The sequence below is a fragment of the Stomoxys calcitrans genome, chromosome 1 (assembly GCF_963082655.1).
Source record: "Stomoxys calcitrans chromosome 1, idStoCalc2.1, whole genome shotgun sequence".
Taxonomy (NCBI): Eukaryota; Metazoa; Arthropoda; class Insecta; order Diptera; family Muscidae; genus Stomoxys; species Stomoxys calcitrans.
Window position 1 is genome coordinate 263,342,096 of NC_081552.1, and position 60,948 is coordinate 263,403,043.

The window sequence follows — 60,948 nt, forward strand, 5'->3', positions numbered from 1 at the left end:
AGGGCGCAATTCCTATGCGATGTGGTTGAAATTTTGCATGACATATTTTATTCTCTCAACAACTGTGTCAATTAAGGTTCAAATCGGTTCATAACTTGATATAGCTGCCATACAAACCGATCTGGGATATTGACTTCTTGAGCCTCTAGTGGTCGCAATTATTATCCGATTTGCCTGAAATTTTGTACGACGGATCCTCTCATGACCATCAACATACGTGTTTATTATGGTCGGAATCTGTCTATAGCCCGATACAGCTCCCATATAAATCGATCTCTCTATTGAACTTCTTGAGCGCCAAAAGGGCGCAATTCTTATTCGAATTGGCTGACATTTTACACAGGTCTCCAACATATAATATAATTGCGGTCCAAACCGGACCATATCTTGATATCGCTCTAATAGCAGTGAAAATCTTTTTTATATCCTTTTTTGCCTAAGAAGAGATGCCGGGAAAAGAACCCTCCAGCATGCAGGGTATAAAAGATTCGGCCTGGCCGAACTTAGCACGCTTTTACTTGTTTGCCTTAATTTAAAACTACGATTATATAAAAGATGGAATTTTTCCATGCAACCCCACTTTCTGCTCAATTCGATTGAAATTCATTTCATTAAGAAAAAGTTTTTTACTTTTGTAATTGATATGCCATAATTTCAATAATCACTTGGCCAGAAGTCATATCTAAGCACAAACGATAATAAGGATCTTGACGTAAATCAATTACAAAAAAGGCGTTAAGTTCGGCCGGGCCGAACTTTGGATACCCACCACCTCGGGTATATATGTAAACCACCTTTCATCAAAATTCGGTGAAAATTTCATACCTTATACTCATATACCTCATACCGATCTGAACTATATACGACACGGATGTCGAAAAGCCGAACATAAGTCACTGTGTCAAATTTCAGTGAAATCGGATTATAAATGCGCCTTTTATGGGGCCAAGACTTTAAATCGAGATATCGGTCTACATGGCAGCTATATCAAAATCTGGACCGATTTGGGCCAAGTTGCATAAACATGTCGAAGAGCCTAACACTAAGCACTGTCCCAAATTTCGGCGAAATCGGACAATAAATGCCTCTTTTATGAGCCCTAAACCTTAAATCCAGAGATCGGTCTATATGGCAGCTATATTCAAATCTGGACTGATCTGCGCAAAATTGAAGAAGAGCCTAACAAAACTCACTGTCTCAAATTTCAGCGACATCGGACAATAAATGCGTCTTTTATGGCCCCAAAACCTACAACCTAGATATCGGTCTATATGGCAGCTATATCCAAATCTGGACCGATCTGTGCGATATTGCAGAAGTATGTCAAGGGGCTTAACTTAACTCACTGTTCCAAATTTCGGGGACATCGGGCGATAAATGAGCATTTTATGGGCCAAAAACCATAATTCAAGAAATCGGTCTATATGGCAGCTTTATCCAAATTTGAACCGATCTGGACCAAATTGAAGAAATATGTCAAAGGGCCTAACATATCTCACTGTCCCAAATTTCAGCAAAATCGGATAGTGAATGTGGCTATTATGGGCCTTACACCATAAATCGGAGGATCGATCTATATGGTAGCTATATCCAAATCTGGACCGATCTGAGCCAAATTAACGAAGGATGTCGATGAGCCTTACATAATTCACTGCCCCGAATTTCATCAAAATCGGATAATAAATGTGGCTTTTGTGGGCCTAAGACCCTAAATCGGAGGATCGGTCTATATGGCAGCTATATCCAAATCTGAACCGATCTGGACCAAATTAAAGAAACATGTCAAAGGGCCGAAGACAACTCATTGTCCCAAATTTCAGCGAAATCGGACCATAAATGTGGCTTTTATGGGCCTTAGACCCTAAATCGGAGGATCGGTCTATATGGCAGCTATATCCAAATCTGAACCGATCTGAGCCAAATTGACAAAGGATGTCGAAGGGCCTAACATATCTCACTGTCCCAAATTTCAGCAAAATTGGATAGTGAATGTGGCTATTATGGGCCTTACACCATAAATCGGAGGATCGATCTATATGGTAGCTATATCCAAATCTGGACCGATCTGAGCCAAATTAACGAAGGATGTCGATGAGCCTTACATAATTCACTGCCCCGAATTTCATCAAAATCGGATAATAAATGTGGCTTTTGTGGGCCTAAGACCCTAAACCGGAGGATCGGTCTATATGGCAGCTATGTCCAAATCTGAACCGATCTGGACCAAATTAAAGAAACATGTCAAAGGGCCGAAGGCAACTCACTGTGCCAAATTTCAATAAAATCGGATAATAAATGTGGTTTTTATGAGCCTAAGACCCTAAATCGGCGGATCGGTCTATATGGGGGCTATATCAAGATATAGGCCGATATAGCCCATCTTCGAACTTAACCTGCTCATGGACAAAAAAAGAATCTGTGCAAAATTTCAGCTCAATATCTCTATTTTTAAAGACTGTAGCGTGATTTCAACAGACAGACGGACAGACGGACGGACATGGCTAGATCGTCTTGGATTTTTACGCTGATCAAGAATATATATACTTTATAGGGTCGGAAATGGATATTTCGATGTGTTGCAAACGGAATGACAAAATGAATATACCCCCATCCTTCGGTGGTGGGTATAAAAATCCCAAAAACGCATTCGTATCTCATTAAAATATTAATTCCTGTTGACAATCTTCGAAGGGTGGTGGAATATTGCGTAGAGGACAGAAAACAGTAGCATTTAGCTTAATATGCAAACAAAATTCCAAAGGTGGAAAAATTATTAATCAAAATCATACTTGAATAACAAGCTTTTATTTTTACACGTCAAATACTCGACATCACTCAAACGCCACAGCATCCATAAAATCCAGGAGATTTTTTCAGGTTTTCGTTGTAAAAACAAAAACTGGGGTTTTACATTCACCAATTTCGTCATTGCTCTGCAGTGAAATGAAAAGTGAACCAAGTCACAAAGCCAGTCTGTCAGTCACTTTAAGCACTCACTTGTGTTAGACGACTAGCCAAAAAGAATCCAGACGCAAACATAAAGACATTCATGAACTCATTCACATATGAGATAAGCTGATGGCAGCAAACAAAAATCTCCATTCATTCAATCAAATAAACATCCAGTTTCAAATCCTCTCAAGCAACTGTCCACCATCAGACACCAGAGTGTGTCAGTTGGTCAGAAAGTCGTTTAGTCTGTGGTTGTGATTATATGGATTCCTATCGAGGTATGACGGCCCGATACAGCTTAGCTCTGTTGTAATACTCCTTTTTGTGTGTGACCAAATGACTAACTTAGTTGCCACCAGCCAGCCAGCTAGCCAGCCAGCACTACCTACATATCATACCAGGGGTTGTTTGTTACCCATTGCTCTTTGCACAGTGCTTCGCTCGTAGTCTAATTGTTTGGACTAGAGACGAAATATGAGGATTATATCTTTAAAATGCCCGATTCCAATAAGGGCTGTATACTTACATACCATGAATTCAAAATTTTATGCGTTTTTTTTCCCACATTTGAATATCAGATTTGTTTGCTACACTCAAATACCTTTATGTGAGCCCCACATTGACGTGGTCGGTAAATATGCTCGATTTAGGGGTGTTTTGGGGAGTCGAGTGGTCCCCCAAACACTTAGCCCTGAAAATATATCAGCATCGTTCTCTACTCTCAAATATCAATTATTTGAACCCCATATTGGCATTGGCCTCAAAATTGGATATCAAATGGATATCTATTTGGGCTATGTGCCCTAAAAAGTGTTTTGGTTTGACCATCAACAATTGTGCCATGTATGGTCCAAATCGGTTCATTACCTGATATAGCTCCCATATAAACGGATCTCGGATCTTCACTTCTTCAGCAGGTGGAAGACAATTATTATCCGATTTTCGGTGGTGAGTACCGAAGGATGGGCGTATATTCATTTTGTCATTCCGTTTTAACACAACGAAATATCAAATTCCAACCCTATAAAGTATATATATTCTTGATCAGCGTACAAATCTAAGATGATCTAGTCATGTCCGTCCGTCTGTCTGTTGAAATCACGCTACAGTCTTTCAAAACAGAGATATTGAGCTGAAACTTTGCACAGATTTTTTTTTTGTCCATAAGCAGATTAAGTTCGAAGATGAACTATATCTTGATATAGCTGCCATATAGACCGATCCGCCGATTTAGGATCTTAGACCCATATAAGCCACATTTATTATCCCATTTTGCTGAAATTTGAGACAATGAGTTGTGTAAGGCCACCCGACATCCTTCTGCAATTTGGACCAGATCGGTTCAGATTTGGATATAGCTGCCATATAGACCGATCTCTTGATTTAAGGTTTTGGTCGAAATTTGGGACAGAGAGTTAAGTTAAGCTCCTCCAGTCTGCAATTTAATCTAGATCGCAGTTTAATCATTTTAAATCGACCTAGCCATGTCCGTCCGTCTGTCCGTCCACGAAAGCACGCTTACTTTCGAATAAGTAAAGCTAGCCGCTTGAAAGTTTGCACAAATACTTTTTATTAATGTAGGTCGGTTGGGATTGTAAATGGGCCAAATCGGTCCATGTTTTGATATAGCTGCCATATAAAACGGTCTTAACTTCTTGAGCCTTTAGAGGGCGCAATTCTCGTCCTATTTGACTGAAACTTTCGAATAAGTAAAGCTAGCCGCTTGAAATTTTGCACAAATACTTTTTATTAATGTAGGTCGGTTGGGATTGTAAATGGGCCAAATCGGTCCATGTTTCGATCTAGCTGTCATATAAACCGATCTTGGGTCTTGACTTCTTGAGCCTCTAGATGGCGCAATTCTCGTCCGATTTGGCTGAAATTTTGCATGAGGTGTTTTTGTTGTGTCTTTCAACAACTGTGCTAAGTATGGCGCAAATCGGTACATAACCAGATATAGCTGCCATATAAACCGATCTGCGATCTTGACTTCTTGAGCCTTTGGAGGGCCCAATTCTCATCCGATTTGGCTGAAATTTTGTACAACGGCTTCTTTCATGACCTTCAGCATACGTGTCTAATATAGTCTGAATCGATCAATAGCTTCATACAGCTCCCATATAAACCCATCTCCCGATTTTGCCTCTTGAGCCCCTACAAGACGTGATCTGAATGAACTGAAATATTACACGATAACTTCTACAGTGTTCAGCATTCATTTATGGTCCGAATCGGACTATAATTTGATATAGCTCCAATAGCATAACAGTTCTTATTCAATATTCTTTGTTTGCTTAAAAAGAGATAACGCGCATAGAACTCGACAAATGCTATCCATGGTGGAGGGTATATAAGATTTGGCCCGCTCTTACTTGTTTCTATTAATTTCTGGAAAATCAGTTCAGACGAAAACCAACACGTTGACTTTTTTATATATGAGAAGAAAATAGGAAGCAATATTCTACACCTACTTGGTGGCATTACCAGTTGGTCTCTCAACACTGTTTGGCAACTTAGTGTTTTATCCATGGCCGAATCTGTATCGATCTGCAAGTCTAATGCATCCACGATTTATCATTTTATAATGGTGGCCTCTCGTTTTAAAATCAATGAATTCCCTGCCCAAGTGACGGCTGTTCGCTCTAAAATCGCCAAGGAAAAGCGTTTTTAGCTGCAATCGACAAAATTTAAGTAAAGTAAACAAACCAAATTTTCGCATAAATAAAAGTTGTTGTGGAAATTGGGTCAGTGGAGAAGCCAGTCAATAACCAGACCAATGACCAGTGGACACGTTTCTCTCCTTTTTGGATATTGTATTGTTAATTGACAGTTTAATTTCGCCGTTGTTGTTATTGCTGCTAGTGCTTCAGATGATGGTGGTTGTTGTTGTGTCGGTGTTTTTCTCCTTTTCCACAGCATAATGATTATTATTAAGTCTTATTATTCATAGATCTCTCTCGCGTCTCGCTTAGGTTTTTTTGATAGTGGCAAGTGGCGTGTTCCAAATGGCCAAACGCAATGCTCCCATTTGCTGGCGGTTTGTCTGCTCCAAAAGACACAACAAACAGTGTTGTCACAGGAGTGCCTGTTGTCGTTGATAATGATGATGAAAAGTAAACATTTTGTCACTATCTCTGAGTAAACGAGTTGTACGATATAATAAATTCTCCTTAAAATGAGTTCTGGTTACGTGGTGGAATTTTATTTAAACTAATTTTTTTGCACAAAACAGTGATGGCCAATCTTCAAAGCAATAAGAGAGACGAATACAACACAGATGGTGCATATTGCCCTCGTGGTGAAAATAGGGTACTACATTTTTTGATATCTGAAGGGGGGGCGGACCCTCCCCCTTACCCTAATTTTCAGAAACGCCAGATCTCGGAGATTGGTGGTGCGATTTAAGCGAAATGTGCCCTCATATAGTACCCTAAATATAAAAATTTGGTATCCAAATTTCGGATGGGGCACCTATGGGGGCTGCCCCAACCTAAAACCTACCAAACATATATTTAGACCAATCACGACAATATGGGACTCAAATGAAAGGTATTTAGGATAAGAAAACGTATCTAATATCGAATGCGAGTAGAATACGAATATAATATCCAAAAGTGGGACCACGTTTCTGGGGTCCACCCCTTTCCCAAAACACCCCCCAAACGGGACTTATTTACTGACCATGGGAATATGGAACTTAAATAAAATGTATTTGAAGGTAGAATACGAATCTGATATACAAACATGGGACCAAGTGTTTGGGGAGCCGTCTCTCACCAAAAACATCCCCCAAAGGGGACAAATTTACGACCATAGCTATATGGGGCTCAAATGAAAGGTCTTCGGGAGCAAAGCACGAATTTGATATCAATATTCGGGAAAACTGTCTATGGGGCCACCCCACCCCCACAACACCACCCAAAAAGTAAATATTTGCTGACTATTGCAATGTGAGGCTCCAACAAGAGGGTTTTTAAAGTGGAACACGAATCCGATATATATTTTCAAGGCCAACTCACTGAGCGGCCGCCCATCCCACAAAACACCCCCAAGCCGGTCATTTTTGCTGACTATGGAAATATGGGGCTCAAATAAAGGTATGTGAGAGTAGACCACATTAGGGGCCAACTGTCTATGGACGTCTCACCACCATAAAAACCCCCAAATGGGACGTATAGGAAGTATTTGCTCACCAAGACAATTTGGGTCTTAAAGAGAGTGGAACTAAATATTCATAGTTTTTAGGGTCAATACCCCAAACCGGACATATTTGCTGACTTTTGCAATAAGGAGTTAAAATGAGATTAGAAAACGAATTTGATATCCAATTTTGAGGGCAATGGCAATATGGGGTTCAAATAAATGATATATAGATATATGAGAATAGAGCACGTTGCTGATATATTTTCTGGGCTTAGTGTTTGGGGACCACCCCAATCCCCAAAACACCCCTTAATCGGACATATTTACCGACCATGTCAATGTGGTGCTTAAATGAAAGGAATTGGGGGGTAAAGCAAGAATTGATACCCATTTTCGGGACCAATGGGGGTCAACCCCTTTCCCAAAATACCCCACAAACAGCAATTTTTTAGTGACCATCGCAATATGGGGCTCAAATAAAGGTATTTGGGAGTAGAATACGAATTTGATATCCAAATTTAGGACCATGTATTTAGGGCATCACCCCTTTCCCAAAACACCCCCAAAAGAAAAAAATTTTCGACCATGCCAATATGTGGCTCAAATGAAAGGTATTTGAGATTAGAAAACGAATTTGATAACCTATTTTGGGGCCATGTGTTTGGGGGACGCCTCATTCTGTCAACTCCTCTTAAGCCAATGGCAATATGGGGTATATTTTTTCAGGGCCAAGTACCTAGGGGACCACCTCTCCCCCGAAAAAAAAAAATCAGACATCATGAGAATATCGGGCTGAAATGAAGTATTTTAAGAATGGAGTACACTTTACATCCAAACTTAAATTCGTAGACCAATAAAGATCATATGGGATTCAGATTAAGGCACTTTAATTGTTAAACTGTTAGTCAAATTAGCGTGGTATTTCACTAACAGATCTTTAATTGTCGAAAATAAATATTCCAAGGAAACTTTTGTTCCATATAAAGTAAAAGAAGGCGCAGCGGAGCGGGCCCGGGTCAGCTAGTAAAGTATATATATTCTTGATCATCATGACATTTTAAGTCGAACTAGCCATGTCCATCCGTCCGTCTGTCTGTCGAAAGCACGCTAACTTTCGAAGGAATAAATCTAGCCGCTTGAAATTTCGCACAAATACTTCTTATTAGTGTAGGTCGGTTGGGATTGTAAATGGGCCATATCGGTCCACGTTTTGATATAGCTGCCATATAAACCGATCTGGGATCTTGACTTCTTGAACCGCTAGAGGGCACAATTCTTATCCAATTTGGTTTAAATTTTACATGAGGTGTTTTATTATGACATCCAACAACTGTGTTGAGTATGGTTGAAATCGGTTCATAACCTGATATAGCTGTCATATAAACCAATCTGGGGTCTTGACTTCATGAGCGTCTAGAGTACGCAATTCCTATCCGATTTAGCTGAAATTTTGCACAACGTGTTTTGTTATGACTTCCAACAACTGTGTTAAGAATAGTTCAAATCGGTCTACAACCTGATACAGCTGCCATATAGACCGATCTGGGTTCTTGACTTCTTGAGCCACTAGAGAACGCAATTATTATCCGATTTGACTGAAATTTTGCATGAGGTGTTTTGTTGAGACTTTCAACAACTGTGCCAATAACAGTTCAAATCGGTCCATAACCTGATATAGCTGCCATATAAACCGAACTGGGTTCTTGACTTCTTGAGCCTCTACAGGGAGGAATTCTTATTTTTGCACATATCACTTTTTTGGCTCAAGGACGAACGCTATTGATAAAATCGGTTCAGATTTAGATATATTATAAAAATCGGTTCAGATTTGGATATAGCTCCCATATATATGTATCGCCTGATTTGCACTTAAATGGTCGTTGTAGCTTCAATTTTCAACCGATCTGCACCAATTTTGGCATGAATTGTTTTGTTACTGGTTTTAACATATCTGCAAAATTTCATCAAAATCGGTTCAAATTTAGATATATCTCCCATATATATGTATCGCCGGATTTGCACTTAAATTGCCGTAGTAAGGACAATTTTCAACCGATCTGCACAAAATTTGGCAAGGATTGTTTTGTTACCGATCTTAACATCAAAATCGGTTCAAATTTAGATATATCTCCCATATATATGTATCGCCCGATTTGCACTTAAATAGGTGTAGTAAGGACAATTTTCAACCGATCTGCACAAAATTTGGCAAGGATTGTTTTGTTACCGATCCTAACATATCTGCAAAATTTCATCAAAATCGGTTAAAATTTAGATATATCTCCCATATATATGTATCGCCCGATTTGCCCTTAAATAGGCGTAGTAGCTACAATTTTCAACCGATCTTCACAACGGGTTGCACGGGTTGTATTGCTGAAGATTTTAACATATTTACAAAATTTCATCAAAATCGGCTCAGATTTAGATATAGCTGTCATGTATTTGCACTTAAATGGCCGTAGTAACTACAATTTTCCACCGATCCTCACAAAATTTGATTTGGATTGTTACTGTTACTGGTCTTAACATATCTGCAAATTTTCATCAAAATCGGTTCAGATTTAGATATAGCTCTCATATCCATATATATTTATATATTGCCCGAATTTAAAATTGTAGGCTAGATGTGGAGTATTATATAGTCGGCTCCGCCCGACTTTTGCTTTTCCTTACTGGTATTTTTTTGGATTTTTCTATATTAAGAACTAACACGCATTTCACAATTTTCCATATTTGTTTTGTTTGGTTGAAGGCATTTTTCTTTAACGCCCTCTAAATTTATTCGTAAAATTGAAATTTCAAATTTATAGACGCTCAATAGATTGTTCCTTTCTGACCAATAGACAAGCGATAATTGTTGTTCAATTTTCTGTTAAAACACTGACACAAATGAGCGTCCACGCACAAATATTTGAAAAGCTGCTGATCCGACGCCAATTTGAAATCAATTAAGCCATGTAACGAGACACAAATTCATTAGAAATTTTTTGCTTTGCGTTTTCGATTTTGAGTACCACCAATTGATAAATTATATAGTTTACGATAATCCACAGCAATTGGATAAACGATCTATGATAGTAGATTTAAATTGTCTCTGAAAAAACGTTTCATTTGGCTTTGCAATCTTTTCAATTAGGAGTGCTGATTAAGAGGTTCAAAGCAGATTTGAGAAAAAAAAATCAATTGCATTATTTCATTACTGCAAAGCACTTTTAACCTAATAAAGGGTGATTTTTTTGAGGTTAGGATTTTCATGCATTAGTATTTGACAGATCACGTGGGATTTCAGACATGGTGTCAAAGAGAAAGATGCTCAGTATGCTTTGACATTTCATCATGAATAGACTTACTAACGAGCAACGCTTGCAAATCATTGAATTTTATTACCAAAATCAGTGTTCGGTTCGAAATGTGTTCAAATTTTGACAAATTTTGTTCAGCGATGAGGCTCATTTCTGGTTGAATGGCTACGTAAATAAGCAAAATTGCCGCATTTGGAGTGAAGAGCAACCAGAAGCCGTTCAAGAACTGCCCATGCATCCCGAAAAATGCACTGTTTGGTGTGGTTTGTACGCTGGTGGAATCATTGGACCGTATTTTTTCAAAGATGCTGTTGGACGCAACGTTACGGTGAATGAACACATTTCGAACCGAACACTGATTTTGGTAATAAAATTCAATGATTTGCAAGCGTTGCTCGTTAGTAAGTCTATTCATGATGAAATGTCAAAGCATACTGAGCATCTTTCTCTTTGACACCATGTCTGAAATCCCAAGTGATCTGTCAAATACTAATGCATGAAAATCCTAACCTCAAAAAAATCACCCTTTAGTATACCCCCCACCCTATAGTGGAGGGTATAAAAATTAGTATTTTTTCTGTAAAGGGACCTTCTTTTTATAGCCGAGTCCGAACGGTGTTCCGCAGAGCGACACCTCTATGGGTGAGGTACTTTACATGACAAAGTACCTCACAGATGTCGCCAGCATTAGGAGGGGATAACCACCGCTGACAATTTTTTTCTGATGTTCTCGAAACCTGGCGTTCGGCGTCAAAGGTGGACATACCAACCTCCGCGCTTCGGTGGCCTCCGTAGAAGAGTATTCTTGCAAAATTCAAGGCCCACTACACAATTATGGAGGCCACCGTAGCGCAGAGGTTAGCATGTCCGCCTATGACGCTGAACACCTGGGTTCGAATCTTGGCGAGACCATCAGCAAAAATTTTCAGCGGTGGTTTTCTCCTCCTAATACTGGCAACATTTGTGAGGTACTATGCCATGTAAAACTTCTCTCCAAAGAGGTGTCGCACTGCGGCTCCCTGTTCGGACTCGGCTATAAAAAGGAGGCCCCTATCATTGAGCTTAGATTTGGATGGGACTGCACTCATTGATATGTGAGAAGTTTGCCCCTGTTCCTTAGTGGAATGTTCATGGGCAAAATTTGCAATTTGCTACACAATTATATCGGCGAATTGTTTTAGGTTGCCCAAGAACCATTTGAACCAGTTGCACTAAAGGCGATCTCGTGTCAATCCAAATTTTTCTGAAGTCAAACAAATATTGGTCATTAATAAAGAGAGTTTGACGATAATCTATGGTCACCTAAAATATTTTGTCTAGTTTTAGCTTAACAATAGACTGAAATATTGAAAAACATTTGTGAAATAATAAAAAAGTCAAAACAATTAGTTTTTCATTCTAGTCATAAACTTCATGCTCACAGCTGGACTCTTTTAGAAACCCACCAACAGCCAATTTGTATTGTTTAAAGGCCTAACAACAAGAAATTTAAAAACTGACCAGAAAAATTATCTAAAAAAACATTATTTATCCCACAAAAAATGAACGGACAAAGAAGTGCCAACTTTTATTTACAACCATTAAACTACAACTTTTTTACTTGGGTGTTTTTTTTTGGCTATTTGGCCAAAATATCATTAGTTTCATGTTCATGTTGACGTGTGGAAAACATTTTAAAGCCAAACACCAAAAACCAAACTCCATTCAATGTTCATAATTGGCATGTGAACAGTTATTGGTACTTAGAAAAGTTATGGGAAGTTTTCCAAATGAAACAAGTAAAAGCTGCCGGCCTAACTTAGCAGGCCGGGCTGAATCTTATATACCCTCCACCATGGATCGCATTTGTCGAGTTTTTTTCCCGGCATCTCTTCTTAGGCAAAAAAGGATATAAGGAAAGATTTTCTCTGCTATTATAGTGATATCAAGATATGGTCCAGTTTGGACCACAATTAAATTATATGTTGGAGACCTGTGTAAAATGTCAGCCAATTCGAATAAGAATTGCGCCCTCTGGGGGCTTAAGAAGTAAAATAGAGAGATCGATATATATGGGAGCTGGATCAGGCTATAGACCGATTCAGACCATAATGAACACGTATGTTGATGGCCATGAGAGGATCCGTCGTACAAAATTTCTGACAAATCGGATAATAATTGCGACCTCTAAAGGCTCAAGAAGTCAAGATCCCAGATCGGTTTATATGGTAGCTATATCAGGTTATAAATCGATTTGAACCATACTTGGCACAGTTGTTGGATATCATAACAAAACACGCCGTGCAAAATTTTATTCAAATCGGATAAGAATTGCGCCCTCTAGAGGCTCAAGAAGTCAAGACCCAAGATCGGTTTATATGACAGCTATATCGGGTTATGAACCGATTTGAACCATACTTGGCACAGTTGTTGGATATCATAACAAAACACGTCGTGCAAAATTTCATTCCAATCGGATAAGAATTGCGCCCTCTAGAGGCTCAAGAAGTCAAGACCCAAGATCGGTTTATATAACAGCTATATCATGTTATAAACCGATTTGAACCATACTTGGCGCAGTTGTTGGATATCATAACAAAACACGTCGTGCAAAATATTATTCAAATCGGATAAGAATTGCGCCCTCTAGAGGCTCAAGAAGTCAAGACCCAAGATCGGTTTATATGACAGCTATATCAAAACATGGACCGATACGGCCCATTTACAATCAAAACCGATCTACAGAAGTATTTGTGCAAAATTTCAAACGGCTAGCTCTACCCCTTCAAAAGTTTGCGTGCTTTCACAGACGGACGGACATGGCTAGATCGACATAAAATGATCGACGAAATCGAGTAATAAACGTGCTTTTATCGTCCCAAGAACTTAAAACGGTACATATGGCGGCTATATCTAAATATAGCCCGATTTTGACCATACTCGGTACTAATGTCAAGGGTCCTAACGCAACTCATTGTGCCTGATTTCAGCAGATGACAGTAATCTCTGTCAATCGTACTCATTCGACCATAGGCCGAGTCTTCGAGAGATTGAGGACAAGAGGCGGCTTATGGATGATACACTCTGCCAGGATTTGCTGGCCATTTCTGAGTGGGGTCGAATGAATCGATTAGATTTTAATGAACGAAAGACTCAGTGCTGCTTGTTGTCACTCAAAAAACGTTTCGCTGACCCATTGATCATCATCATCGATCATCTTTGTCTATCAGCGGTATAAATGTTAAGTAATCAGAAGCTCTTGATGTTCTGGGCATGAAAATACAAAGTGATGTCCGTTGGGCTAAACATGTATTAGAAGTGGCGAAAGAAGCATTCAAGTGTTTAGGCTTCCCTAAACGGTGTAAGAATTACTTCACTCCGTCCGATCTTTTTAACATCTACACCACTTTTATAAGGCCGAAAATGGAGTACAACTCACATGTATGGGCTGGAGCTTCAAAATCATCCCTGGAGCTACTGGACCGTGTACAGAAGTGAGCGATGACGTTGATTGGGGACAGTAGGGTATCCAACTCTATTGCCTCCCTTGAGCATCGTTGCAATGTGGGTTGTTTGGCTGATTATTCGTCGTCTTATTCCTGATGTAAGGATGTATGTCAGAGATACTAGACATTCCAGGAACTCACACCCGTTTGTAATTGATTGACTAGCGGACCGCAAAATGCGTTATAGAGAGAATTCTTATTTCCCACCCACTTTGACATCCAAAGATTTAAGGCAATCTCCGATTCCTAATTTCCTCTCGCCAACGCAATCCACGGCATTCATAGGGGACATCTCCTGCGTGTTGGTTAATAGAAAACAAGTAAGAGCGTGCTAAGTTTGGCCGGGCCGAATCTTATATACCCTCCACCATGGATCGCATTTGTCGAGTTCTATGTGCGGTATCTCATTTTAGGCAAACAAAGAATATTGAATAAGAACTGTTATGCTATTGGAGCTGTCCGATTCGAACCATAAATGAATGCTGAACATTGTAGAAGTCATTATGCAATATTTCAGTTCATTCGAATAAGAATTGAGCCTTGTAGGGTCTCAAGAAGCTAAATCGGGAGACCATATTAGACACGTATGTTGAAGGTCATGAGAGAAGCCGTTGTACAAAATTTCAGCCAAATCGGATGAGAATTGCGCCCTCTAGAGGCTAAAGAAGTCAAGATTCCAGATACTTAGCATAGTTATTGGAAGTCATAAAAAAACACCTCATGCTAAATTTCAGCCAAATCGGATGAGAATTGCGCGCTCTATTGGCTCAAGAAGTCAAGATCCAAGATCGGTTTATATGACAGCTTTACCAGATTATGAACCGATTTGAATCATACTTAGCACAGTTGTTGGAAGTGATACCAAGACACTACGTGCAAAATTTTAGTTAAATCGGATAGGAATTGCGCCCTCTCGAAGCTCAAGAAGGCAAGACCCAAGATCGGTTTATATGGCAGCTATATCAAAACATAGAGCGATTTGAACCATACTTAGCGCTGTTGTTGAAAATGATACCCAAACACCACGCGGAAAATTTCAGACAAATCCGATGAGAATTACGCCTTCTAAAGGCTCAAGAAGTCAAGACTCAAGATCGAATTATATGATAGCTATATACAAATGTGAGCCGATCTGGGCCAAATGGAAGAAGAATGTCGAAGGGCCTAACACAACTCACTGTCCCAAATTTCAGCAAAATCGGATAATAAATGTGTCTTTTATAGGCCTAAGACCCTAATCAGCGGATCGGTCTATATGGGGGCTATATCAAAATATAGTCCGATATAGCCCATCTTCGAACTTAACCTGCTTATGGACAAAAGAAAGAATCTGTGCAAAATTTCAGCTCAATATCTCTAGTTTTAAAGACAGTAGCGTGATTTCAACAGACAGACGGACGTACATGACTAGATCGTCCTAGATTTTTAAGTTGATCAAGAATATACATATATACTTTATAGGGTCGGAAATGGATATTTCGATGTGTTGCAAACGGAATGACAAAATGAATATACCCCCATCCTTCGGTGGGGGGTATAGAAACAAGGAGCATGTGGTTTTTACTACTTGCAATAATATCTATCGATTTTCCTGTCTGGATGCGAATTAATGCGAGTGGTTATTTGTCAGCATTTAATTTTGAAGCAACATTTGAATTTTGCCGCCTTTTAACGGTGGCTTTGCCATTATCAACCGAACGAATTTGTAACCAAATACACTTATCCACATACAACAAACATGCGTTCGAGCGCACAGCATATTTCATTAATTAAGACATTATCTAATTTATTTTATATGTCAATTTGGAATGTTTTCTTCCAAAAGCAAAAAAACGCTTAGCTCCATACTTTGGCAAAACAAAATTAACCAACAAACTATTCTCTTGCAATTAGTGGAAAAATGAAGTATCCATTTTTTGGCTAAAAGTAGAAAAAATAGCAAAAAATACAAGAAACCGCAAGTACGTTGCTCTAATGCTGGCATGCTGCGACTCATGCGACTTGTTCTGATTTTGGTCATTGGCTTTGTTGCATAAGAAGTTTCCTCAAAATGGTCTTCTTGTCGTCCGCTATTCGTTTCTTAATGAATGCCTAAAAGTGTAGGCAAAAATATCGCAAAAACATAAAACGGAAAGCAATACCGTCCATGTGGTATGTGAATATGAAGCATTTTTGGTCGCATATTGCAAGGTTTGCTAGTTTTAAGATTTCGATGCACAAGTGTTAAGTTGTGCTTGATTTTTTATAATTTTAAAAAGTCTACGAGAAATGTTACAATTATACATGCTAACTATTAAAATTTACTTGTAACGCATACCTAGGACACCAAAACTTTATATATAACTAGCTGACCCGGGCCCGCTCCGCTGCGCCTTCTTTTACTTTATATGGAACAAAAAGTTTCCTTGGAATATTTATTTATTAACTTGACTAAGAGTTTAACAATATAAGTGCCTTTATCTGAATCGCATATGATCTCTATTGGTCTACGAATTTAAGTTTGGATGTAAGGTGTACTCCATTCTTAAAATACAATACTTCATTTCAGCCCTATATTCTCATGATTTCTGATTTAGTGGTGTTTTCGGGGGAGAGGTGGTCCCCCAGAAAATTGGCCCTGAAAAAGTGAAAAGTGTTTTGGGAAAGAGGTAGACCCCCAGAAAAATGGTCCCGAAAATGGGTATCAATTCTTGCTCTACCCCCCAATACCTTTCATTTAAGCTCCACATTAACATGCCCGGTAAATATGCCCGGTTTAGGGGTGTTTTGGGGATTGGGGTGGTCCCCCAAACACTAAGCCCGGAAAATATATCAGCAACGTGCTCTATTCTTATATATCTATATATCATTTATTTGATCCCCATATTGCCATTGCCCTCAAAATTGGATATCAAATTCGTTTTCTAATCTCATTTAAACTCCTTATTGCAAAAGTCAGCAAATATATGTCCGGTTTGGGGTATTGGCCCTAAAAACTATGAATATTTAGCTCCACTCTCTTTGAACCCAAATTCTTTTGGTGAGCAAATACGTCCTATTTGGGGGTTGTTATGGTGGTGGGACGTCCGCTAGACAGTTGGCCCCTACTGTTGATATCAGATACGTGGTCTACTCCCACAAACCTTTAATTTGAGCCCCATATTTCCATAAGCGGCAACAATGAACGGCTTGGGGGGTGTTTTGGAGGATGGGCGGCCACTCATTGAGTTGGCCTTGAAAATATATATCGGATTCGTGTTCCACTTTAAAAATCCTCTTATTTGAGCCTCATAATGCAATAGTCAGAAAATACCTACTATTTGGGTGGTGTTGAGAGGGTGGGGTGGCCCCATAGACACATTTCCCGAACATTGATATCAAATTTGTGCTTTAATCCCAAAGATCTTTCATTTGAGCCCCATATGGCTATGGTCGTAAATTTGTTACCTTTGGGGGATGTTTTTGGGGAGAGGCGGCCCCCCAAACACTGGTCGCATATTTGGATATCAGATTCGTATTCTACATTCAAATACATTCAAATACCTTTTATTTAAGCCCCATATTCCCATGGTCAGTAAATAAGTCCTTTTTGGGGGTGTTTTAGGGAAGGGGTGGACCCCCAGAAACGTGGTCCCACATTTGGATATCAGATTCGTATTCTACTCGCAAATACCTTTCATTTGAGTCCCTTATTGCCATGGTCGGTAAATATGTCCGATTTGGGGTGTTTTAGGGGGTTGGGGCGGTCCTCCTAACACCTGGTCCGACAATTGGGTATTAGATACGTTTTCTTATCCTAAATACCATTCATTTGAGTCCCATATTGTCGTGATTGTTCTAAATATATGTTTGGTAGGTTTTAGAGTGGGGCGGTCCCCCTAGGTACCCCATCCGAAATTTGGAAACTACATTTTTAATTTTAGTTTACTATATGAGAGCACACATAATTTCGCTTAAATCGCACCACCCATCTCCGAGATCTGGCGTTTCTGAAAATTAGGGTAAGGGGGAGGGTCCACCCTCCCCCCCCCCCCCTTAGATATCTTCACTGCAAACTTGACGGTAGGGTCACCGTCGGTATAAGAGTGTAAAAAGTATTTAAACCCCTTCTCTGAGTATGGCACGGTCCGCATCATTCGGTACCAGTTCATGGAGGAATTGGCCAAAAGGACCATAAGATAGCCTTTGAAGCCTTTCAAGGCGACGCGGTCAGAACTAGTGGCGTTGGCTACCAGTACGCATGGAAATGCAAATTTCCCCATAAACATTTCATTAAGGAACTGGGACAAACTTCTCACAAATCAATGAGTGCTGTCTGATTTAATTTTAAGCTCAATAATAAGGGACCTCCTTTTTATACCCTCCACCATAAGATGGGGGGTATACTAATTTCGTCATTCTGTTTGTAACTACTCGCAATGTTTGTCTGAGACCCCATAAAGTATATATATTCTTGATCGTCGCGACATTTTATGTCGATCTAGCCATGTCCGTCCGTCCGTCTGTCTGTCGAAAGCACGCCAACTTTCAAAGGAGTTAAGCTAGCCGCTTGAAATGTTGCACAAATACTTCTTATTAGTGTAGGTCGGTTCGTATTTTAAATGGGTCATATCGGTCCATGTTTTGATATAGCTGCCATATAAACCGATCTTGGGTCTTGACTTCTTGAGCCTCTGGAGTGCGCAATTCTTATCCGATTGGAATGAAATTTTGCACGAGATGTTTTGTTATGATATCCAACAACTGTGCCAAGTATGGTGCAAATCGGTCCATAACCTGATATAGCTGTCATATAAACCGATCTTGGGTCTTGACTTCTTGAGCTTCTAGAGGGCGCAATTCTTATCCGATTTGAATGAATTTTTGCACGAGATGTTTTGTTATGATATCCAACAACTGTGCCAAGTATGGTTCAAATCGGTCCCTAACCTGATATAGTTGTCATATAAACAGATCTGGGGATTTGACTTCTTGAGCTTCTAGAGGGCCCAATTCTTATCCGATTTGGCTGAAATTTTGCATGACGTATTTTATTCTTACTTTCAACAACTGTGTCAAATAAGGTTCAAATCGGTCCATAACCTGATATAGCTGCCACATAAACCGATCTGGGATCTTGACTTCTTGACCCCTAGAGGTCGCTATTATTATCCGATATGCCTGAAATTTTGTACTGCAGATCCTCTCATGACCATCAACAAACGTGTTTATTATGGTCTGAATCGGTCTATTGCCCGATACAGCTCCCATATAAATCGTTCTCTCTATTTTATTTCTTGAGCCTCCAATGGGCGCAATTCTTATTCGAATTGGCTGAAATTTTACACAGGTCTCCAACATATAATTTAATTGTGGTCCGAACCGGACCATATCTTAATATCGCCCTAATAGCAGAGCAAATCTTTTCTTATATCTTTTTTTTTTCTAAGAAGAGATGCCGGGAAAAAAACTCGACAAATGCGATCCATGGTGGAGGGTATATAAGATTCGGCCCGGCCGAACTTAGCACGCTTTTACTTGTTATTTATATTATATTTATAGTCCGAACGGCGTGCCGCAGAGCGATACCCCTTGAGAGAGATGTTTTTTACATGGCAGTGCACCTCACAAATGTCGCCTACATTAGGAGGGGATAACCACCGCTGAAAAATTTTCTGATGTCCCTGCCAAATCTTCATTATTGGTCCGATTTTCAAAATTCTTCCGCTTGACATACACAATATATCACAATACCTCTACGGGTTTCGGAGATTATCAACCTTTAATTTTTATTTTTTCGAATTTTGGCCGAGATCGGCTTCGTGTTTAGCAATTTACGAAGCCATTCGTGGTTCGATTTATATCTTGTTGCATGATTTCGATTGTTGACAAAATTAACAGTGACTTTGGCATGCATCAACAACCGATGATTCAGTTAAAAGTTACGCAGTTTGAAAATCAAACAAGTAAAAACGCGTTAAGTTCGGCCGGGCCGAACTTTGGATACCCACCACCTCGGGTATATATGTAAACCACCTTTCATCAAAATACGGTTAAAATTGCATACCTTATGTCCCATAGCAGTTATATCGAAATATGTGCCGATTTGGACCAAATACTAATAAGAACAAGTCATTTTTCAATTATGTATAACAAAATATTGGTCTTTTTAGCAGCTATTCTTAAAAATAAACCGAACTGAACCATATTCGACGCTGATGTCAAAAAGCCTAACATAAGTCACTGTGTCAAATTTCAGTGAAATCGGATAATAAAGGCTTTTATGGGCCTAAAACCCTAAATCGGAGGATCCGTTTATATGGCAGCTATATCCAAATCTGGACCGATCTGGGATCCAATTAATGAAGGATGTCGATCCAAATTAATGAAGGATGTCGAAGGGCCTAACACAACTCACTGTACCAAATGTCAGGAAAATCGGATAATAAATGTGGCTTTTATGGGCCTAGGACCGTAAATCGGCCGATCGGTCTATATGGAGGCTATATCCAAATATAGTCCGATATAGCCCATCTTCGAACTTAACCTGCTTATGGACACAAAAAAGAATCAGCTTAATATCTCTATTTTTAAAGACTGTAGCTTAATTTCAACAGGCAGACGGACGGACATGGCTAGATCGTTTTAGATTTTTACGCTGATCAAGAATATATATACTTTATAGGGTCGGAAATGGATATTTCGATGTGTTGCACACGGAATGACAAAATGAATATAACCCCATCCTTAGGTGGATGGCGTCTAAAAATTAATTCGATAGACAACATAAGCAAGTTCACGCGATTTATTGGTATACCCTCCACCATAGAATGGGGGAATACTAATTTCATCATTGTGTTTGTAACTCCTCGAAATATTCGTCTTAGACCCCATAAAGTATATATATTCTTAATCGTCATGACATTATAAGACGATGCAGCCATTTCCGTCCATCTGTCTATCGAAAGCATGCTAACTTTCGAAGGAGTAAAGCTAGCCGCTTGAAATTTTGCAAAAATACTTCTTATTAGTGTAGATCGGTTGGGATTGTAAATGGCATATATCGGTCTATGTTTCGATATAGCTGCCATATAAACCGATCTTGGACCTTGACTTCTTGATCCACTAAAGGGCACAATTCTTGTCCGATTTCGCTGAAATTTTGCATGAGGTGTTTTATTATGACTTCCAACAACTGTGCTGAGTATGAGTGAAATCGACCCATAACCGGATAAAACTGTCATATAAACCTATCTGGGGTCTTGACTTCTTGAGCGTCTAGAGAGCGCAATTTCTATCCGATTTGGATGAAATTTTGCACGACGTGTTTTAGTATGGCTTCCAAAAACTGTGCTAAGTATAGTCTTAATCGGTCCATAACCTGATATAGCTGCCATATTAACCGATCTTGAATCTTGACTTCTTGAGCCACTAGAGGGCGCAATTCTTATCCGATTTGGCTGAAATTTTCCATGACGTATTTTGTTATGACTTTTTTTATTATCCGATTTGGGTGAAATTTTGTACAACGGCTTCTCCCATGACCTTTTACATACGTGTTTAATATTATCCGAATCGGTCTATAACCCGATACAGCTCCCATATAAACCGATCTCTCTATTTTACATCTTGAGCCCCTTAAGGGCGCAATTTTTACTCGAATTGGCTGAAATTTTGCACAATGACTTCTACTATGGTCTCAAACAATCAAATCAATTATGGTCCGAATCGGACCATAACTTGATACAGCTCTAATATTATAGCAATTATTTTCTGTTATCCTTTATTTGCCCAAAAATAGATATCGGGAAAAGGAACTCGACAAATGCGATCTATGGTGGAGGGTATATAAGATTCGGCCCGACCGAACTTAGCATGCTTTTATTTGTTTTTTTATATGAGAACTCAACTAAAATAAATAAAAAAGGACCGCATCAATCTATCGAATAAACAAGTTTTGGTTTAAGCAACATAAGCACTGCACAGATATTTCCCACATATAACGCATCAAGCAATACCCAAGATGCCAAGGACCCTCTATTAACTAATCTCACACATACCAATACACTTGTCCATGCAGCAATTAATATTTGACACATGCAAGACTTTGCATTGTGAAATTTGCCAGTCGCAATGTCGGTACAAGAATTAAAATAAAATTGCCGAAACTAAAGCTTGGGAACCAGCCAACAGCAGATTATTGATTTAAATTGGAAAATATGTTACAAATCTAGTGTTACAGAAAACGAGGGTCAATATTGAAGTTGTGGCGCAACTTTTCGACAAAAGAAATAACAATCTTCTTCTTTACATATAAAAATGAATTTGTGTTTGTTTGTCGGTTTGTGTGTTTGTTCCGTATAGACTCAAAAACGGCTGAACCGATTACCTTGAAATTTGCACAGATTGTGTAGGTTGGTCTGGAAGGAAACATAGGCTATACAATTTCTTGATATCGAGAGGAGGCGGACCCTCCCCCTTACGCCAATAGTACTACCCAAAAATAAAACTGGACTTATCGGGACAGTATGGGATTCAAATGAAAGGTATTCAAGAGTAGAGTACGAATTTCATAATAAAAGTTGGGTCCAAGTACCTGGGGGGCCGCCCCAAAACCCCTTAAAATAGGTTTACTTGGCGATCATGACAATATGGGACTCAAATGAAAGGAATTCGGTAGTAGATTAGGAATATGGTTTAGAATTAGGAATAGGCTTCAAAATTTATTGATAAGGGAAGGGGGCGGACCCTCCACCGTTACCCCAAAAACACCACCCAAAATCAAAAGTGGACCGATAAGGACAATATGGGTATTAAATGAAAAGTATGTGGGAGTATATAACGAATCTGACATACAAATTCATTTCGAAGTATAGGGGGTCACCCCACCCCCACAAAAACGCCCAAAATGGGCACACTCGCCAATCACGGATTTATGGGACTCGGTTTGTTTGTTCTGTATAGACTGAAAAACGGCAGAATCGATTTTCTCGAAATTTTCGCATATTGTGTAGGTTGGTCTAGAAGGAAACATAAGCTATATAATTTTTCGTTATCGGAAGGGGGACGGACCCTCCCCCTTATGCCAAAAACACAACCCAAAATCAAAAGTGGACCGATTGGGACAATATGGATATCAAATGAAAGGTATTGGAGAGTAGAATACGAATATGGTATTAAAATTTAAGTCTAATTATCCATCGGGTCGCCCCAACCCCAACACTTCCCCAAACAGACATATTGGACGTTCATTTCAATTTGGGGCTCAAATGATAGATATTCGGGAGTACATTTCGAATCTGGCATACAAAATCAGATCGAAGTATAGGAGGTCACCCCACCCCTCAAAAATCCCATTGGACCCATTATGACTACATATATAGGTATCAAATGAAAGGTATTGAAGAGTAGAATACGAATAAGGTATAAAAATTTGAGTGTAAGGACCCATCGGGTCGCCGCAACCCCAAAACTCCCCCAAACAGACATATTGGACGTTCATTTCAATATGGGGCTCAAATGATAGGTATTCGGGAGTAGATTTCGAATCCGGCATACAAAATTAGATCGAAGTATGAGGGGTCACACCACCCCTCAAAAACCCCATTAGACCCATTATGACTATATGATACTTGACCTAACCGATTTTCTTAAATTTTTCATAGATTGTGTACGTTTGGAAGGAAACATAGGCTATATAATTTTTAGATATCGGATGGGGCGGTTTCTCCCCCTTTCCCCAACAACGCCATTCAAATCCAAAAGTGGACCGATATGCACAATATGGGTATCAAATGAAAGGTATTGGAGACTAGAAAACGTAAATCGTTGTAAAATTTGGGTCCAAGTACCCAGCGGGCCTCCCCAACCCCAAAACTCTTCTAAACATATATATATTCGAAGTTCATGTCAATATGGGACTCAAATGAAAAGTATTAGGCTGTAGATTACAAATATGGCTTAAAACATTAGGTCCAAGTAATGGGATGTCGCCCACTCAAATACCTCCCAATGGGCATATTAGCCGACCATGGCTATAAGGAACTCAAATGAAAGTTATTTGGCAGTAGATTACGAATATGACATTAAAATTTGCGTTCAAGTCTAGGTGCGCTCTTCCTGCTAAAGATATGTACGTCAAATGGGTTATTTGATCCATTATGACAATATGGGACTCAAAAGAAAAGTTTTTGAGAGTAGCAAACGAATTTGATATCCAATTTTGGAGTCAAGTGCTTTGGGGTATGCCCTAAAGCACCCCCTAAACTGAACTTCATTTCCGTTGGGAATAAAGAACGAATTTGATATCTATTATCAGTGCAAAGAGCCGGTGGCCGCCCCAGCCCCAAAACACCCTCCAAACGGTACATGTTTACCGGCCATGGTAATATGGGGCTCAAATTAAAGGGACTTGGAAGTGCAGCACGAATTTGATATCCATGTTTGAGGTGCCTTCCCTCCTCTAAAGAGCACTTTTCATTACCCTAATTTTTGAAAACACCAGGAACCGAGCAGGGGCAAACTTCTCACACATCAATCCGATTCAAGTTAAAACTCATTGATAAGGAACCTTTTTTATAGCCGACTCCGAACGGCGCCCCGCAGTGCGACACCTCTTTGGGGATCATTTTTTAAATGGCCATGCATGGCATTGTGCCTCGCAAATGTCGCCAATATTAAGAGGGGATAACCACCGCTTTGTCCAATGTTTTCGCCAGGATTCGCGTTCAGCGTCATAGGCTACAATGGCACGACTTCGATATCCGCATTCAAGGCGAAGTCTCCCCACCCTAAAAAGATTAGAGAGTTAAAGAAGGCGCAGCGGAGCGGCCCGGTTCGGCTAGTCATATATAAAAAAATTTTCAACCCAGAATATTTACACAAAATAAATTTAGTTGAAGGTCATGACTTTATTCTACATACCAAACTTCTGTCAAGCCTGCAAAAATTAAAGTTTCTAGGAACCGTACAAGGATGATCGAGAGACCGGTTTATATGCGAGCTATATCAGGTTGTAGACCGATTTGGACCGTATTTGGCACAGTTGTTGGAAAGCGTAACAGAACACCGATTATAAAATTGCAGCCAAATCGGATAAAAAAATCGGGAGATCGATTTATATGGGGGCTATATCAGGTAATGGGCCGATTTGGACCATACTTGGCACAGTCGTTAGACAGGATAACAGGACAATAAATGCAAAATTTCAAATCGAACAAAAATTGGGGCTTGTAAGGGCTCGAAAGTCAAATCTGGAGATCGGTTCATATGGGAGCTATATCTAAATCTGAACCGATATGGCCCATTTGGAATCCCCAACGACCTACATCAATAAGAAGTAGCTGTACAAGCGACTAGCTTTACTCCTGCGAAAGTTAGCGTGCTTTCGACAGGCAGAAGGACGGACGAACATGGTTAGATCGACTCAGAATCTCGAGACGATCAAGAATATATGTACCCTATGGGGTCTTAGAGTCGAATTTTTCGAGGTGTTACATACGGAATGACTAGATTAGTATACCCCCATTCCATGGTGGTGGCTATAAAAAGGATGCCTTAAAACTATGCCCACTATTTTTAGGCAAAATCGAAATTTTGCGTTTATTATTTGGAAAATGTTTACGATATTCTGCAATAAAATTTTTCTTCATTTTAAGCTCGTCGCGAAAAAGAAATAAAATGAGAATTATTTTTTCCTTTCAAATATAAGAACGAAAAACTTTTCTCGCCTATTGGTTTTATTCGGTACACGTTTGCATATTTTTTCAAAAATTAAAAAAGGGCAACAACATACATATATTAACAAATTGAAAATAATTTTTTTGATTAGTTTGCGACTGCATTCAGCATAGATGGAATTTCACCTTCAATGCGTTCACGTATCAATTCGCCCCGAGAATTTTGTACCAATTGCTTTACACTGTAGAACCATTCGCCTGAAAGGAAATGATTTTAACATTAAATTGAGTTTTTGTTAACCGTCTCACATACCAATATTTGTGTTGGCCACACAATCCTTAAAAGCTTGACATCCTTCCATACTGCTAAGTACTCCAAAAACTGAGAGATCGGCCAAATTAGGCTGCTTGCCACCCATGAATTTTGTTTTACGTTTTTCCAACTCTTTTGTCCACTTGTTGCAAGCATCGTAGATGTGTGAGCGTACATCGTCCGATAGTTGGTGGCGTTTCTTTAACATTTTAGCAATACCCCACATGGCTGTAGCACCGGCATACACCATAAGATTCCTTTCCCATCTTGGAAAATGTATGTCCCATTCGCCAGCCTGTGCAAACCATTCGAACGTTTCAAATGCTTCCTCCAGCGATTGATAACAATTTGGAGAGATGAGATGAACCAGATGAGAATCAGCCCAAGTACGCCATTTACGTTCGGTTCTAATGGAAAAATATACAAAAAAGTTAAGTTTGTAAAATCATTTGAACTAAATTAGCATTTTGAGGGCCTCACTCACAAGTTGAGAAAACAAATTATACCCTACCATAATATAGAGTCTTATCTAAACTTCAAAAGTCCTCTTGTAAGGCCTACAAATATGTATCTTAGTTAAGGATAATGTGTGCCCCACCGAAAAGGTGAGCTTAGTAGGAGCTCATTTTTATGCCCCAGATGTCCCTAGATCAGATAAGGAGACTAAGTAGAGAGAAAAAGATAAAGCATAGGGAACACATTCATTTTCAATATGCCCATATGATGAACTCTGTTGCGCACCCGTCAAAATGGCCTGCACGTCCACACACTAACAGCCAGTTGGAAGATGTTATTGTTTCCGCTTTCAGAACCATTCCGTCCTGAAGGAGAAGTAAGTGTGAAAGGAAAACAAGCGACTAAACAATGTCAAAGCTAGAATGACACGAAAGGCCGGTTAATGGAATTTGAAATGAAACCCAGTACAATATATAGCTTCAGATTCTTCACCACCGTTGTATTATCCTCATAATCGATCCCTGACCGAAGAGTATCCCCACAAAGTTTTTAGATCTTGTGATAATAGAAATGTGATCAATTTGAATATAGACGCTCCACAGTCTATGGTTTTAAAGCTATTGCCGCCTTTACCGCTCACCTTAAGCTGAATATCTCTATTTGGTAGTAAATTGAAAAGGAGTAGCCGAACAGATGTACGTTGTGCATGTTGTGCTGTCCCTTTTAAGAAGCCAGATCCAGAATCTAGCACATTGACATCAATCCTAGCCTAACACAAATAGAGGCTACTGCATCATCCCAAATTTAGTAAAGCCTGAGCTACGGAGGCCACCGTAACGCAGAAGTTAGCATGTCCGCCTATGACGCTGAAAGCCTGGATTCGAATCCTAGCGAGACCACCAGAAAAAATTTTCACCGGTGGTTTTCTCCTCCTGCTACTGGCAACATTTGTGAGGTGCCATGTAAAACTTCTCTTCAAAGAGGTGTCGTAGTGCGGCACGCCGTTCGGACTCGGCTATATCATTGAGCTTAAACTTGAATCGGACTGCACTCATTGATATGTGAGAAGTTTGCCTCAGTTCCTAAGTGGAATGTTCATTTGCTTCTGTGGTTTGCTGAGGAAGAGTCTCACGTCTTTACGGCTGAAATTCTCGCTCTAAATCACGAAAATCCACCAGATGCCTCAGGACGGTGGTTTCCATACCCCTCGGTTGGTGATTTGGATGACTTCTCCGATAAGGATCTTTGTCTACTGGTGGAGGGGGTCCAATGAAAACCGACGTGACAACCTATCGCAGTTTATAAAGCAGCATTATGGTAAGTCTGGATCTTATATCACATTTCGCACAACTGGCTATTACATACTGCGGCAGCCGTATCCCATGGCAGCCGGTTGTACGTACCGGATTGACCCGATGGAATCCTCCATCGGCAAGGGCTGCCGTCTCGGTGTAAAACACACTGCTACAACAACAACAACATACTGCGCTGACCAGTCAATTGTCGTATGTTATCAACAAAGTTTCTTTGTCGCCAAAAGATCAGACTGAATTAATTTGGGTTCATAACAGGAGAGGTGGCAAAAGTGCTAAAGTACTAATGTCGCCGGCACAGGAAAACTTGCTCATGTTTCTTGCTTTTTGCAGACCGAAGTAGCATGGGCGAAAAAAGAAAAGAGGTTGTCAAAGATTAACCCCAGAATTTTTGGGCGATTTTACTTTCGGAATTATCTGTTCATCGGCCAAGCTCTTATAGACCAGCAAGCTCTTTCCGGTCTATACGATTGAACGCCGCGGGAAAATGATGACCATTAGTTATTTAAAGGCGCGTAACATCTCGCTTTGTCGATTCGAGCAACATAGGCACTCAGTATTTACGCAAGAGTCGGTGCCACTCGGCCTAGCACTGAGACTCTCCACTCGATACCGCTCATTGTCAGTGACTGCTATTCCGTATGGAGCATTCCGCTATCCGCAGCTTGCTCCCACTAGCTCCCAGCTAAACTTCTCGTCATAACGAAGAACACCACACATCTCGGAGCTGAAAGAACTTTGGAACTTGGAGCTTCGATCTGTGTGGTGTTCTTCGTTATCACGAGAAGTTTAGCTGGGGCCTACCGCATCACTCTCCTGCTATTAAAGCCAGAAAAGCATTCGAGCAAGGGAGAACCACACAGACCTGTAATAAACGGTGTAAGGGATAAAAAGTAAAAGTAGAGGGAAACAGGCAGTCCCCTGCGATGGAGTGATATCTTCTACGCTGTTAACCTCTACCTATTCCTACTCCATTCATCATCGAGATCATATCGTAGGCGAACGATAGACAGTATGATAATCGATATCGAACGTAACGAATTTAGTTTGCTAAACTATACGAAACTTAATTGGGCAGAGCTGTTCTGTTCTTTAAAGAAGGTTTTTCTTTTCTTCTGCAGTGGGTTGCAAGTGTCTGCCAAGTACTATATTCGATCAGTTTGATGAGGTTGCATCGATAACTGCATCTTGTGGAGTTGTCCCGCCAACCCGCTTTGTTGTTTTTGTAGCCACTGAGACTCTCCGCTCGATACCGCCGATTGTCCGCGACTGCCGTTGCAGCTACACCGTATGGAGCATTCCACTATCCGCAACCTGTGGACGCGGCCGGTAGCTCGCAGCTAAGCTTCTCATGACACCAATGAACACCACACAGATCGAACCTCAATGTTCCAGTCTGTGTGGTGCTCACAGCTATCCCGTGCCGGGAACCTATATGAGGCGGTTGTAGGTACATCGGCGAGGTGTTGACGAATTGCGTTCTTTAACATCAAAATATTCCAAGCTCGTAAAGGTTGAACTTAGGATGATTTCTCTGATAGCAGCTTAGGAGATATTGTTTCGTTAGAAGTTTTTCCATTGTATCCAAGCTGATCTGAGATTCCATCAACTTGGCAAACAATTTCCGCAATACGACTTTATATTATTTTTATGAAAACTAGAAATATTATACAGCTAAAATTCTATTCGACATAATCTGATTCGATTAACTTCACGTTGACAAAACAATTTCAGTTTGAAACCAAATGAGCTACAATCACAAGCCACATAAATGAGTGTTCTTCAATTCGTTGGGCTGCAAAAAATTTGTTTTTATCAGAAAGAAAAGTCTCTCACCTTGACATTGATTGCATTCATAAGAATGACCCGCATAAACTTGAAATCTTTGCAAAAGCTATAGGTGCGAAAAATTAACACTAGAACCGAGCTTTTCACCCCGCCCTATTGCTAAATTGAAGGCAATTATTATCTACCATGTCATTAGTCATACTTACTCTTCAGCTTCTTTGGAATATCCCTTGGGCGTATGATCTTGATACATGAGGAAATATTTATTCATAATGTCGTGCTTCTTTTTCAGATTATCATCGAAGTACGATATGGTGGGATAGAATTGTGCCAATTCGCCAACATCGGTTTTCTTATCATTCAAATAAGAGGCAATCAGGGAAATGATTGCACTGGAGTCACTCATCTGTACATATCGCCCATCCCGCTGTCGTATCAATACCATTGGAACTTTTTTCTGGGAAGACCATTTTATATCTTGACGCAAAACGGCATCCACCTCAACCACTTTGTAGGAGAGTCCCATGAAGTCCAGAAAGGCTCTTACTTTGCAACAAAATGGACATGTTTGAAATTGAAACAGGGTTATGTCCAATCCCGAAGTATCCTTGGGATTGACAAAGCGCTTTGTTATTCTAACATTGGCTGGGAATTCCTTGATTACCTCGGGCTTTATGCGCTCATGCTCCTTGTGCGAATTGCCATCTTGCCAATTCATGTACAATGAATAGACAGTGCCACCTGTAGCCCCCAAAGCTGAACCTAATACTGCCAATTTCAGTGTGCTAGGTCCCGATTGAGGCCGTTTCGCCTGGGTAGTGGTTAATCCTCGACGCTGCACCAGGTTACGTGATATTCCCCCATACTGTCTTGCATTCTTAAAATACAACAAATGGCGCATGAAGAGATTATTTCCCCGTTGCAACGACATGACTAGAATTTGATTGTTTTGCAGGTGGATACTTTCAGGCAAATTTCAATATATTATTCAATAAGTTTATCTCATCGCTTATCGAGCAAAAAAAAGAATTAAAGAATTTCCAAACCGCAAACTACCCTTTTACCGCAGAATGTCAAAGGTAACAGCTGAAAGTGGCATAGAACCCTAATAAAAAGGCGTGTGTCGAATGTAAAACGGAGTTTATAAAGCTCTTCAAATGTCATGGTCTGTTGTACAATGTATCGCCAAGCAAACATTTACAGTGGCTCGTACCAAGATTAATTGATACAGGTAAGTGCAGTTGCCCAACAAAAGCAACTCAGTATTTCAGTATGATGCTAGTTCGCTCCATTTTTCGTTCTTTTTGTGTGTGTTATGGCTCTTAAATGTAATGCACACACGCAAACGATCATTATGAGAACTCGTTGACACGAGAAAAAAAACCAATTTATCTCGCCGATGCAGTTAAAGAAAATTTCGCTTTCAGCTACGCAGCTCAAATGAAATTTTCTACAATCACAGGGTGACATAACAGGCATTGGAGAATTTATTCTTGAAATTACGAATAAAAATGTGTGTTTTGATAGGCCAATTGAATAAAACGAGTTTAATCCCGGAGTACTTTTTTGATACTCATTTATTTCTTCAAAATCTCATCCTTATATATAAACTTAAAACTAACTACAAACTAAATATCCTAAGAAAGGCAGGCAAATCTAAAAATAATCACTTTGGGAAAATAAGATCATAAACAAAGACGATAAACATCCTATGCAGATACTAAATAAATTTGTCCAGCTGCAAGCCATATGCTTGCCATTCAGACCGCTGTGTTTTCTGATAATCCCTAACTATTTCCTTATCTACGCACATTAAAAACTATCTTCCACTTATCCCTGTGCGATGCGTTGGCTAGGTAAAAATATAAACTCTTATCACATTTATGCCTGCCCTTAAAACTATCCTTTAAAATAAACAAAAAATGGAAAGTATCTTATCTATTCGTTCTCAAGGCTAAAACATTTCCATGACACACATCAACTAATATCCCATGTTTAGAAATCTAAACATTCTGCGGGCGGCCAAAAATAATTATGAAATAGCTCTACTTATAAACTGTAAAAATTCAGCAAAATGGACTGTAATTCAAATATATATGTTAAAATCTAAACATCCCGAGGACGAACAACAACTATGTTACTTTCTCTTGTTAAATACTTATAGATTACATAACTTAAAAATAATATTATTAAAATAGAGGTAGAGATTAGTGAAATATGACCACTGATGTGATGCCATGATAGCTCCTTAAGGTGGATCGGATTCGCCTTCATCATTTTAATTTCTTCCTCCAATCCTTGAATCGTTGACGAATGATCGATTTTATTGTAGTTTAGCTCGTCCACCATCGCTATGTCCTTCACCTCTCTCAAGATATATGATGTGGAATTATAGGACATCTCAGTTTTTGCTTCTTGTGACGCAGTTAATACGGTTCGTCCAATCCTAGCAGTACACCCAGGCTGGAGAGTGATGATACCTAGGCCTGGTAATTCAAATACTCCTTTAGTGCGCTCAGCACATAGAATATGGGCCGAAACTTGATCTTTAGTTTTAAACAACCATGACCCTCTTGTCTTCAGCTCAATCCAAAAATTCCTGTTCTGAGTCTTCAAAAACTGGCAGCCATATTTACTTGTTGGCTTAAGCGCTGCTAGCTCACATGAATGATCGTTGGCGTCTTCCCAGGCCCAGTTGCCTCTGCAAAGAAATTCATCTTCACCAGTTAGCTGACATTGGTTCATCGATGACTGCGACAGTAGATGATAAGCATCCATTTCATAGTTGTAGGCCAGGAACTGCTGTCTTAAAGCTGCTACCATTGCGGTTCCGTTTCTCACCATCGGCAGTGGTACGACGCGGAATATTTCTGCTGATGATTTTTCTACCAAGGGAATCTGCACGTCAATCACTAATTTTTCTTCCACCAGCAGACCATGCGCCGTCATCACCTTGTATATTGCCTGCAAAACATCGTCCTTCTCACCAGGCAACCTTAGTCCTTTAGGTAGCTGATCCTTTATTTTCATCACCTCTGCCTGCAACTGGTTTGGCCGTACTAAATTTGGATTTACTTTTCCATGGTTGATGTCAATTAATAAGCCAATTACCCTGGCTTGAATATGTTCCACTTCAGTAAACAAGCTGCTAAGTTGATCGGCTACCGCGAAGAAGTCCATCGCCTTTTTGAAGAGGGAATAGTCAGTGTTCAGCATCTGACTTATGTTTTGCACCTTCTCATTCAGCTCTTTAAACTGTCCATTTATTTCATCCGTGGTCTTTTTCAGCACATTAAGCGTTGCTTCCACCACAGACGTTTGCTTCTCAGCCAAATATTTCAAGTTGTGCTGATTTTCAAGTACATTTTTCATATTTGCTTCCATACTCTCTCTGTCGTCCGCATCCATTACTCCGAAAAGAATGTGGAAAAGAGACCCAACAAACTCTAAAGGAGCCCTTTTATTTCGTTGGCGTTTTTTGTGTGAGAGTAACAAGTGGTTCTCATCTATAGTGTTCAGTCTGTTCGTCATAATATCCATCTGCGTGTCGCACTGCTGCTCGAACGATCTCAGCCGAACACATAATGATTTACACGCTTCTAGACCCTTATCCAGATGATTCACCGTGACAAAATACCCGTGCAGATCGAAATATGTCATAAGGTTCCATGACGATGTTACTCGGTTGATTCTGCCAATTTTATCCATATAAATGATTGTGTCATTTCCCAATTCTTTTATCGCACCGCCGGTAATTGAGGTTGACATCGATTGAACACTTGCCATCATTGCCATGATCATCCATAACATCATTGCTACGTTTATTTTTCTTCTTTGAGGTAATTTGCAAATATATGTCTGCGACACTTCAATGTCGGCTTCCTTTTCACCACCATTAGCGAATATCTCCAGCGGGCATAACTTGTGTATGGGCCGTTTTAACAACCCCTTTTGTTTAGCGACCTTTACTGTAGCGACTCGAACCTTTCCATCTTTGCCTTTATGTACTTCCGCAATACTTCCCAAAGGCCACCTTCCAGGAGCAGTATTTTCATCCTTCACTATCACCATCTGTCCAACCTTGATATTTGGTACTGGAGTTTTCCATTTTACTCTCTGCTGAAGACTACTCAGATAGTCATTGCGCCACTGTTTCCAGAAATCATCCCGCATTCTTTGAATTATTTTCCACCTGTCTAAAGATCCCAGTTTATTCTCCACGCCTCTTTCTGGAATACTTAGCAATGGTCTTCCGACTACAAAATGTCCTGGCGTTAAAATCTCGCAGTTATCCTCACTGAGTGGACACAAGGGACGAGAGTTGAGAACAGCTTCTATCTGCGACAAAAACGTTGCCATTTCCTCATACGTTAATTTCGTTTCACCAACAACCCGTCTCAAATGGTGCTTCACAGACTTCACGGCAGCCTCCCACAATCCTCCGAAGTGAGGAGCTCCGGGCGGAATAAAGTGCCACTGTATTCGCTCAGACGCTAATATATGAGCCACGTCTGAATTTTGCTGCACCGCTTTGACGAACTCTTTATCCAGATGTCTTGCCGCTCCCACGAAATTAGTGCCATTGTCCGAATATATATGGCTACTTTTTCCTCTTCTACTGAAGAATCGCCGTAGCGCAGCCAAAAACGCTTCTGTTGTTAGATCGCTGACTGCCTCCAAATGTAATGCTTTGGTTGCCATACAAACAAATACAGCTATGTATCCTTTGTAAGCTCGCTGTCCTCTTCCTTTAGACACCTTCATTTGAATAGGACCTGCATAATCAATTCCTGTGTGATCAAATGGATGAGACACACAAACTCTGCTTTCTGGTAGGTTACCCATTAATTGAGCCGCAGTTTCTCGCCTATAACGCAAACATTTGACGCATGACCGAACTGCTCTCTTGATGGCATTTTTGGCACCAATCACCCAATATCTGCTGCGTAGTTCATTTTCCATGAGTTTCGCACCTCCATGTAGCGTTTCTGTATGGATGCCATCAATTATTCGCTCCACCAGACAACCTTTCCCCAATAGAATTGGATGCTTTCTGTTGAAGCTTAAACCAGAATTCTCCAGCCTGCCTCCAACTCTCAACACTCCAGCTGCATCAATGAACGGTGTTAGTCCACATATCTTGCTCCTCGTCGGTACTTCGCTGCCATTCCTTAGACACGAAATCTCTAACGAAAATTGGTTTGCCTGCACGCTCGTAATTATTAATTGCTCTGCCTCGTTTATTTCTTCCGCAGTTAATTCATTTTTTCCTGGTTTACGCTGAGCACGTTCAATAAATCTTCGCACATATGCTATAATTCTTATGAGTTTTTTGTAGCTAGAAATCCTCGTAATTAACTGCATGATGACATCGTCTTCCTGTTTATTTTCCTTTAGAACTCCAACAAAGGGTTGAACCGTCGATATGGGCCAATTGTTTTTCTCCAGCAGCCAATGTGGACCACTCCACCATAACTCATCTCCTTTTAGCAGCTCTGGCTTCATCCCTCTTGATGCAGCATCCGCTGGATTCTCCTTGGATCGCACATGACCCCATACGGCACCAGGAACAGACTTCTTAATTTCCTCTACTCTAACCCGAACAAATTTGTCTTTAATATTTTCAGCCTTTGCGATCCATGCTAGAGCAATAGTTGAATCGCTCCATAAATATTTCTGTTGTTTTTGGACTATTAACTTTTCCACATTAAGCATCAATTTAGCCAACAGATGCGCTGCACACAATTCAAGTTTTGGCAGTGTTTTCCTATTTTTCACTGGGTTTACCTTAGATTTTGCTGCTACCAACGTAACTTTGTTTGCGGCCCGGATGTATATGACAGCTGCGTACGCCTTTTCCGAAGCATCAGCAAAACCATGCAGTTCTATTTCCATTAGTGATGAGGTAGACAACCAACGCGGTATTCGGATTTCTGCTAAGTCGGGCAATTTCCTCATGATGACATCCCATTCCTTTATCATCTCAGAGCTTAACTGGTCGTCCCATGCCATATCCATTACCCATAGTCGCTGAATGAATAGCTTGGCTAGAATGGTTACAGGAGCCAGCCAACCCAAAGGATCATATATCTTGGCCAGTGTGGAAAGCGCCTTCCGCTTAGTCAACTTGTTATCTTCAATGATCTGAAAATAGAAAGCAAAATTATCTGTATGGGGATCCCATTGAACACCCAACGTTTTCATTGTTTCGCCTTCCTCAATCCTAATGACTTGATTTTCGCCAACATTTGGTATTGCCTCCAATATGTCATTTTCATTAGACATCCATTTACGCAGCTTGAAACCAAACTTATCCAATTGTTGGCTGATGTCATGATGAATTCCAATGCATTCCTGTACTGAATCAGCACCTGTCATCAAATCATCCATGTAAAAATCATTTTCTATGATGGCTTGAATCTTTGGATTCCGTTCGCTGCACTCTTTTCCAATTTCAATTAGAGCTCGTTTTGCCAGAAATGGAGCACATGCTGTTCCGTAGGTAACAGTCGTTAGCGCAAACTCCTCAATTGGCATATGTTTATTCTCGCGCCACAATATGCATTGGTATGACTGATCTTTATCTGCTACTAACACTTGTCGATACATTTTCTCCACATCCGCTACCAAGACAAATCTCCATAATCGCCATTTCAATAGAATTTGAAATATATCTTGTTGTAGTTTTGGACCAATTTCAAGTACGTCGTTTAAGCTTTTACCATTCGATGTCTTGGCTGAAGCATCAAATACCACCCGAACTTTTGTTGTAAGATGGCTTTCTCTTATCACCGCTTGATGTGGTAAATAGTACTTTCCACTATTTCTTCTTGAGACCTTTTTCATATGCCCCATCTCCAAATACTCCTTCATAAAAGCACAATATTGTTTCTGTAACTTTTCATCCTTTTCCAATCTTTTTTCAAGATTTAAAAACCGTGCTAACGCCATTTTCCTTGATGCGCCCAACTCGATATCCTCCTTAAACGGCAATCTCACCACCAATCTCTTATCCTCATTTATTGTTGTTGTTGTTGTAAAGAGCTGCTCGCATCGATCTTCCTTGACGTCGTCATCTTCACATACTTCCTCCATCTCCCAAAATCTTTCCAGCTCTTTCGTAACCGCCATCACGGCATTTCCAGATTCATGTCCGCAAACGCAACCACAGATTATGAGACCAAGTGACGTCTCTTGTCCAGACAAAGAGCCAATTTTGACTACCCCTTCTTGAATGATTTCATGATATAAATCTGTACCAATTAATAAGTCAATTCTATCGGACTTATAGAACAGCGGATCAGCCAAACAGTAATTTCGCCAGCTCTCCACACTGACGTTCAAATTTCTATCAGGTTGCGCTGAAGATAATGTTGACAACACCATAGCATTTATAACATGAACCGCATCGCTCTCAAACCGTGGTTTGATTTCAATTTGCATGATGGCTTTTGATCTGCCGACTGTCGTGTTACCCAGACCCACTAAATCTGTAACTAACTTCTTTCTGGGTAACCTCAGTATTTGGGCTGCCTCTTCCGATATTGAAGTGCGTTGAGAACCTTGATCGATTAAGGCTCTCATTAAAATTTGCTCACCACTTGCAGCCTTTACTCGTATTTGTGCTGTTGCCAACAGAGTGACAGCATTGCCTTCCATAGTTAATTGAGCTTTGGAGTTTGATCTCAGAGTTTCCTGCGTTTTGTTTCCTTCGACGTGAAGCATAGTAATATGTTTTCCGCCGCACTTGTCGCACTTGGTGTTAAATTTGAAGCATTTCTTTTCCGACGGGTGACTCAAACAAATTTTGCACATTTTCATTTTTTGTGCCCACGCACCTTTTTCAGCTGGTTGCAGTTTCAAAAATTTGTAGCACTCTTTTAACCCATGTCCTGATGCTTGACAAAATGCGCACGATCGTTGAGTTGTTTGGTATGACTGTGTTGTTTTTGCTCTTTGATGCGTGTTTCCTTTTTTGCTGTATACCGCTTCCAAAGCCAAGTATTGCTGCTCCAGAAAAGACAGGACATCCTCTAGCCTTTGGACTTCTTTTGATTTCTGGACCCATTGCTCATATTTCAGCAATCCTTCCTTATCTAGCTTTCTAATAAGGATCCGAGCAATGAATGGATCTGCCTCGTCTACCTTCATTCCCATAGCTTTCAATGCATGTAATGATTCCGTAGCCGTATCCAACAGCTGCTTTATACTGTTGCTATACTGAATATTTATTATGCCGTGGTCGATGATCTTGTCAAACAATGTGCAGAATAACAGCCGCCGGTTATCGTATCTCTGCTCCAGTATCTTCCATGCCGCACTGTAGTTCTCCCCTGTCACTTGAAGATGTTGTATTAAGCGAGCAGCATCACCTTTCACCACACTTTTAAGTCGATAAAATTTTTCGACTTCCGATAGCCTTCTGTCCTCCTCTACTAACTTTGTAAATATTTCTTTGAAGGAATTCCAATCGTTGATATACCCACTGAATATGGGCACTTTTAACTCTTCCAATCTAATTAAACTTGTTGATCCTGTATTTTGCATTGTTTCCACACGTTCTTCAATTTCCACACAGACATCCACGTATCTTTCCCTGATACAGTCCCAAGCTTCAATCATGTCTAAATCATCTTCGTCATCATCATCAATAATTATTTCCACTATTGATTCCAGTTGTCCATACTCTGATTGCAACGCCAGCCATTGCATATTTAAATAACTTTTATTCGCAGTTGGCAATCTGCTTTCTATTACTTCCAGCTTTCTTGTAATAGTTCTATACTTCAATTCAAATTTTCTTCTTAGCTTCGACACAGGCTTTTCTTGCTCTCTGCTAATTGCCTGATCTCTCGGCTGGGTGTTACTCTCATTTGCCGTTTGTTCGCTAGGTGCCAATCCAGCTGCACCTTGCGTTACCATTAATTTTTTCTCCGCACTGCCTTGCGTTATCTCTGCGTCCTGATTAGCTGCCACTTTGACTGAGGCTCCTTTTTCTTGCTGCTCAAACCCTTGCACAATTTTATCCATTTTGCTAATTGCTTCTTCTACTCGTCTTTGCAGCTCCTGGACCTCTTCTTCATGCCCACTGGACGACTTTCCGATATCCTTGTTTAACTTGTTGTAGCCTACAATGATTTCCTGCAGCCACTTTCTATTTTTCTTGACAACTGGCAGTAACATTTCCTCCACATCGAGGTCAACTGCTTTTACTGCCAACAAATGTTCAAGGTTTTTCAATTTCTCCAACAGAGAATCCGATTGACTCCTTGTGAACATTTTTCTTTCAATTTTAAATCACTTACACTGATTCGATACGTGTATTAAATCTTTGTTTATTCTTTACTACTTTGCAAGAATCACCAACTTTTACTTTAAACACACTTAACCGTACCGAAGGTTCGAAGGACCAAATGAATAAAACGAGTTTAATCCCGGAGTACTTTTTTGATACTCATTTATTTCTTCAAAATCTCATCCTTATATATAAACTTAAAACTAACTACAAACTAAATATCCTAAGAAAGGCAGGCAAATCTAAAAATAATCACTTTGGGAAAATAAGATCATAAACAAAGACGATAAACATCCTATGCAGATACTAAATAAATTTGTCCAGCTGCAAGCCATATGCTTGCCATTCAGACCGCTGTGTTTTCTGATAATCCCTAACTATTTCCTTATCTACGCACATTAAAAACTATCTTCCACTTATCCCTGTGCGATGCGTTGGCTAGGTAAAAATATAAACTCTTATCACATTTATGCCTGCCCTTAAAACTATCCTTTAAAATAAACAAAAAATGGAAAGTATCTTATCTATTCGTTCTCAAGGCTAAAACATTTCCATGACACACATCAACTAATATCCCATGTTTAGAAATCTAAACACCAATAGAACATAAAATTAATTTATTCGCAAATAAAAACGATTAAAACGAGAAGAGGGTGCAGATATTAATCCGCCCCATGCCACTATGAACTTATACCTAAGCCAGTAATCGGCTTGTTGTGCGCTCTAAAAACTATAAAAGGAAAATTTTAATATAGGAATACCGTGCTACTTACAAAATCCTTAATTGTTTTCAATACCACTCCCCCAAATTGGTTCATGTCTCCACCTTAGTGCCGGTATCTGTTAGACGCGAAAGCCGGACAATGACAAAGGAAATGCTCCAACGTCTCATCATCTTCCCCGTATGCCCTACACATGCTATCACTTGCCGCACCGATTTTACATAAGTGGGCTCGTAGTCCTATGTGTCCCGTTATGATACCAATAGCTATACTGACCTCCTTTTTTCTCCTTTCAGTAATAGCCACGTCTTCTCACGATCTGAGAAGATCTGTTCCACAACTTTGCATGCGCATTCGTCGCCCACTCCCTTAACTCGGACTCCATCGACCCGAAAGGCTTCGGGTTAACCAAGTTTATTGACGGCAGTCCTCTGGCCTTCACCGCCAAATCGTCTGCCCTTTCATTTCCCCTTACTCCGTTATGGCCCGGAACCCAAACGATGCGGATTTTCCCATCCTCAGAGAAGGCGTTAATCTCCTTCTTACACTGCAAGACTGTTCGTGACCTTACCGACCTGGTTGTTATTGACCTTATGCCAAATTTCCTGTCGATGGCAATACTAGGGTTCCGTCAATCCAAGACGGTGCCGATGGCAGCAGTGCCTCGCACTCGACTTCAAGGTTCATCTCAGGCATTCAATCGGAAACCTCTTCTCTTCCTTCCAGGTTTCCTATTGTCGCCTCGATTATACCGCGATGGTATGAGCTGCTTCCATCGTCAATCCATTCTCCCATTGCCTTAGGTCTCATAGCCGCAGTGGCTGCCTCACACTTAATCTGTATGTCAATGGGTCGGATATCTAGAATTGTCTCCAGTGCTCTAGTGGGCGTGGTCCACGTCGCTCCGCCTATACCAAGACAACATATTCTCTGAACCTGTTGTTTGGTCCTTATGGTCCACCAAACTACTGAGGCGTAAGTAAGTATTGGTCTAATCACGCTCCTGTAGAGCCAGTGGACTATCTTCGGATTCAGGCCCCATTTCGAGCCTACGGTTCGTCTACATAATGCCCATATTCCAACTAAGCAGTCAAATTTCTAGACACTTCCTAATTGACATTCTAGTTTTTATCATGTGTAGCAGCCACAAGATCAAAGGATTTATGATTATGTAAATAATAAATCAAAATGTGAAAAAAATTTAAAATCCAAACCAAGCTTTGGGATTTGGATACAACTCTGGAAGCTAACCTTCTTAATTCAACCATGATGTTGAGAATGGTTTCAAGATTTGCCATTAGAATTTGTTTTTGTTATATTCCCCACTAAAGCCTAGTACTGTCTTCAACTTTTCGGCCGAACAACTTTAAAATCGCATTATAAAAAAGGGTCACGAAGAAAATGCGAACACATTCCGTAGAAGTGGTACTTAGTTCTATAAATATTAGCGACATGTCGCGGCGCCAACACCAATTTCGCTTCAATCTATTGCCAATGTAATTAAATGCTCACGAAATGGGCACCAATCAACTCTGCTGCATTTTTCTCATTTATTAATCAAGTCGTTAGACCATGTATGACTACAACACTACAAAATCAGGATTCAATGGATATATTTTCACATATGACCTAACCTTCTACTTGTGAATCCTGCTACAAAAATAACAATTCATAAAAGTTTTCTTAAAAATAAATCGGGAATTTAATACCACTCAAAAATAGATAATCTCATGAATTTAACTAATATTACCAATAATAAATTATAGTGCATATAATAAAAGTTAACATTAACATTTTTTCTAAAATATAAATCAGGAATTTAATGCTACTCAAAAACATTTTCTTCGCAACATATCAAAGCGGATTCAAAAAGGTGATCTCACGCGAACAGCCGTTAACAGCTGGTCAGGTTTGACGGTATTAAGATGAAAGATTTTTGTTATCTTCTTTCGTGCATATTCCCTGCCCATGTACGCACACGTATACATACACACGTATTTTTGTCAGTTGGCAAAAATTCGATCAACTTGATGGCAAGATGGCGGATTGTTCTTCTTAAAGGTTCTTTTTGGCTGCTCGGACGAAAACTCTAACTCAGTTCTACCCGCTAAATAATTGTTGACTTCTTTGTAAGTTGTACGCTTAACATTAGGTAGACACAATTCCCCGTGTGTAAATGGGTCAATAAAATGTGTGTTTGTGTTTGGATGTGTGCGTGTGAGAGCTTTTCATATTTTGACATTCCAATTACATCTCATTTTGTTTTGTTGAAACGACAAAGATTAGCAAAATAATTAGTTTATTTCATTTATGTAGTAATTTCGCAACATTACACAACAAAAAACTATCATTCGCCACATAAGATAAAATTCAGACCATAGTGCTGACATTGAAATTAAATTTTTGCGTACAAAACGTAAAAAAGACAAATATGGAAGGTAACGATGATAAGAAGAGTCTACAAGGCCAACAGCCCCCACAGACAGCAACAAAAGACAACACAATTTCGGATAGTAAAAATCGGAAAGAAAGCAAAAAGTTTGCTTTGCAAAGGATCTCAAAAAAATCTGCTGACGTTATCAAAAAATTGCAGAACAGACGCCTTGCCTTGGAAAAGCGCGAAGAAGAAGTTAGGCGTAGTGGTGAGGCTACCAGCACTAATGATCGACATGCTAAGACAATGCTAAAGGTAATAAATCGAAGGATGCAGGTAATTTCCCACAATGGTGATGTCTCATCGACTCATAAGAACAATGAGGTGCCTGTGTCGGCCAACGTGCTGCCAGGTTCCAGAAAAAACGGCATGGTGGTGGCTCCCAAACAACAATATTCAAAAGAACAATTAGAATGTTTGGTTGATGGATTGCTGGAATTAATCAACAGATTGACATTTAATGATAACAATATGCTGGAGAGAGTCAATCAATTGGCGTCTAATATAAGGAATTTAAAGGATTACTCTTTGGTTTGGACACTGAACGATAGCACGCCCTCAACATCGCATCAAGTTCGCAACGAGGCTTGCCATTCACGGCGTGACAGTGAAAGATATGACGAACCATGTTCTTATGCTGTGGACAACAAGGGTGCTGCGGCAAACCGCACTTCCACCAAAACAAAGGAAACAAAACCTAAAAAGGAGAAAAAGGAATCAAGTCCACAAGAGACTCTTCTAAAATATATCAACGCCATTATTTCGGAATATTATGAGGATCGGCAGCAAAACGCAAAAGAAACTCCAAAAATAGCATGCGCACTTGAAAATCTGGATGACTTGGAAAGTTTTTCCAAATTGTTGGTCTCTGCTGGCTTGGGGCGCATCGTTGAGAAGGAGATAAGGATAAACCGAAAGAACAATAGACAAGCTTTTATAGCAATCACTGAAGATAGGGAAGGCTTGGAGAGAGATGGCATTATTACTCTGCCCGTGGCTAGACGTTATGCCTTTGATGGCGATATTGTTCGCGCATTTGTTTTGCATTCAAGCACCAGCAGTAATCAGGCACAAGGATCTGAGCTGCTAACGCGGAAGCCCAGAAATGCATCAAATGCATCGACTTCCTCCAAAATAGTGGGGGGCAAGGAAAACTCCATATGTTTGGCCGACGATGAAGATCCTTTCGACGAGGGGGATTTATCACAAGACACGGATCTGGAGGATGAAAATCTGGACATGGTCGACGGCACTGCCTATGTATCGGAGAACTGTCCCAAAGCTTTTGTAATCAGTATTGTAAAGCATACAGAGTTGCGTGAGGTTGTCGGATCAATCGCCTTCAAAAACCCTACCACGTTAAACTCCAAAACCTACTTCAAATTGAAGCCGCACGACATGAAATTTCCCATGGTCTATATTCCAACAGAGACCTGTGAGGAGCACATAAAGGCAGCCAGCAAAGATGATATAGTGGGCATGTTGTACTTGGCACATATTCTGGAAACAGATATCAATGGTCATTGCATTGGCGAACTACTACAACCAGTGGGAAAGGTGGGCAATTTGGAGGCTGAGATTAAGGCCATTCTATTGCACAATGGCCTTAAGGACCTAAAACCCTATGACCAAAAATTCTATGATCTGTATGACGGTCCAGTGCCGCCCATAACGGAAGAAGATTTGAAGCAGCGGGAAGATTTACGCAAAAAATGTATATTTACCATAGATCCTCTGACGGCAAGAGACTTAGACGATGCAGTTTCCGTAGAGAAACTGAGTGAGGACGAATACGAGATTGGCGTTCACATCTCAGATGTTGCCCACTACCTTGAGGAAAACTCGGAATTGGACAATTTGGTAAAGGAGAGGGCAACGTCCATATATTTAGTGAATGAGGTAATACATATGCTGCCTACATCGCTGTGCTTCCGTTGTTCTCTTCTGCCGGGTGAGGATAAATTTGCATTTTCAGTATTTTGGCGTTGGAATGCGAAGCAAAAAGAAATGTGCGAGCCACGGTTTACGCGTTCGGTTATCAACTCATGTTCGCAGTTTGCCTATGAGCATGCTCAGAAAATTCTAGACAATCCCGAAGAAAACTTCAGCAGAGATGATTTCCCAGAAATTCATAACAATTTTACACCAGACGATATTAAATGGCGCGTTCTCCTCTTGCATTCCATAGCCCAAGAACTTAAGGGTCAACGTTACTCTGCCGGAGCCTTATCAATAAATAATCCAAAGATAAGATTTTCCTTGGATCCTGTTACGGGAGAACCCACTGCCTTCGAAGTCGAAGGCCGCAAAGAAGCCAACTTCCTGATTGAAGAATTTATGCTGCTAGCAAACCAAGCCGTGGCCAAGTTTATACATCAACGCTTTCCCAATACCTCTATTCTTCGCCATCACCCACCACCTTTGCAAAAGTCCATGCGAGCTCTTAAGGACAGATTGGCAAATTTAGGCTTAGATTTTGATATAAGCAACTCAAAGTCTGTGTACGAAAGTATGAAGCGGTTGTGTAGTCAAGTTAGTGAACCTGAATCCGTAGAAGCTTGCCTCAATTCATTGTTAACAAAGCCTATGGCAAGAGCTCGGTGAGTTGTTACATGTTGTACAAATGCCTCCTGAGGATTTGTTTCTATAAAGTTTTCTTTTTAGCTATTATTGCAGTGAAGGTAGATCCTCAGAAGCTGATTTTTGGCATTATGCCCTGTCCATACCAATTTACACACACTTCACCAGTCCCATTCGAAGGTATCCTGATATTTTGGTACATAGGTAAGCATTGAGGCAGTGCAAAAATTGCATAGTCACGATCAATTCTTTACAGCATAAATTAAATTCTTTAAATTTTTGTATCATAAATTGAACATAGCTCATTGACAGGAATTTTTTATCGAATGCCAGTTAGAATATGATAATATTTTTTCTCCTCACCAATATTATCGACTTAGTGAGAGTATGTATTCCTATTCTTATTTCTTTATTGTTTTGGTTATACTCTTCCAAATACATGTCTAGTTTGTTCCGAAGGGACTTCCGGGATAAATCTTATATCAAATTTGGCTGTATGATCCGTCCTTTATTCCTAAAAACTTGCATTTTATTCCAATCGGCCTGTTTGTAAATTTGCCCATGAACATTCCATTAAGGAACTGAGGCAAACTTCTCACAAATCAATGAGTGCTGTCCGATTCAATTTTAAGCTCAATGATAAGGGATCTCCATTTTAAATCCGAGTCCGATTGGCAAAGTGCCTCACAAATGTCGCCATCATTAGGAGGGGATAACCACCGCTGAAAAATTTTCTAATGTTCCTGCCAGGATTCGAACCCAGGCGGATATACTAAACTCTGCACTACGGTGGACTACTGTATGCTCGTTTAAAGGTTTTTTTGGCGGGCCCTCGGACATTTTGTCCAAATTCGTATATTAGATTCGCACTTTATCTCAAAGTGCTTTGAGGGGCTTTTAGGGTTGAGAGCCCCCTTTAGTCTTTGCTCCAACTTTTGATATCATATTTGGTGTTGTTGTATCAGTGTGTTGTACACTGAGGCGGCAGCCCTTGCCAACGAAGGACTTCATCGGATCGATCCGGTACAGCATCCGGATATCATATTTGTTGTTGTTGTAGCAGTGTGTTATACTCTGAGATGGCAGCCCTTGCCGATGAAAGTCTCCATCGGGCCAATCCAGTACGTACAACCGGGATGCCATGGAATTAATGATCATATTTGTTGTTGTTGTTGTGTTCCAATCGGCCAATCGGTTTAAGCGTTTTTTTCGGGGGAGACAGGCCTCCATGAAACTTGGTATGATATTCGTATTTTACTCTCAAATACCTTTAAAATGTTTTCTCCTCACCTTTCATGTGGACCTGTTCCATCAGTAGAATGATCCTTCTTCCCGTGCGAAGCCATAATTAAATGTTGTCTTAAGATCATCTGGACTGTTATCGCTGCTGTCATCCAGCATCTCAAGTATGGGCAACTACAACCCAGGAGCTCTACAAGAGATAGCCTCAAGATCAAACAGCGAATAAAGCAGGTTGAAATACCATTTTTGATGATACGGTTGCATGAACGGTAAACAGCTACCTATTGAATACCGCCTGTATTCCCTTATACCTGATAAAGGTAACCTTCTTTGGTAACCACAGTAGTTCTGAACCCAGGGACCAAACATGGCACGTCATCTGTCCACCAGCTAGTCAATCTTAGCCGAATTATAACCACATGATTGGACACGCCCCAGCTAAGTTGCATCTAGAAATTTAACAGTACCTCTTCGCGCAATTTTATGGCAGAGGATTTTGGTATCGTCAAATAAGGAATTTAGGCCCAATCATGATGAAATTTGATTTGAATAGTTTTAATCAAAGCTTTGGACTTGTCCAAAGTAATCAGTTTAAAACTGAACTGACCTCGTATTAGAAGCATTGGTTGTCGTTGTAGCGATCTCCCTTCTCTCACCAGTGGCAAAGACGCTTGAGGCATTACTCCTCCCGAGGCTCGTAGGAGAATTTCCATTCGCCGACCATCAACATGGATTTCGAAGACTGCATAGCACAACAACAGCTTTGCATGCCATCACCGCACACATTTGCCGTGGCTGCAATCAGCCCAGGCAGGCTATGTGATAGGACGGTCCTCGTGGCACTGGACCTATCGCAGGCATTCGACACGGTCAGCCATGCCAAATTATTTAAAGACATCGCCAACACGTCCCTCCAGCCAGGCTTGAAACGGTCGCGAATTATCTGGATGGTCGCCAGTCATTTGTGGAATTTAGGGATAAGAAGTCGAAGCACCGTAGATGGGGTGATATCTCTGGCACTGTTCAATCTCACCTATCCTCCATTCCCTCTCCAGACTGCATAGAGATCGTATCATATGCTGACGATTTTACGATCATGGTATCAGGCCCCCCTCCCATTGTTGACATCTGCGATAGCTTGAACGTCTACCTCAACGAACTTGCCTCATATTTCGCTGCAAGAAATCTTAAGATATCTGCCACCAAATCACTGTTCACTACAAATACGCTTGAGGTGAATACTGAGCTGACTGTGATGGTCGATGGAGAAATGATTCCGACCAACAAGTGTCCTCAAGCCACTTGCTGGCAGCACTTGGGGTGCAGACAAAGAAATCTTGTTGACCACCTACAGAGCAATTGGCTGGTCTGTGCCAAGCTTTTTGTAAATTGGTTGGCATACATGGCGTTTTATTGATAATATTGAAAACAGTAGTATCCAGATGTTGGAGTTATTTTAAGTAATAAAGAACAATTTTTTCTGATATTTCAGCTAATTTTAGAATAATCAATTTGATGGAACATCGAGATGCTTTGAATTTGCGAACACCATACCTAAAAACAAATTCTGTTTTTCCCCATTATATTTAAATTTGTATATACGCTGGCTCGTTTAATGATCATTACCCCTTTAAATATGTATTTCTAGAACCCTTGCAGCATCTTTAAATTACTGCCCACCATCAAAACGAACTATCGATGAACTACATCAATTGGCGAAGATTTGCAATGAACAAAAAAATAACGCCAAAAATGCTGGCGACGAGTCCACCGATCTATTTTTTGTCCGTTACATCAAGGCCAAAGAATCCATTACCCTAAGGGCTGTGGTAGTCGATATTTTCCAGCATATGATGAATGTTGTCACCATAGACACTGGCCACAATTTTACTATTACTTATAAGATGCAAAAAGTCATAATAGACACCAGCAATGCACCATCACACATTTTGATCTCGGAAAAGAAGTCTCAAATGTCGCCCATAAAATTGCAACTCTTTTCCACGGTCGATGTACGCATAGTGATACGAAACAACAAGACCTGTGCTTTTCTAGTGTCACCAGACAAGTCACAGAGACGCCAAAATTGCAAAGAGTCCTCAAAGATACGTGACAAAACTTCACAAAGCAACATCACTGCCTCAAATGGTGACCGAACTAATTCAACATCCGAGCCGGAGGAGGTGGATAAAGAAAACAACTCAAACAAAAAAGGGGCAATACCCAAGAAAACGAAAAAATCCAACAAAAAACCTCAAGTTGTTTACGCTCTACGTCCAGATACACCATAAAACCCACTTTCCATGTCCATTGGAAACTTTGCCTCCTATACATAAACATGCATAATGAAAATGGTATTAATTTCGTTCGTCATAAATAGTTTCAATTTAAATTAATGTTGTTACAAGAATTGTTTTTTTTATATTATTTTTTTTCATTTTGTTATCTCATGTTTTTTAACCTTAAGTTTAGCATAGCGCTCCACCCGATTCTTGGGCAAAACATACAAAGACGCACTTGAGAATATTTTTTGTTTACACGAATTTAGACGATTTTATGTCTCAAGCATTGACATGTTTTGCGAAATGAGAATTTATTTCTTCTCCTCTATAAGCATTATTTAAAATGCTATGAACTCGATTCATTTTTATCATTGTGATTGATATTATATTTTTTAAATATGCTAATTTTTATTTATTATTATCATGAAAAAAAAAAATCTACAAATGGCAAGCCAATGACAAACCAAGAGAAAATGTATTTTATTGTAAAAAAATGGCAAATATTTTCGAAAAAAATTAATTTTTTTTTACAAATTAAAGTTAGAGTCATAGGAGGCCACCGTAGCGCAGAGTTTAGCATGTCCGCCTATGACGCTGAACGCTTGGGTTTGAATACTGGCGAGACCATCCAAACAAATTTTCAGCGGTGGTTTTCCCCTCCTAATGCTGGTAACATTTGTGAGGTACTATGCCATGTAAAAACTTCTCTCCAAAGAGGTGTCGCACTGCGGCACGTCGTTCGGACTCGACTATAAAAAGGAGGCCCATTATCATTGAGCTTAAACTTGAATCGGACTGCACTCATTGATATGTGAGAAGTTTGCCCCTGTTCCTTAGTGGAACCACGTTCATGGGCAAAATTTGCATTTGCATTTGTTATACGGGCGTATTAAAAAAACTAAATGAAGCCTTAAAATAGGCTAATTTGACAGTTCTATAAAGGAAATCTGTCAAATGAAACTATTTCAAAGCTACAAGGTGAGTAACGGTACCATGTATTCAAAAAAAACGAAAAAAACTGACAATTTAAAAAAAAAATTTGTGCAGTAATAAAGCTGATTTCGCCAAAAATTACAGATATTGATAAGATTTCCTATAAATAGAAAATCTTGAAGAAAAAACGAAGTATGACAAAAGGTTTTATATCGGCAGAGCCCGGCCGGGATTCGAACCTGGGCACAAGGAGCAACAGCGGGAGCAGTTGTCGTTGTCTAGCGTTCGAAGCCACCAATACAACTTACAACAGATGCACAAAATCATGTGTACTACGGAAGAAGTCTAATTTGCCACAGAAAGAATGTCCGTCATCGACAGGATTGTCGAGCGTGGTTATTGTGGTAATTGTATCATAGATGCGTTTTCGCTATTAATACGATTCAAATACAACATACCAACGCATGGCCCTTGAAGCCATCACATCTAATATTGGTTGGACCCAAATTTTAATAACATATTCGTGTTCTGGTCTCCAATACCTTTCATTTTATACCCATATTGTGCACATCGGACCACTTTCGGATATGGGTGGCGTTTTTGCGGTAAAGGGGAGGGTCCGCTTCCATTTTCCATTTTTTTTTCCATTTTGGTTTTGAAAGGTTTTTTTACATTTTGTTTCCTTTTTCACATTTTTATCGTTTGAATTTATAATTACACGTTTATAATCACAACTCTTTTGTGGCTGCTACACATGAAAATAAAAACTAGAATGTCAATTTTACAGTGTACAGAAGTTTGACAGCCTAATGGGAATTTGCGTCACCATCGCCACAGGGTTGTATCGTTGATTTCGTTGTTGTTGGGCTTAAGACCTTACCTTCTAATTGTACCAAGATTTAGGCCTTAAGCACTAAGGAGCTTTGCGTTTTTGGTTCAAAACAAAGCTCAAAGCGCTCATTCTGTTTTGGCCTTCATTCTCTTTAGGTCCTTGCAAGATATATTCATTTACAGGTAGTGGCAGTTGCCCAACAACAAAATAATTATAATACACACACACAACCAAAACTGGTTGATAGATAGTGCACTTCGCGAGAAAAAATTGTACTCAGCTGTTTACTGTACACTATCTGGTAATTATGCCACGGGTCCTTGGACCAGCGAAGGGCAAATACATTCATGTTTACTATTGCACCCATTCTGTGCGCACTCAAGACGTAAGCATAGGGCTTGGAAATTACCAGCAACATATATTCATTTACAGTTAGTGCCAGTTGCCCAACAACAAAATATTGAGTGCACTATCTGTCAAAATTAGCGATAGTGTAACTCTGATTTTGTGTATGTAACTAGATGGCGCCATTTTTCGTTTTTTTGTGTATTATGGTTCTTAACATACGCACACACACAACCAAAATTCTTTGACAGATAGCGCACTTCGAAAAAAAAATTGTACTCAGCTGTACACCCATTCCCATGGGTTCGAAGCAAGATGTTCTTATAATTTATCTCAGGTTAAGACAACCGATTGGTGAGTGTTTTTTGGCCCTTACAAATTTAACCAACCTCATGTGTATGGGCAAATTATATACATACAAACACTTACACTGACAGAAAAATTGATGCCAAACGTGCTTATTTTCATACTATGCAGTGTTGATAGTGAAACTCTCTCTCTCTCAATGGTATCAAAACAACAACGTGGTACGGATCAAATATAAAACGGTAGGTACCGTTTTTAGTTATCCCTCCTAATGCTGACGACACTTGTGAGGTACATTGTAAAAACTTCTCCCCAAAGAGTCGCACTGTGGCATGCCGTTCGGAATAGGTTATAAAAAGCAGACCTCCTATCATTGAGCTTAAACTTGAATCGTTGATATGTGAGAAATTTGCCCCTGTTCCTTATGGGCAAATTTGCATTATTAAAATGAATGTCAATAAAATAATAACCGGAAATTATGGGAAAAGTACCGTAATTTTTCTATCAGTGTAACATTTCTCAGATAGTTTATCAAAAAGGAGGCTTCCTATGATAATTGTTTATTTTATTTTTATGACTATACAGAAAAAAGATAAAAATTGGGTTCAATCACGAAACTAATTGATCCAATTAATTTTTTAGTTGAAACTGCTTGAAAATTTTTTCAATTAAAAAAATTACATATTTCATTAAAACAAGTAAGAGCGTGCTAAGTTCGGCCGGGCCGAATCTTATATACCCTCCACCATGGTCGCATCTGTTGAGTTATTTGCGCAGTATCTCTTTTTAGGAAAGAATAATGAATAAGGACGGAGGAGCTATATCAAGTTATAGTCCGATTCAGGGCTCAAGAAGCAAAATCGGGAGATCGGTTTATATGGGAGCTGTATCAAGCTATAGATCGATTCTGACCATATTGTACGTGACCACACGTATGTTGAAGGCCATAGGAGGAGCCGTTGTACAAGATTTGTACCAAATCGGATGAGAATTGCGCCCTCTAAAGGCTCAAGAAGTCAAGACCCAAGATCGGTTTATATGACAGCTACATCAGGTTATGAACCGATATAAACCATACTTAGCACAGTTGTTGGAAGTTATATCAAATCATTATGTGCAAAATTTCAGTAAAATCGGACGAGAATTGCGCCCTCTAGAGACTTAAGAAGTCAAGACCCAAAATCGGTTTATATGGCAGCTACATCAAAACATGGACCTATTTGGCCCATTTCCAAACCCAACCGACCTACGCTAATAAGAAGTATTTCTGCGAAATTTCAAGCGGCTATCTTTACTCCTTCAAAAGTTAGCGTGCTTTCGACAGACAGTTCGACTTAAAATGTCACGACGATCAAGAATATATACACTTTATGGGGTCTTAGACGCATATTTCGAGGTGTTACAAACAGAATGACGAAATTAGTATACCCCCCTCCTATGGTGGAGGGTATAAAATGATTAAATAAATAGTTTTTTTTTTAATTGAAAATGGTTGAATCAATTAATTTTTTATTTGAAAATTTCCTTAAACTCAATCACGATCGTAATTGAAGAGAAATCCGGATTCAATCAAAAAATTATTGATTCAATTAATTTTTTTTAATTAAAAACATTTTTATTTTCAATTAAATTTTAAATTGAAAAATTTTCTTGATATTTTTTCTGTGTAAAATCGAATGTTGACAAAAAGAAAAAATATTTGTAATACCACTCTCAAGTTAAGTACAAACTTTTTTGCCTGGTTTCACTAATTAATATTAATATGAAGTATTTAATAAATGTGACAGTTGATTTTCTTCACTTCCGTGTATCGGCCTGCGTAAATTGCAACAATTTAGTACTACGATTTCTTGAAAGAGAATGCCTGTTGTAAACCTGTTGATGCAATTTTCTTTGTTACATACCCACTTACCAGCAACAGTTTCTTGATAAAATGATGATACTCGCTGCGCTGTATGTACTAATGAGTTGTCTCACCTGCTTCGACTTGGGCAAGAGCAGAACAATAATGTTTCCCAATAGTGAGCGTGAGAGTACCAGAGGATGGTATATTGACAGGTGCCGGTAAAGTTTAAAAACTTACGCCTGTTTTTATCAAGGATACTCAGTAGTTTTTTTTACAAAGTAAAGGCCAAAGCAAATATAAAGAAGAGCCTTTTAAAGGGGCGGTGAATCAGAATTTTAAGAAATCTATCAAATTTTTTCTAATTTTAGATTTAACGAAATTTAGAGAAAATTTACTTTTGTTTTTATCGATTTGAGCCGAACTTAGCACGCTCTTACTTGTTTTGTATGAAGGAATTAAAAAAGAGGATCCCAAATGAAAGAGGAGCTAAGGAACTACTTCCTTTTGTGGAACGGAACTAAAAGAAGCGATCACTAAAAGGAACTAAAATGCCCACTGCTACATGGAACTCTGCCCTATAAACGTGGTTCTATCAAAAATCTTACTAGCCCCTGGGTTATGCAAGAATTATTCACCACACCAAACGTCATATATTTACATACCTTACAACTTTACTATCAATTGCCACGCACCCAAAGAAAATTTCATTGTGGACTAAAAAGTAGTCTTTCAAATTTTATAAAGTAGAGGCATTGCAAAAAGGCCTCTGGTAGGCCTTTATTTTCCCACCTATCATCGAGGGTTATGAATGAACTTATCAATGTCAATAGTTACACCATTGGTGGGTTTTTTTTGGGGAGGCATGTATTGGTATTGGTTTATTTTTGGTGAGAAACCACAGCCAGAACTCGATCGATATGCAAATGTAGATTCATTCAATTGTCCAGAGCAACAAACATCCAAACAAGTGTTATTTTGGTAAGTCTCGTGTGTTTGCCTTTTCACACATGGCATTTGTGGTGAGGAGCAGCCGATAGCATCTCTAGAACGTATCGTAGCATATTTAGCAGCCTCCATGCCAACAGTTAAACAGTTCACTTGAATCCGAACCCATAAACGGTTGACTCTGCAGAAAGAACGAATTCGTAGACATGAATTCTTTACTATTGTGTGTTGGTAATAAAATAGAACAACAACAAAAAAATATCTACAAGAACTATTCGAAACATAAATATCAAAAAAAACGTAGTGCTTTCAAAACGTTATAAAGTTTGGAGTTTGTAAAGTTTTTGTTTTAATAACTTTAATTTGTTGAGTTCTTTGCACAGCAAATTAACATTGAGTTTAATTTCGTGCATCCCGGAACCAAATCTCTGGACGAAAATTATTTGAGCCTTGAACCGTCAGAAAGTAAATTGTATATTAAACAAACATTTAAGTGCAAATTTCGTTGGTTACATAAAAAATAATTTTGTTTATCTAGCAGCTGCTTCTTTATACACGAGCATGCCTCTTTATACACAAGCGGTTAAATTCAAGTTTTCAAAATTTCTTGCATCGTTAAGCACAAATGAACCGGTGTTTAATAACTTAAGAAATTAGTAATGAGCTTAGTTACACTGAAAGAAATCTCTAAGTAGAATAACAGCAAGGAAAAACGACCTTAAGTTTGGCCGAACTAGGCCAACCTCAAGATATCATTTGTGTATCTTGTGTAAAGAATACTCAAGGCGCTACTTTAGGCTGTTGGAAGTCATAACAATTGCGGGTTTCAGAGGCTAAAGATCTCAAATCGGCGGATCTGTTTATATGGGAGCTACATCAGATCATAGGCCGATTTGAACCGTACTTGGAACGTTTATTGGAAGTCTCAGTAGAACACCACGTCACACAATGGGAAAAAACTATTAAAAAACGTATGTCATTTGAGAACGGATAGAGATAACTCAACTCTTTGAAACTTGAAATGGTTATAGCTGAGGTTTTTCCATTTTTTAAAAACATTTTCAAAAATTAAAAGTCGAATATCCCCGAAACCAGTAGAGGTATTATCTACATCAAGCTGACTGTTTTGGGCGCTATCTATCTATTTAAATTTCAACTGACGGACGGACATACCTGGATCGTCTATGAATATAACGACGATCTTGTACTTTATAGCGTTGAAAATGTGTTCTTTGCTGTGTTGCAAATATTGGGTTGCCCAAAAAGTAATTGCGGATTTTTTAAAAGAAAGTAAATGCATTTTTAACAAAATTTAGAATGAACTTTAATCAAATATACTTTTTTACACTTTTTTTCTAAAGCAAGCTTAAAGTAACAGCTGATAACTGACAGAAGAAAGGAAGGCAATTACAGAGTCACAAGCTGTGAAAAAATTTGAAAATATGAAATATGAAAAATCCGCAATTACATGCGTCTGAAAACACGCTCCATTTTTTCGGTGTATATCCAATATATCATCATTTAAGAATACAATATTTCGGCCAAATAATACTTAGTGCAAGTGAGGTTTTAGATTCATTCTTAGTATAAAATTATAACAAAAAACCTATGTCCAAAGAATTAAATCTATTAATAAATAATAATAATACCAAATTAAAGAAATTAAAAATAAATATGTAGATTCAATCACAATACATTGCATTCCACCAATCAAATGACAACATACATTTACGAATACTTATTTCTTATACTTTATCTCAGTCATGTCAAAGATTAAAGTCTAATGATTGTGCTTTCTTTTGATAGAGAAATTCTATTTGTTATACTTTTATTGCTTTCGAAATAAGAAATGTTTGGAGTATATTTTTAAAATCTCATACCCTGGGATTGGAAATATATGGGTTGCCCAAAAAGTAATTGCGGATTTTTTAAAAGAAAGTAAATGCATTTTTAATAAAACTTAGAATGAACTTTAATCAAATATACTTTTTTTACACTTTTTTTTCTAAAGCAAGCTAAAAGTAACAGCTGATAACTGACAGAAGAAAGAAGGCAATTACAGAGTCACAAGCTGTGAAAAAATTTGTCAACGCCGACTATATGAAAAATCCGCAATTACTTTTTGGGCAACCCAATAAAAATGTTTTTGCATAAAGCCCTGGTTATACTCTCGTAAACATACCGTAAAAGTAGGAAAATGTGTTAGCTGTTTAGTTTTGGCTTATGAATACACATACAAATGATTACCGAACATCGGTCGATCGTAACCGGAAAGTAGAGTTCAGTAAAAACAAAATTTTACGTTCCGGTATCGTCTCAGCTGACAAAATTTGAAGTTTAAACAAATTTCAAAACCAAAAATTTAATTTAGAAAACTGATTTTCTCCTATTTTATGATTTCTTTGTGGAATTTAGCACAATTTATTGTTAACTAGCTGAACCGGGCCCGCTCCGCTGCGCCTTATTTAACTCTCTAATACCTTTTTAGGGTGGAGACCCTTCGCCCAGAATGCGGATATTGAATTCATTGTAGCCTATGACGCTCAACGCGTTCGAATCCTGGCTAGAACATCAGACAAAAGACAAAGCGATGTTTATCCCTTAATGTTGGTGACATTTGCGAGGTACAACGCCGTTCGGACTCGGTTAAAAATAAGGTCCCTTATAATTGAGTTTAAACTTGAATCGGAGAGCACTCATTGATGTGTGATTTGCCCCTTCTCGGTTCCTGGTGGTAATGTTCTTCCTTAGGGTAATGTTCTCATTAGGAAAGGGATTGTACCTCACATATTTCGACTCAAATATGGATATCAAATTTGTGCTGCACTTCCTAAATCCCTTAAATGTTAGCCCCATATTGCCATTGCCGTTAAATAAAGGGTGATTTTTTTGAGGTTAGGATTTTCATGCATTAGTATTTGACAGATCACGTGGGATTTCAGACATGGTGTCAAAGAGAAAGATGCTCAGTATGCTTTGACATTTCATCATGAATAGACTTACTAACGAGCAACGCTTGCAAATCATTGAATTTTATTACCAAAATCAGTGTTCGGTTCGAAATGTGTTCAAATTTGACAAATTTTGTTCAGCGATGAGGCTCATTTCTGGTTGAATGGCTACGTAAATAAGCAAAATTGCCGCATTTGGAGTGAAGAGCAACCAGAAGCCGTTCAAGAACTGCCCATGCATCCCGAAAAATGCACTGTTTGGTGTGGTTTGTACGCTGGTGGAATCATTGGACCGTATTTTTTCAAAGATGCTGTTGGACGCAACGTTACGGTGAATGAAGACATTTCGAACCGAACACTGATTTTGGTAATAAAATTCAATGATTTGCAAGCGTTGCTCGTTAGTAAGTCTATTCATGATGAAATGTCAAAGCATACTGAGCATCTTTCTCTTTGACACCATGTCTGAAATCCCACGTGATCTGTCAAATACTAATGCATGAAAATCCTAACCTCAAAAAAATCACCCTTTATGAACCGTTTGGAGGGTGTTTTGGGGCTAGGGTGGCCAGCGGCACTTTTTACTGAAAATAGATATCAAATTCGTTCTTTATTCCCAACGGAAATGAAGTTCAGTTTAGGGGTTACTTTAGGGCGTACCCAAAAACACTTGGCTCCAAAGTTAGATATCAAATTCGTTTTCTACTCTCAAATACCTCCCATTTGATACCCATATTGTCATAATGGGTCAAATAACCCTTTTGACGTATCCTTAGGAGGAAACGCTAAAGGCTTGAACGCAAATTTTAATGTCATATTCGTAATCTACTCCCCAATACCTTTCATATGAGTCCCTTATAGCCATGGTCGGCTAATATGCCCATTTGGGGGTATTTGGGTCCATAACTTGGACCTAATATTTTATGCCATCTATGTAATCTACTGCCTAATACTTTTCGTTTGAGTCCCATATTGACATGAACTTCAAATAACGAAACAAACAAACCGAGTCCCACATATCCGTGATCAGCTATTGTGCCCATTTTGGGTGTTTTTGCGGGGATGGGGTTACTCTCTATACTTCCACATGAATTTGTATGCCAGATTCTTTGTCTACTCCCGCATATTTTTCATTTGATACCCATATTGTCCTTATCAGACTACTTTTGATTTTGAGTGGTGTTCCGTCTGTCTGTCGAAAGCAAGCTAACTTACGAAGAAGTAAAGCTAGCCGCTTCAAATTTTGCACAAATACTTTTTATTAGTGTAGGTCGGTTGGGATTGTAAATGGGCTAAATCGGTCCATGTTTTGATATAGCTGCCATATAAACCGATCTTGGGTCTTGACTACTTGAGCCTCTAGAGGGCGCAATTTTCATCCGATTTGACGGAAATTTTGCACATGGTGTTTTGGTATCACTTCCAACAACTGTACTAAGTATTGTCAAAATCGGTACATAACCTGTTATAGCTGCCATATAAACCGATTATGGGTCTTGACTTCTTCAGCTTTTAGAGGGCGCAATTCCTATCCTAGCCGCTTAAAATTTTGCACAAATACTTTTTATTAGTGTAGGTCAGTTGGGATTGTAAATGGGCTAAATCGGTCCATGTTTTCAGCTTTTAGAGGGCGCAATTCCTATCCAATTTGGCTATAATTTCGCACGTTTTGTTTTGGTTTCGCTTCCAATAACTGTGCTAAGTATGGTTGAAATCGGTTCATAACCTGGTATAGCTACCATATAAACCGATCTGGGATCTTGATTTCTTTAGCCTCTAGAGGGCTCAACTCTCATCCGATTTGGAAGAAATTTTGCACGTGGTGTTTTGATATGTCTTCCAAGAACTGTGCTTAATATGTCGCAAATCAGTAAATAATCTGATATAGCTGCCACATAAACCGATCTAGGATCTTGACTTCTTGAGCCAATATAGCGAGAATTTCTCATCCGATTTGACTGAAATTTTGCATGACGTGTTTTTGCTGTTAACGGTATGCTACCTGGTAATTATGTAATGCTCCGTATAGAGCATTCCACTATCCGCAACCTGTGAACGCTCGCAGCTAAGCTTCTCGTGACAGCAATGAAGTTGACACTCAAAAATTAATGAACTTTTTTCTTCTTGCTCTGATTGGTCGAAACAATTTTGCCGAAAATTTTAAATGTCAGGGCGAATCGATTTTTTCTTTCGCCCTGTTTAGAAATTTTGACATATCAAGTTCCCAAAAAATATGCTTTGTTGCATAACATTATTACCTGGTAGTGTACCGTAAACAGCTGAGTATAATTTTTTCTCGCGAAGTGCACTATCTGTCAACCAGTTTTGATAGGGTGTGTGTATTATGGTTAAGAACCATAACACACAAACGAAGAAAAATGGCGCGAACTAGTAACATACACAAAATCAGAGTTGCACTAATCACTGATTTTGACAAATAGTGTACTCAACGAAAAATGGCGCGAACTATGAACATACACAAAATCAGAGTTGCACTAATCACTGATTTTGACAAATAGTGTACTCAATATTTTGTTGTTGGGCAACTGCCACTACCTGTAAATCAATATGTCTTGCTTTGTTGTAGCAATTCGCCGATGCGGCCACCTTATTAAATACGCCTTGCTCGTATGTATATAAATTGTCATGTCATATGACTAAATTTGTATCATCTAGAGAAAAAATTTCCGCTGTATGTAACAATTAATTTCTTTGGGGCGGGAGGTTGTCAAAGTTACTAAAGGAAATTTAAGAAACCAGTTCTAATCTTAAATGTAAATGTAAATATGGTTGTGTAAGCTTGCATCAAATTTTTTCATAGTTTACATTTACAACTATCAAAAATGATTACATGATGTATTGTAAATCTGAGGTTGTTACATTAACTTTTATGATAAATAGATTGGTTTAGTCAGAGGCCACCGTGGCGCAGAGGTTAGCATGTCTGCTATGACGCCGAACACCTGGATTGAAATCCCGGCTTGAACTTCAACAAATTTTTCAGCCATGATTATCCCTTTACTAATGCTACCAAGTGGTGTCGCTATGCGGCACGCCATTCGAACTCAGCAAGACATATTCATTTACAGGTAATGGCAGTTGCCCAACAACAAAATAATGAGTACACTCTCTGTCAAATTCAGTGATTAGTGCAACTCTGAATTTGTGTTTGTTCATAGTTCGCGCCATTTTTCGTTGTTTATGTGTTATGGTTCTTAATTATAATACACACACAACCAAAAATGGTTGACAGATAGTGCACTTCGCGAGAAAAAAATTTACTCAGCTGTTTACGGTACACTAATTGGTAATAATGTCATATGGAACTCGGCATAAAAAAGGAGAACCCTTGTCATTGAGCTTAAACGTTAAACGGACTGCACTCATTAATATGAGAGAAGAATCCCCGGTTCCTTAAGGGAATGTTTATGGGCAATTTAGGTTGGTAAACTTTTGACTATGAATTTATCAAATGCAGACAATTGCAAAATAAGTCTTATATTAGTTAGGTTATAATGGCAGACTGCCATTCAGACTGGCTTAGACAATTTTTAGCCCATTATCCCTTAAAAAATGTTTAATTGTTCTTGCAGTACTGTCGTTAATACTATGCGAAACTCTAGCCCGGCCACAAAATGATTTCTTTGGGCAGCAGCAGTTCCAAGGCAATCCCTTCCTACCGCCAAACCAAGGGAATGGAGGCAACAACATTATTCAACCGCCTACAGCCGCCACCACACCTGCTCCAGCAAATCCTGCAAGCACAGCTGCTCCAAGTCCCCGGACTACGGCATCACCTCGATATTTATCATGTCTACAAGGATGTCCTTCCACAATGGAGTATAATCCTATATGCGGTTCTGATATGATAAGTTATCACAATAATGGCCGATTGACATGTGCTCAGAGATGTGGCAAAAGTAAGTAGGGAATGTTGTTAAAAGACATTTTTTTTTTAAATTCTAAATCTGGGTGGCCCATTGGGGGTTATTTTTGAACATTGACTTTAACATCTTCAATGGTATTCAGAATGTGTAAAATTTTCCATAGAAGGTTTGTGGTTTTTCGAAAATTTTGGACTCAATTAAACATAGACAAACTTTAAAAATGTAGATATATATCCGTATTTTTACCAATATATTGAACCGCCAATATATTGAAGGTCGTGGGCCAGCCTAAATTGCTTATGTTTTTGATATTTCATTAAATATAAATATTATTTTTTTTATTTTTAGATGTTGCCGCCTTGCGAGCAGGCACATGCAATCCATTGACGTAAATTGGTGACAATTTAAGTTATTCAATACATTTTTTATTGTTCTATTGAATAAAGTGTATACTATTAATGTCATCTAATAAACTCTAACACCGGTATTCACAAAAAAGCGTTTTGAAGCTCTAAAGAAGGTTTATTTGACAGCTTTCCTTTATAGAACTATCAAATAAACCTATTTTAAGGCTGCATTAAATTTTGTGAACACGGCCGTATATTTTTGAATTTTTGTACAGAATAAAAAAAAACTATAAATGAAGAAGAGTGCAAGCGTTTCCCATTTCCTACCCTATAAAGTATATATATTCTTGATCAGCGTAAAAATCTAAGACGATCTAGCCATGTCCGTCTAGCCATGTTGAAACCACGCCACAGTCTTTAAAAATAGAGATGTTGAGCTGAAACTTTGCACAGATTCTTTTTTTTTTGTCCATAAGCAGGTAAGTTTGAAGATGGGCTATATCGGACTATATCTTGATACCTTGACATCTTTCTTCAATATGGCACATATCGGTCCAGATTTGGGTATAGCTGCCATATAGAACGATTTCTTGATTTAAAGCCTTGGGCC

At 39.3% G+C, this 60,948-nt stretch overlaps 3 protein-coding genes across 4 annotated transcripts; 2 read left to right on the plus strand and 1 right to left on the minus strand.

Annotated features, from left to right (window-relative positions):
• Positions 1-25,529: 25,529 nt before the first annotated feature.
• On the minus strand, positions 25,530-30,469 carry LOC106092335 (prostaglandin E synthase 2). Its single transcript, XM_013259168.2, has 3 exons — positions 29,598-30,469; positions 25,835-26,241; positions 25,530-25,779 (listed from the first exon to the last, which is right to left on the minus strand). Exons 1-3 carry the CDS (start codon positions 30,320-30,322, stop codon positions 25,670-25,672), a joined length of 1,242 nt encoding a protein of 413 aa, XP_013114622.1. The 5' UTR covers positions 30,323-30,469; the 3' UTR covers positions 25,530-25,669.
• Positions 30,470-41,659: 11,190 nt separating this feature from the next.
• Positions 41,660-59,789, plus strand: LOC106092339 (DIS3-like exonuclease 2). Of its 2 annotated transcripts, XM_013259171.2 has the most exons (4): positions 41,660-44,442; positions 44,507-44,626; positions 47,313-48,018; positions 59,698-59,789. In XM_013259171.2, exons 1-3 carry the CDS (start codon positions 41,840-41,842, stop codon positions 47,953-47,955), a joined length of 3,366 nt encoding a protein of 1,121 aa, XP_013114625.2. In that variant the 5' UTR covers positions 41,660-41,839; the 3' UTR covers positions 47,956-48,018; positions 59,698-59,789. The 2 variants fall into 2 exon arrangements, 1 of the variants encoding a protein (XP_013114625.2); XR_009396375.1 differs by lacking the exons at positions 41,660-44,442; positions 44,507-44,626; positions 47,313-48,018 and adding an exon at positions 53,203-53,384.
• LOC106092333 (uncharacterized) lies at positions 59,790-60,639 on the plus strand (the record flags this gene model as incomplete). Its single annotated transcript, XM_059369364.1, has 2 exons — positions 59,790-60,024; positions 60,340-60,639. Coding segments are annotated over 2 exons (279 nt in total), but the record flags the coding sequence as incomplete, so codon positions are not given.
• Positions 60,640-60,948: the final 309 nt, after the last annotated feature.

Bases quoted from the DNA above. Each gene is read 5' to 3' on its own strand.
- LOC106092339 (XM_013259171.2), top strand. From the start codon at position 41,840: ATGGAAGGTAACGATGATAAGAAGAGTCTACAAGGCCAACAGCCCCCA. The intron at 44,443-44,506 runs GTGAGTTGTTAC...TTTTCTTTTTAG, and splicing joins AAGCCTATGGCAAGAGCTCG to CTATTATTGCAGTGAAGGTA. The intron at 44,627-47,312 runs GTAAGCATTGAG...ATGTATTTCTAG, and splicing joins CCTGATATTTTGGTACATAG to AACCCTTGCAGCATCTTTAA.
- LOC106092335 (XM_013259168.2), bottom strand. From the start codon at position 30,322: ATGTCGTTGCAACGGGGAAATAATCTCTTCATGCGCCATTTGTTGTAT. The intron at 26,242-29,597 runs GTAAGTATGACT...TTTTTCCATTAG, and splicing joins TATTCCAAAGAAGCTGAAGA to AACCGAACGTAAATGGCGTA. The intron at 25,780-25,834 runs GTATGTGAGACG...ATTTCCTTTCAG, and splicing joins TGTGGCCAACACAAATATTG to GCGAATGGTTCTACAGTGTA.